Source organism: Triticum aestivum, chromosome 3D (assembly GCF_018294505.1).
Source record: "Triticum aestivum cultivar Chinese Spring chromosome 3D, IWGSC CS RefSeq v2.1, whole genome shotgun sequence".
Classification (NCBI taxonomy): Eukaryota; Viridiplantae; Streptophyta; class Magnoliopsida; order Poales; family Poaceae; genus Triticum; species Triticum aestivum.
Window position 1 is genome coordinate 21,793,346 of NC_057802.1, and position 72,089 is coordinate 21,865,434.

General features: G+C 45.8%; 1 protein-coding gene and 2 long non-coding RNA genes across 5 annotated transcripts; 2 read left to right on the forward strand and 1 right to left on the reverse strand.

Moving 5' to 3' along the window:
* Nucleotides 1-3,244: 3,244 nt before the first annotated feature.
* Nucleotides 3,245-4,828, forward strand: LOC123076984 (AP2/ERF and B3 domain-containing protein Os01g0141000). 2 transcript variants are annotated; one of them, XM_044499158.1, is made up of 2 exons: nucleotides 3,245-3,539; nucleotides 3,630-4,828. In XM_044499158.1, exons 1-2 carry the CDS (start codon nucleotides 3,464-3,466, stop codon nucleotides 4,532-4,534), a joined length of 981 nt encoding a protein of 326 aa, XP_044355093.1. In that variant the 5' UTR covers nucleotides 3,245-3,463; the 3' UTR covers nucleotides 4,535-4,828. The 2 variants fall into 2 exon arrangements, with proteins under 2 accessions (XP_044355093.1, XP_044355092.1); XM_044499157.1 differs by having other exon boundaries at nucleotides 3,246-4,828.
* Nucleotides 4,829-13,362: 8,534 nt separating this feature from the next.
* On the forward strand, nucleotides 13,363-13,843 carry LOC123073855 (uncharacterized). The gene is made up of 3 exons (XR_006435765.1): nucleotides 13,363-13,421; nucleotides 13,500-13,601; nucleotides 13,677-13,843. It is a non-coding gene; the product is annotated as an uncharacterized lncRNA (long non-coding RNA).
* An 11,255-nt stretch (nucleotides 13,844-25,098) lies between these two features.
* On the reverse strand, nucleotides 25,099-37,390 carry LOC123076985 (uncharacterized). Of its 2 annotated transcripts, none has more exons than XR_006436328.1 (5): nucleotides 36,934-37,390; nucleotides 26,124-26,198; nucleotides 25,907-26,045; nucleotides 25,593-25,720; nucleotides 25,099-25,517 (listed from the first exon to the last, which is right to left on the reverse strand). It is a non-coding gene; the product is annotated as an uncharacterized lncRNA (long non-coding RNA). The 2 variants fall into 2 exon arrangements; XR_006436327.1 differs by having other exon boundaries at nucleotides 37,107-37,389.
* Nucleotides 37,391-72,089: the final 34,699 nt, after the last annotated feature.

Consider the following 72,089-nt stretch of genomic DNA (forward strand, 5'->3'; position numbering starts at 1 on the left):
TCTTGGTATGCGCAAGTCGCAATATTCTTTCGGTGGAAACCGACGTTTTCATCGATGACAAGCCATGTTACCTATGATGACTTCGTCAATCTAAAAGCTCTATGATTCTAATCTTACGTAGATGTTGAGTTAACAAGTGCAATGTGCTTCGATTGGCGGGGTTTTTTTTTTTGAGCAAAAGAGAGGCCTCTAATTTCATATATAGAGTATGGTCTTAGACAATCTACTCAGACTTCTACTACAACTACGCCAGCCAAACTCAAAAACAGCAAGCTCATCGTCCTCCAAATCTTTACATCAATGAAGATCCACACTGTAGCAACCAGGATCATGCAAGATCCACCAAAGACCAGACCACAGCTGGAAATTCCGGTGGTGGTGTGCGTTTATGCTTAACTCGGTGTTTCTCAAAAAGAAAAGAGTGCCAATCTCACTTGATTCCAATCTTTATATCGATCGGTGAAACTTGTGCATATACAACCAGAGAATTTAGTAGACAGCGTCGTAAGATTTGTGCAGCACCGGCACTCGACTAACAAATACTCATGCTATTCAATAGCTCCAGAGAGTGCATAATATTGCCAATCGGACTTGAGAATCTAGGTTTGCACAAGGCGGAATATAATTTCAATGGGAATTGATGTTTCATTGCAGGTTTGTGGATGTTAGGTTAGCTAGTGTGTGATTCTAAAGTTAACTCGGTGTTTCTTAAACAAATAACAGTGTCAGTCTGAATTGATTCCAATCTTTCTAACGGCTAGTCAATGTGTACGTGCAATGCACGTTAATTTGGAAGTATATTAAGTGCATGCGGGTATTAAGTAGGATATTTTTTACATGTTATTATGTGATTAGCACTATATTTGGCATGAAATTAACTGCACGTTAAATGTGTTGAACGTTTGACATTGAAGCAGTCTAGGTCGTTGGATTGACATGATATGGTGGCCGAGATTAATTAGATCTGCCTCTTTGGGTCCTTTTATATTGCTATAGATAACTATTTATATCAAACTTTTTTTTTCTGCGGACATATCTATATCAAACTAGATTAGTAAAGGCCGTGCACAGGGACGTAAGGTCACCTGGTCATGTACTCATGCATATACAGCCAGAGAATTTAGTAGACTTTCGGGCGCACCAACCATCTATCTTTCTAAGAACCTTCTTCTCTCTGAGTCACCTAATAATTAGTTAATTTAGTTAGTTGACCTATCTCCACTTTATTAACTCGCCAAATCATTATTGACCACGTGGAAATAAGGCTTCCCTCTTCTTCTTTTTTGAGAAATTAAATAAGCGTCTCTCTTACATACTGTTAATGATAGTAACATTTGGCTAACATTTCACAAGTTTTTGGGTCCACCTGATTATTATACTTGCTGTACCGCGAGCAGACATTTTCGCAACTTAGTCCATCACTTTTCTGTGAAATTGCCAACAATGAGTTGCCTATAAAAAGCTGACAATCAAACTCAAGAAAAAGTGTGACGTTACATGCATACATATTCTTCAATGACGACACACGGCCTTGACTTTCTTCATACACGTGCGCATCAGATGGGATATCATATATCGCCCTGTGTTTTATCTTTGTAATGACGGTTACCATCTGATTATTATGCAGACATAACCTACGTGAGGAAAACAAACAACTATCAAATAAAATGATTAGTAAGGCTGCTAGTCTTGTTTAGGCGTGTGTGATACCCATTTAAGCACCAAATAAACCACGTGTCCTGACTCTGAATGGCACACATTAAAGTAAAAATATCCATCCGTTTAACAAGAGTTTTGGCATTTACGGCGACTGATTTAGTTTATGATTAGAACTCCATCCAAGATTCAGACTCTTTCCAACCATAAATATTGTTCTGAACTGAATTGGGCTCAATTGATCCTGGTGTACTGGTGGATACTCCCTAACCATCCGAAGGGTTTTGTGTCTAACATGGGCACATACACAACAAGGGCTGAATCAGTCAACCAGATAATTGAATTATAGTTCGTATCTTAACCATGCAAAAATAAATTTACATGCAACAAAAGCTGAGTCACGTTGTTGAAATATTATATAAATTATATTTAATTCAAATTTCTTTTCTTCTTTAGAAAGATTTTCTTTTCAAACAAAAATAAAGTGTTGGATTGTAAGGGAAAATGTAGTTTTAGTTCCTTATGTTCATCTTTTTGGTGCGCAAGTCCTAATATTTTTTTCCAAACTATAAAAGAGGAGATAATCTGACACATGCCCAAAAATAAAATTTTATAGTAAACTCAAGCAAGTAATAATTTATCTATCTATTTAGTAATTTCAAAATGAGATAATATTATAATAGTAACAATATTGCAATAACTAAATTAGCTCGCCGAGAGCATGTATTGAAAATGGTTAGATTTAAGACAAATCAATATTTTTATTCATCGATAGTGTGAAGGTGTGAAAGCATGTTCATTCTAGACCAGGAAGATCCAAGGAAGGTCCTAGCAAGAAAGAACAAAGTGCATGACTAATAAGAAGGAAGGAAAAAATGGAGAAAACTACTCAGTGTTTACTAAAATGTATGATATATATGTTTTTCACATTCTCGGATGCATGACTATGACCAATCATATTTGTATGAATTGTCACATAAATAATTACAAAATAATTTTAAAACTATTATTTTAGATTGGCAAACATTTTCTTTTGGCTTTCTAAGAACTATTATTGTAGGAAATCTATGGTACAATTTATGTCTAAGAAAATCCAAATAGTTTTTCAGGGAATCGCGATCAACACATACAGAATTTCGACGAGACGTTATTATTGTAACAGAGCTGCTGTATTAATTGTGCATTACGTATGAGAATTTAAACAAACCAGCACATTATATAAATGTACCAAAATTATATTCTTAATGCACAATTTACTCATTCCTGTGGGTTATAGACAGACATCATGTTGTACTACATGCATCAAGTACATTGAATCGTAAACCAATACATCAACATCCAAGTTGCTAAAATAAAATAATATCTAGCTCCCACTTACAACACGCTAGAAAACCACATGTAATATGGACCTTTTGGAGGGTGCAAACATGAAAATCTCCACCATCACTTCAAATTAACCATCACAAACTAAATATGCCGCCAGCATATCACTCCACTTCCACAAAATACGTGTACACATGTAAATGCATCCATCCAAAATAGAAACACCACATTATCTATATATACACCGCCAACACATGTGTACACACCCCACATCAACCACCTCATCATATTGTCTCCAACCCTAGCTAGAACAGCATCTCATCGATCTTAACCTGTAAACACCCACAACACAAGAAAAACAGCACATCATTATTTCCATATGTACCTGGCTTGGATTAGCTAGCAGCAAAGCCCACACAAGCACACAGACACACACACCAGAGAACACCAGGCCAAGAAACCAGCCACAGAAAAGCAACCAGCCATGGGGGTGGAGATCCTGAGCTCCACGGGGGAACACTCCTCCCAGTACTCTTCCGGGGCCGTGTCCACAGCCACGACGGAGTCAGGCGTCGGCGGACGGCCGCCGACTGCGCCGAGCCTACCTGTCGCCATCGCCGACGAGTCGGTGACCTCGCGGTCGGCATCGGCGCAGTCGGCGTCGTCGCGGTTCAAGGGGGTTGTGCCGCAGCCCAACGGGCGGTGGGGCGCCCAGATCTACGAGCGCCACGCTCGCGTCTGGCTCGGCACGTTCCCGGACGAGGACTCTGCGGCGCGCGCCTACGACGTGGCAGCGCTCCGGTACCGGGGCCGCGAGGCCGCCACCAACTTCCCCTCCGCGGCCGCAGAGGCGGAGCTCGCCTTCCTGGCGGCGCACTCCAAGGCCGAGATCGTCGACATGCTCCGGAAGCACACCTACGCCGACGAGCTCCGCCAGGGCTTGCGGCGCGGCCGCGGCATGGGGGCCCGCCCGCAGCCGACGCCGTCGTGGGCACGGGAGCCCCTCTTCGAGAAGGCCGTGACCCCGAGCGACGTCGGCAAGCTCAACCGCCTCGTGGTGCCGAAGCAGCACGCCGAGAAGCACTTCCCCCTGAAGCGCACGCCGGAGACGACGACCACCACCGGCAAGGGGGTGCTGCTCAACTTCGAGGACGGCGAGGGGAAAGTGTGGAGGTTCCGGTACTCGTACTGGAACAGCAGCCAGAGCTACGTCCTCACCAAGGGTTGGAGCCGCTTCGTCCGGGAGAAGGGCCTCGGTGCCGGCGACTCCATCGTGTTCTCGTGCTCGGCATACGGTCAGGAGAAGCAGTTCTTCATCGACTGCAAGAAGAACAAGACGATGGCGAGCTGCCCCGCTGACGGCGGCGCCGCAACGGCGTCGCCGCCTGTGGCAGAGGCAGCTAATGGAGAACAAGTCCGTGTCGTGAGGCTGTTTGGCGTCGACATCGCCGGAGAGAAGAGGGGGCGAGCAGCGCCAGCGGAGCAGGAGTTGTTCAAGAGGCAATGCGTGGCACACAGCCAGCACTCTCCTGCCCTAGGTGCCATCGTCTTATAGCATCTGCACATACAGCTCTATATTCCTCTCCGGTTCTCCTCCCTCTTTCTTCTCGTTGTTACATGCATGATATATGTTGATCTGTTTGTGAATTAGAATAATTTTATTCCTGAATTTTGCGTAGAACTCGTTCTTAAGTCCAATTGCAGAATGAGTTGTATGTAATTATGTGTGTGTACACCACTAGGAATTCTAGCTAGACAGATCATAATAATCCTACGATGTTGTTGCATATATATATCTATATATGTACTATCACCTTGACACATCAATAAATTCCATTCTGCCATCTAATTAAGAGATGTGTTTCCTGTATGTTTCAATGAAGATTTGTTCACTACTCCAATTGATATCCTTCAGCAAGTACATAAGCAAGCAATAAGAAACCATTGCTAAATCAGTATTTTCCATACATGCGTGGAAAATTATGGGCATTGAGAGCTTACACATGACAAATAATTGAATTGCTTGCTGCAGGTCATGGATTGTGTTACACTCACATGGCTAAATTTGTCAGTTTTATCTTCATTTGCATTCATTTTTGGCATATGTTGCTATATCTTGCTTCAGTGGATCTTGGATATGATTGAACATCTCACTCACCCTATTGTTTAAGATCTTGCTAGCTTAATTTATAGTCTCAATTTGTTTGTTGAAATTATAATATTACATCAATCTACTGCACTTCTTTAAAATGATCAGAAGCTTTACCAAACTATGAATATACTACTAAGGGACACTTAGGTTTATATGAATCCCTACTTTGTTTCTGAGCTTTGAGTTATGTAACAATCTGACCACATTGTTATTGAGCAGATTTGTTTTAGTGTAAACAGCATATATACGACTGCGGAGAAGTATATTGATGACTACCTAAAACTGAGCCATAAGAGATTTATTCGAAGAAAAAAAGATTGAATACCATCTGTGTTTGCATGCATACAAGTAAGAAGTAATATATTTGATTTTAATTGTTGTTGGTCTTGGATTGTGTTATAGTTGACTTGATTAGTTCGCTCACATAGCTAAATTTCTCCATTGCTTTCTCATGTTTTGTAAGAAGTAATATATACCTGGTATCCAAGAGGTATGTATATGATTTTTTGCGGGAAAGGCATGTATGTGCTTTAAAACATGATATGTGAAGTACTGTTTTTCTATAAATGATTTTCATGCAAATAACCTTATCTAACAGAGACTAGAACAATGGGTAGTAAGTAGGAACCTAGCTAGGTCAGTTATTCGTATCTACTTATTTCATAAGAACCTCACTTAAATTTCTGATCAAGGTATTTCACATCAATATATGAAAGCTTCTATCTCTGCTTTAAATTTAGCATTCTTGGCCTAAGTAACACACCGTGCTGATTAAATGTCATTTTCTTATTTTAATAGATGCATGAACAAAGTTTAATTTACACACACTATAAATTTAGAATAATGTACTGAAGTCATGGATGTACTCATGTTATAATATGTTCACATGCAAAAAATGAACAAACCATAATCAAGTACATTGGACAAAAGCAACAAGGTTTGTTGTAGTTGCAGCCGGTTAATTTTCTGTATTGTGCATGCACAGTTGGTCATATTTCTGTGCTTTCTTTTACGGTTGCACATGGTCAATCATGTTTTGCAGACAAATATGGCTTTTGAGGATCTTTTGATACACAAATGTGTCCGAAACGATCACACAAGTATTTTTCTTTGTATCTATACTTAGATAGGCTCCATTATGTTGTTTCAGATAGATGTCACATCTCTGCTTTATTCCAATATATGTGTCAATTATGTGATCTGAAGATATGTTAACATCCAGGAGTCATAAATATCTCAACAAACAGTCTGAGTTATATTGGAGACAATATGGTAGAGATCGTACCCATTGCTAAATGGACATGTCATGATTGCTGACTATCAAAAAAAATTTAAATACCAATCCACAAGTGGTATATATATTTTTTAAGGAAAGGATGGGGACCAATTCATAGTAATATTGTACGCCCACTTTAATTTGCTATTTAGCTAGGCAACTTGCAGATCGATATGCAATAACAGCAGCCAACTTGCATGAGCAGGAACTACTAGGTAGGTTCATTGTACTCACTCAACATTGCATTCAGTTAAGCTTAAGTCTACACAGATATTGCTGGGATGTTGTATGCAGGACCCGCAATGCAGCATCAATAATAGGGCCACAGTTATAGACAAGCTAGACACCACTTGGACCCTTGATCTATGACACACAGAAGCTACAAATGGCACAAAATAAAAAGGCATATACGTACAATGAAACATCCCAGCTTCAACTGGTGAAATATCTTGGCATCCTTTCACTTCCAACACCCATAGAGATTAAGACATGAAAAAACCCCTGAAAAGACCTCATTTTTTCTGCTTCAACATCCATATAGATATTTAACTTCATGAAAAGACACATTTACATCTATTATATAGGCTTAGATTATGAGAAAAATCGTGAAAATACCTCATGTTTTCTGCTTCAACATCCATATAGTTATTTAACTTCATGAAAAGGCACATTTACATCTATTATATAGGCCTAGATTATGAGAAAAACGATGAAAAGTCCTCATTTTTTCGGCTTCAACGGCCATATATTTCTTAATTAAGGATGTTTGTGGTGAAACAATTATTGTTTTTGTTATGGTCTCTTATATCTGCAGTTATCTTGTTAGTTAGTGGTGTTCTAACAAAGCGGTACATGTTCCTCTCACAAAGATGGGAGAATTCTGCAACTCATGTGGTCTCAATCATTTTATTGCATCGAAATATTAATAGGGATTCATATTAGCTTCCACTATAGTTAGCATAAAAGGTTGGACCTCACCGTGATAACCGGGATTTAAATTATTGCGTAGACGTTGTACACGCGATTTTCGTCAGATCATTTCAATTTGTTGGAAAAGAATGTTTCACTTTGTAGGTTCCATAGTTTAGAACCCGCTTCGATCATAGGCTAAGTGTTCTTTTTGCTCCTTATCTCTTCTCCTCTAGGGTTCCCCGTTGAGAGTCACTTATGTACAGTGGTCGACCCAATTCCCTATCTGCTCTGCTTGCCGGCGAAGAGAAGGAAAAGGAGCACGGGTAAGATGTGTACATATCAGGTCTAGCCAGAGTCTTGCATTTAGGGCATATATTGTCATGTTGGAGTGGGAGCATGCCATCGTCGTATTTGAGCTGTGCGCGGTGACTATCAGTGGCCTTCCTACTGTGTGCAACCTGAGGAAGCAAAACCGGTGTTTCCCTAAATAAGCTCGCTAGGTCAGGGCCTTCCTGGGAGGTGGAACTCGAGATCCTGGCGACTGGAGAGTAACTCACCTACATCGGCGATTGCAGAGGAACTAAAACACTTGTTGTGGTCTTCGGCAAGTGGCAATCGAAAGTCGGTCTTCAATGCATCTCTAGTGTATCTTCTGGCCAAAGGGTGGCCTATTGGATCATCGATGCCCGCAGCTCATCGGCGCCCGCTCATCTTCTTTCTCCAAATATGGAGCCTTTATAGGAGGCAGAGCTGTTTAGGCATGGAGTCCACCAAACCCTTTTTTTGGCTCCAATTTGCTATGGCGTGGCGGCGATCTTGCCATCCCAAGTGGTGTCGGTGATGTCAAGGGTGTATATGAGCAGAGGATGCAATTTGGACCCGATTTTGAACTCAATTTAGGGTACGTTCTAAAAGAAATAGGGACATGTTTGTATTTTCCTTTCTTTCGAGTCTTGTTGAAAGCAGCACACTGTTACCACTTTATGATTGATACAAGCTCTGGTACCCGTCTATGGTTCAAAGAAAAAAATATTTCAGATAAAAGACATTCAAACAAACTGTGCATAAACACATATGTAGTTGAACCAACTGCGTCAATGTGTTTTTACTACTTCTCCTATCCAAATTAGTTGGCGCAGCCTCTATACATTGTCTTGCTCACATTGTATAGATGTTGTACTACTAATTAATATGGGATCAGAGGGAGTAGCATTTACCATTTCTCTTTTCTTTTTTTCGCCGTCGTTTACTGCTACTCAATTGAGCATATACTCCCTTCATTTCATAATGTAGTGCGCCCGCATTTCCTGAGATTCAAGTTTGACCATAAATTTAACTACCGAGACCGACTGCGGCCGGAACAAAAAATATACCATTGAATTCGTATTTTCAATATGAATTCGGTGATATAATTTTTGCTTCCGCCGCAGTCGGTCTCGTTGGTTAAATTTACGGTCAAACTTTGATTCCGAGAGCGCGGGGGCACTATATTGTGGAATGGAGGGAGTATAAGAGAAAAAAAGAAGCACACTGCTCTCCCCTCCCACAGGATGACATGAATCTCAGCAGCTACCGGTACGTTATGTAAGTGTCTCGCAGGACTGACCGCTGGAGTAATGGGACGGTGTACACGTAGCAATTAGTGTGGGTCAGGCTTGTCCTTTTCTGATAAGTACCAGACGGGCGTATACGACAAGGGCTCAGACTCACTGTAGCTACAGCGGCGGACAGAAAAATTCAAGAGGATGTACCGCGGTCACAGTCACTGCGTCGATCTACTAGCAGTACAGTTGTACTACCTATCCATATGTATAGGTGGTGGCGTCTTCCGTGCGTACGGTCACAGGCCATGCCATGCTGCTTTTGGTACTACACTGAGACATATTTTACTCTCATCTATCTAGGTTTGGCCAATATAGGCCATCTCCACTTTTGGAGCAGTACTAGGCCAATACGACAACCTACTTGCCCTTCTCACTTTCATCCATGCTCCGTGTTCACCAATGCGGCCTGCTAATAATGTACACGAGCAGTACTACACTCCTGCGTGCATAAGAGCAAGAGAGAGAGACACTTCACCTTGCCTTGCGCCCACAGTCGGGGCAGTGCACGAGGAGAACCGTTGGGGAACGGAATGACGCGTTTCCTTTATACTCCCTCCGTCCGAAAAAGCTGAGGTTTCTCGGACGAAGGCAGTATAAAAAACGGCACGAAAGACTATTTCTGTAATAGGGGTGACCCCCATGCCATGAAGAGCTGGCGACGGCGAGCCACGGGCGAGGCGAGTGAGGCAAGGGGCGACTGCGATGAAGGGATTTTGGGATTCTGGGGAGTGAGGATTGAGGAGTGAGGCGAGGGCCGGGACGGCAGGACGAGACACGCGGGCCACGACTATGTTATTTGCAAAAAAGACAACAGTGATGTAGTATTGGCAAAAGTGCATGAGACGATTAGTGAATATGCGCCCTTCTGGTTGATGGCTCGTTTTTTTCGAATGGGTCAGCGGGATCAGGGATGGTGCTCGTACAGTCCGATGGAAGCATAATTTTCGCTGCTTATAGATGCCTCTTTTTTTGCAATGTGGCTCTCGAAGCGGAGTTACATGCAATAAGAGAGGGGCTCACGCTTACCTTGGAGCGACCAGATCTTCCGGTGGTTATGCAGTCCGACTCTTCGATGGCGCTTTCGCTGTCCTCCGATATTCTTGATCGATCGGCATATAGTAGTTCAGTTTTGGAGATTAAGTTTCTCTTAGTTGGTAGAGAGTTTATTCCTATGAAAATTACAAGAGACCAAAACAGAGTAGTAGATCGTCTGGCAAATTTCGGGAGAGTAGAGTGTAGCACATCGTGCTGGCTACATAATTGCCCACCTTGTATCGCTGAGCTTTTGCCAGCTGGTAACGCTGCACCTATGGAATAAAACTATTTCACCCTCGCAAAAGAACAATATGAGCTTCTTTTTCTGAGGCTAGCAATGCCAGACTTAGCCACATAATGTTGTTAAACTTGTCTAAAGTAAAGTTCTTTAGAATGAGAGCAACAAGTTGGCAAGCCTACGGGAATTTTGCCACACTTTTTAAGTGTATGTGATGTGCGACCCTAGTGTGGCTTGCCTAAAGTGATGCTTGAACCAAACACCCATCTAAGTTGGTCAAATTTGTCTAATCTTAAATGTGACAACAGTTGACAAACTTAGTCTCAAATCAAATAACCCCTTAAGTCTTGCTTTCGGAGAAAAGAGGAAAACGTTTACTCACCTCTGTTAGTACATCCTATTCTAGGCAAATGCTAGGCCAATACTCTCATGCATGCATCGTCATGTCTGGGCTCTGGCCACCTCACCAATGCTTGCTCAGAACATTTATGCACTACCGGTGCATATTCACCAATGCGGCCAGGCAATCCATGCCCAAAACGTACAGGCAGCTAGTATTACTACTACTCCTGTGTGCATGTCAAGGCAAATTTGACAATTTTGACATCGGAACGAAATCAATTCACAGAATGAACTGACCGTGAAACTATTTCACTCCCCTGACCTTTTTGTGCAGCGCCCGCCACGCCGGCGCCACACCCAACGGTGCAGCGCCTAGCTCGGGGGCGTTGCACTCAAGTCCACCGTGGCATCCCTGGGCCCCGGACCCAGCAGTGCAGCGCCTACGAGGTAGGCGCCACACATGTAATGTGCAGCGCCTAGCCCGTAGGCGCTGCACTGTGACTTAGATGGCAGCCGCCCGCTCCCCCTCCCCCCACCCCACCCATTCGTTCCAGGAGTTACAGAACAGCGCCGGGCGGCTTCCTCCTCTCCCCCTCTCAATCCCCTCTCCCAAATCCTTAAGATCGGACGATTTGATCCGTGCATTTCTTCACCAATCCATCCTAGAAGGTACTCTCCTCCGATCCCCTTCTTTCTATCCATACAAAAATATGGTATTTCGAAGATTTGGGGAATCCTTGTTTGATTTGATTAGATATGAATCTTGCATGTATTAGAAATTTGCATGTATTACAACCCTTGTTTGTTTGATTTGTGGAACCCTAGTGTATTTTATTTTATTGAAAAGATATGGTTGGATATATAGATTGACATGTTATTTCTATGGAAAAGTTATTTGTATGAAGTAGGCCTAGTTTAGTTTTGGATACATATGCTTTGAATTATACTCGTATTGAGAAAAATGCTTTGGATACATATGCTTTGAATCTTGCATGTAGTAGGCCTACTTTAGTTTTTTTGAATTGAAAAGATAATCGTGTTGACAAGAATGCTTTGTTGAAATTGTTAGGATGGTTTGGCTTCTCGATGATCATTGGGACAAACAACACCGGTCGTACGCTATGTCGGTGGAGCAGCGGGTAATACTGAAAGTGGCCGGTGTTATGAATTTCGTATTTTTTTCAAACACAAATGCCCCATATGTAATGTTATGATTTGTTTGTTTGTAGGAGCTTGCACCTCTGAAGCTTCGGTCTCACGGGATCACCCTTGGATGGATGCGCTATGATGAGCGGTACACACCGTATGTAAGGGAGGCAGGACTTCTCCCTTTCATTCAGTTGGTCCGCCGGTCGACGCCACCCAACAATGCTGCAGCACTCACCGCGCTTATTGATCATTGGAGGCCGGAGACACACACTTTCCATCTTCGGACCGGGGAGATGACCGTGACGCTGCAGGATATTGCTATGATCACCGGTCTTCCTATCGATGGCAATCCTTTATGTATGAACACCGATTCTGATGGGTGGCGCGCGCAGATGCATGCCCTTATCGGTATGGTTCCTCCGAAGCCTCGGGAACCAGAAGCAGAAGATAAGAAGAAGGAAAGAGTCGCAGCGGGCGCTACTTTCACGTGGATATCATCAAACTTCAGTACTTTCCCTGAGGATGCTAATGAGGACATGGTGAAGACATATGCTCGTGTCTACATGTGGTACGTGATATCCAAGACTATGTTTGCTGATGGCACATGCAAGAATGCTCCATGGATGTGGCTGAAGGCGTTGACCGTCTTCGATAGCAAATGGAGTTGGGGTTCGGCGACACTGGCTTACTTGTATCGACAGGTATGAAGTTGTTTCCTTTTCACTTCATTGATACATTATCAATGCACTCTTGCGGCAAATTTGACCATGTTCTCTTTTATGTGCAGTTGGACGAAGCCTGTTGTAGGCACACTGGAGGTATTGGTGGTTGTCTGCTCGCACTTTCCATATGGAGCTGGGAGCGTTTGCCGGTTGGACGACCGAAGACCGTGAAGTACGAGGATTGGGACGACAAAGACGACCCACTACGGCTCCCCACTTGGGCTTACAAGTGGGATGTGTTAAATGAGATGACAGATGATCCCTCGGTAATGTACAAGTTGTACAAGAGCGAGCTGGACGCGATCACGCCTGAGCAGGTGAACCGACATTGCATAAGTGATTATCATGCTTGTATCGTAACTCGATATCAATTTTGCATTCAATCCCATTTTGCAGGTGGAATGGGAGCCGTATGGAAAAGGAGAGAGTTTTGGTAACCCTATAGAGTTCAGGCTGAATCCGATGTGCACTAGGGATAGGGATCTCTGGCATATGCGGTGCCCACTGATATGCAACTGGGCGGTTGAGCTTCACCTGCCACATCGGGTGTTCCGCCAGTTTGGTTTGTTCCAGCCACACCCGCCGGAGTGGGAGGACACGGACAAGTTGCTACACGCGTAAGATATAATTAACCTTGAGCACTTAGCAGCTTCTCGACGGTTTCGATGATGCTAATATTCTGTTTCTAACTTGCAGGTTGGATAGGAAAAAGCAGCGGAAGATCAAGGATTGGGCCAAGCATCACAGGAAGTATGTCGTGCAGTTCGCTCTTAGTGTGGAGCAAGCAAGGGCTGGAAAACGAGCCCAGCTTCGTGAGCACTGCCCGATCGCGTTCAACAACTATCTCACATGGTTTCTTGCAAGTACCCGCGTGGAGGTATGCAAGCCGGCGTATGCTGAGGAGATTCTGGAAGAACCCACCGTTTTTGATGAGGTAGCCCAGCACCAGTACAACGCATTAGTCAGGAAAGGCAACTCAGTGATCCCTTCAACTCCAATGATGAACTTTGTGGTTAGCCCTTTTTGCTTTTCCATTCGCACTATTCACATCTTAGCTTGCCTAACACTTTGATACCGTTTCTGTTCATAGCGTGCCCAGATCAAGAAAGCAGCTGATGAGACCGTGACTATTCTGGAAACAATCCCGGCTGGCAAAAGCGATGGGGAAGGTGCACTTCGAGCATTCATTAAGGTTCACATCTCCTTCAAACTAGCACTTAACATTTGTTGCTACATTCCATGTCTCATTCACTTGTACATGTTGCAGCGCCAGGGCCAAAATTTAAGGCGGCTATCAAACCTTTTCGGTTGTTGTGACCCCGATTATGTATCACCAGAACGGTCTAGGTCGGCGACACCATTAGATCCCGCTTTGGGGCAGGGCCATGGTGAACCTTTCGAGGATGAGGACGTGGGTGTGGTCACCCAAGAGGTATGTCATGACGATATATATCCATTTGTTGATGCATTGCTAACTATATCCTCACACACGGTCTTTCCATATCTTTCTGTTGATGCATAGGTTGCTGATGATATGACCGTGGGGACGTACCAGGCTCGGTCTGCATACGAGTTGAAGCCTAGGACGGGAATCAACAAGTACACACCTGAAGACTTCACCCAAAGAGGCCAAAGAGGCAAAAGGACGGTCGGCACCTCGCGGATGGCGGCTTTGGATGACTATTTGGATGACTATGTAGATGACATGGACGAACCGGAGCCGAAGCCGGAGCCGGAGCGGGTTCCTCTTCCTAGGAAGGTGAAGAAGATAAGCGTCAAGAGGGGGGGAGGAGCCAGCAAGCGCGGAAAGCACTAGTCATCGTCTTTTTTTTATAATGTTGAACTTAGAGTGGAATTTGTTATGTCGTTGAACTTGGAGTGGTCGTAGCTATTAGTAATGTGGAATTTGTTATGTCGTTGAACTTGGAGTGGTGGTAGCTCTATGTTAAACTTGAACTTATTGTGATGGTCCTTTCTAAGAAATGATGTCTGTGGTGTACCCTTTTTGAACCTTAATGTTTATTATACGAATTGTTGAACTGTGGCTGAAAATGACCCAGTAGAGTGTGGCGCCTCCAGTTTGAGGCAAAAAAATTCGCTAAGTGTTTGTGCAGCGCCTAGCCTGGAGGCGCCACACTATACTGTGCAACGCCTAGATGCCAGGCGCTGCACTGTAGAGTGTGGCGCCTCCAGGCTAGGCGCTGCACAGGTCTGTAACTTGCCATACCTTCTGTTGCTGTCTGGATAGCTACAGACCTGTGCAGCGCCTAGCCTGGAGGCGCCACACTCTACTGTGCAACGCCTAGCTGTCGGGCGCTGCACTGTAGAGTGTGGCGCCTCCAGGCTAGGCGCTGCACAGGTCTGTAGCTATCCAGAGAGCCACAGAAGGTAGGCCTCCAGTTTGAGGCAAAAAATTCACTAAGTGTTTGTGCAGCGCCTAGCTCGGGGGCGCCACACTATACTGTGCAACGCCTAGCTGCCAGGCGCTGCACTGTAGAGTGTGGTGCCTCCAGGCTAGGCGCTGCACAGGTCTGTAACTTGCCATACCTTCTGTTGCTGTCTGGATAGCTACAGACCTGTGCAGCGCCTAGCCTGGAGGCGCCACACTCTACTGTGCAACGCCTAGCTGCCGGGCGCTGCACTGTAGAGTGTGGCGCCTCCAGGCTAGGCGCTGCACAGGTCTGTAGCTATCCAGAGATCCACAGAAGGTAGGCCTCCAGTTTGAGGCAAAAAATTCGCTAAGTGTTTGTGCAGCACCTAGCTCGGGGGCGCCACACTATACTGTGCAACGCCTAGCTGCCAGGCGCTGCACTGTAGAGTGTGGCGCCTCCAGGCTAGGCGCTGCACAGGTCTGTAACTTGCCATACCTTCTGTTGCTGTCTGGATAGCTACAGACCTGTGCAGCGCCTAGCCTGGAGGCGCCACACTCTACTGTGCAACGCCTAGCTGCCAGGCGCTGCACTGTAGAGTGTGGCGCCTCCAGGCTAGGCGCTGCACAGGTCTGTAACTTGCCATACCTTTTGTTGCTGTCTGGATAGCTACAGACCTGTGCAGCGCCTAGCAGCTAGGCGCCACACGGTAGATTGCAGCGCCCAGATGCTAGGCGTTGCACTTGGACTTAGTGAATTTTTTAGCATATGCAAACATAGTAAGTAACAACTGTAGATTGCAGCGCCCAGATGTGAAGTAGGATTGATACGTAGCAAGCAAACAAATGTGAAAAGAACATATGCACGAAGTACTTCACGACACATAGTAGTTCATAACACATAGTACTTCACGACACATAGTAGTTCTTACAACCAAATCGAGGAGGAGACATAGTAGTTCACGGCACATAGTAGTTCTTACAACAAAATCGAGGAGGAGACATAGTAGTTCACGGCACATAGTAGTTCACAACCAAATCGAAGAGGAGACATAGTAGTTCACAACCAAATCGAAGAGGATGACATAGCTCTATTGCGTAGAGCAAGGCCCCTTTCCCTTCTTCTTCTTCCTCTCTTCTTCCTCTTCCTCCTCCCTTTTTCTTATAAGGTGAGCCTCCTTAACCACCCTCTCCATGAATATCTGATTGTCCCTCTCTTCTTTTTCAGCTGCAATTGCCCAAAGCTTCATGGTTCTTTCTTCAAAATCCTGTTGACGCTTCTTCTGTGCCTCCTCAACTTTCCTCATCAACGCTTGCTCCCTAGCGCGCATCGCATTTGCCGCAGTCTGTTTTCGCTTCCTCTCCTTCTCAAGCTCCTCTTCCTTCTTCTTCTTTAGCTTGGCTGCATCCTCCTCTCTAAGCTTCTTCGCAGCCTTCTCCCACCATCCCGCCATCTCATCTTCGCCATCCTCCTTCATCGTTGGTTTGTTGGGTTGGGAAGCCGCCATACCTACAATGAGTGAAACATAATGGTTAGTAAGGACAATAAGAACAAATGGAAGCACATATGAAAAAGAAGAACATATGAAAAAACAAGAACATATGATACATTATAGTTAGTGAGGAACATACGGAAACGGTCCATCTAGGTATCCAAACATTCCTCTATAACGAACTTTCCCTTGTCCATCACCACGGCCAAGTCCACCACCAAGGCCAAGACCATCACCAAGGCCGAGACCATCACCACGGCCTAGACCACCACCACGAGCTCTACCACCACCATGGCCTCTTGTAAGTCCAAGTTGCCGACCTCTTTGTTGCCTAGATCCTCTTTGGCTAACACTTGGTTGGCTAGGCACTTGTTGGCTACCACTTGGTTGCCTTGGCACTTGTTGGCTACCACTAGGTTGGCTACCACTTGGTTGGCTTGGCACTTGTTGGCTACCACTAGGTTGGCTACCACTAGGTTGGCTACCACTTGGTTGGCTCCCTTGTGTAGCTCCTTGTTGGCTTGTGCTTGCATAATTTTTCTTGGACCTTTTCCTTGGTTTCGTACATTTTCTTTTGTTGTGGCCATGACCTTTGCACTCCCCACAACGGGAGCTCTCACGAGGCTCTTGGAATTGGTCGTTGCCCGCTTCGCGGCGCCCACCATGGCCCCATCCGTCCATGTCGCCTCTAAGACGCTTTGTCTTACGTCTACCCTGTTTAACAACCTTCAACTCCGGATCCGGCCATAGTTGAACTCCATGATACTCCGGCCATTGTGATTGGTCAAAGTATGGGTGAAAGCGGGGAGCCCATGTTTTCTTGACCGTCATGATTGAGAACTCCGACTCCCTCACGGTGCGTGGGTGATTTATGTCCACATTCCTAACGCGACCGGCGGTATACAAGTGTGAGCATGGGAGATGAAGCAACAATGGCCTCCCGCAAGTGCAATCACATTGTGTTAACGACACCTTGAAAGCCCGACCTCCATGTTGCCGGCCATCGTTTGTGGTTCCTCCTGGCTCTTTCACTTCATACTTCCACTCTTCGTTGTCATATAATATAGCTTCTTCTGAGTCCGCCTTCCGTGATTGAAATACCAACCATTCATCAACTTTGGGTGGGAACTTGTACTTGTACTTCCGTGGGTTCTCACCCGCTATCTGTGCATCGGTTTCCATCGAGTACTTTACAAAGTACGCATTCATCTTATCAAATGTGTATTGAACTATTGCCGTCACGGGTAATCCACGTGCACCTTTGAGCACCCTATTGAAGCATTCGGCCATATTGCTTGTCATTTGACCGTATCTCCGGCCATCTTCATCAAAAGCACGTGCCCACTTGTTCCGGTATTGAATGTGCCTATTGAGAAAGTCTTGACCCCCGGGATCAAGTTTTTTGTGTGCGAGCAATTTGTTGTACAAAGTGGCGAAGCGCTTATCGGAGAAAGCGAGACAACAATCTTGAAGATCATCGGCCAACTCCTTAAGGCCACATGCCCTATAGAAGTTCGAACAAAAGTGCCTCATGCACCATCGATGGTGCAACGGAGCATGCCCGGGAATGTCAATCTCCACCGCGTTAAGAATTCCTTGATTCCGATCCGATATGACACAAATTTCCCTTTGAGCGGGTAACACCTTCGTCCTCAGAAGATGCAGAAACCACTCCCAGTTGTCATTGTTTTCCACCTCAACCAAAGCAAATGCCAATGGCAACACCCGGTTATTGGCATCACTTGCTATCGCAACCAACAAGGTGCCCTTGTATTGTCCGGTCAAGAACGTGCCATCAATTGCGATGACCGGCCTACAATGTTCGAAAGCCCTCACACATTGCTCGAACGCCCAAAAAGCACGGCCAAATACTCTGACTTTCCTTCCTTCATGAACCGTTGTTTGGTGCCCATGAGGCTCGACCACATGAACCATGCCCGGGTTTGTCGCGGCCATGGCTAACAACAACCTAGGGATTCGGTTGTATGCTTCCTCCCATGTACCATACAACATCTTAAATGCGGCTTGCTTCGCCTTCCATGCCTTGCCGTATTTCACCTTGTAATGAAAGATGGCTTTCACAAGATCAATGACATGTTGGACGCTCATCGTTGGAAGTGTGGATATTGAGTTGGAGAGCCTGTAAGCGATGAACTCAGATGTGAGTTGTTTGTGGTCTTTGGACACAATCTTGCCATCCACCCTTTTGCCTTGGCACAAGTGAGTTGGCACACAACTCACTACATGCCAAGTTGGACCTCCTTTCCATGGTCTTGCACGCACAATCCACGGACATATTTCATCTTCACATGCACATGCAACCGTGTAGCGCACATTGACATCCGATTTCACCACCTTGTGTGGACGATAATGCGTAACCGAGTAGTTGTCGAGCCACATCTTTAATTCCAACAAGCTGTCGAACTTAGAACCTTTAGCAATCCGGTTCTAGTCGTCTACCAAATCACGGTGAGAGCTTGGCCTAACCCCAAGAGGTACACATTGGCCACCATCTACCACGGCTTCATCCGCGAGACTAACATCCTTGAACAATGTAGTCTGATGATCCCGACCAAATACCTTCTCGAAAGCTTCGGCCTCCTTCACCGTGAACCCCTCCGCATCAACTTGTTCATCGGGACCATCGTCATCCGAATCCGATGCATATGCACGGGAAAAAGGGATGGAATGGTCTATTGTCTCTTGCAAATGATATTTGTCGAGATCACCCACATTGTTGTCATGGAGATCAACTTCATTGTCATCGTCCGCATACTCATCATTTTCCTCTTGCAAAGATTCATCTTGGTTGTTTGTATACGGGCTCAATGTTGGCCTCACTTCTTGGGTCAAAAGAGGTTCAACAATTTCATCTCGCTTCAAGGGTGGGGGGCTACTAGCAACCAAAGGGGAGGGGTTCCGGTTCAAGTCCAAATGCAAACTTGAATCAACCTTCTTCGTTGCAAATAACTCAAGAGCCTTGTCTAGTGATTCGGCCACCATCTCCTTGTATGCAACCCAACGTTGCTCCGAGTTGACACGCATTTTCTTCCAACGGATGTGCATTCCAAAACCAACATTATGCCTTCCCTCCAACTCAATGATATCACTAGGGTCCATCCAATTCAAATCTTTCCTAACTTGTTGCAAGAGCTCCGCATAGCTAGGACTACTATCAAACACCATGTCAAGTTCATCCGGGTCCGGTTCTATATTGCCTTTCAAAAAGGCGTCTTTGTCCCCATGATGAACAAACACACATGTTCTTCCCATCCCTATAAGCATTCAAAGAACACAAGGTAACATTGCTTCCATTAGTACTAATCCAAGGATTAACACGGGATACAAACCCTAATATATATATGAAACAACAACCCAACCCTAACCATAACCCTAACCCTAACCATAACCATAACCCTAACCATAACCCTAGCCCTAAACCTAACCCTAGCACCAACATAAGAACACCCATAAGAATAACCCTAGCATACTAACAAAGCCTAATCATAGAAATTGGCAAACAAACATCTCACATCTCCATGCAAATCTCTAGATCCAAACAAAACTAGGGTTTCCCCAAACTAGCAACAAATGAGCAATGGGAGAACTTTACTTGGATCAAAACAAGGGGATCGGAGAATATTACCTTGAGGGAGGGTTTGACTTCGAAATCCACGGACAAATTCTTCAAATTTGCAAGATTTGAAAGAAGATTTGAGAGGGGGAGAGAGTGGGAGAGGGGGCAAAGCTCGGGGAGAGAGTGAGAGAGTGTGTGGTGTGGGGGGGTGGGGGAGGGGGGCCCAGCCAAGTGGCTGGATAAGTCACAGTGCAGCGCCTAGCCGCTAGGCGCTGCACATTACATGTGTGGCGCCTAGCCCGGAGGCGCTGCACTGCTGGGTGCGGGCCCAGGGGCTGCCACGGTGGACAGGAGTGCAACGCCGCCGCGCTAGGCGCTGCACAGTAGGGTGTGGCGCCGGCGTGGCGGGCGCTACACAAAAAGGTCAGGGGAGTGAAATAGTTTCGCACCCAGTTCATTCTGTGAAATGATTTCGTCCCGAGGTGAAAATTGTCAAATTTGCTGCATGTCAAGCGTGTGTGCTGAGAGAGAGGGGGGCTCTCTCCTGTTGCCTACCTTGTCGTCTCTTGTGTGCTGGCCAATGAAAACCCGTGCAAGGTCGCACGACAAGGCCATGAATGCTTCACGTGCAGTCAGGCGTCTCAAAATCTTTCTTGGCGATCAATGGTCGCGGTCGCCGGTCAATGGTTCCACCGGCCGCGTGCGTATGTGCATAGTCTTGCCAATCATGTCATGCGTCTCTTTAGCAATGCAATGTGTGTGTGTGTGTGTGTGTGCATGCATATTTTACATGAGACTATCTACCCAACTTTCAATACTACTACTACTAGATGAGAGGACCCTGCTCCTGCTGGAAACAAAAATTAGATTAGAACACTGCCTCGGTCCTCTGCATCCGAAAATGAGCAGGAAAGCAACAAAGTGCTCATCCATTCCCGCCAAACCATACATAAAGAAGATTCCTAACCCTTTTCTGAAAAGGGGGCTGGAACACCCAGCTTTCGTGTAATCGTAACGCACACGGCCATATTTCATTTAAGTTGATGAAGCCGAAATTATCTACAAGTACATAACATAAGCAACTACGATCGAACCATGTAGTGGGACCCCCCCTCCCTCCTCGATCATTGTTAGGAAAAAAAAACAGAACGATGCCAGCAGCAAACTCTTCCTACCAACCTGTGGTTGGATGGTTAGAGGGACAGTGATATCCCCAGCCAAGCAGGATTCAAGTCCTGGTGCTCGCATTATTTCTGGATTTTCGGCGATGCGCTTTCAGTGGGAGGAGACGTTCCCGTCAACGACGAGGCGCCTACGGTGACTTCGTAAATCTCAAGATGATATGCCGGCTCAGTCTCTCGAAGGTGCTCATACATGTAGGATGTGCGTATGTGCGTTCATAGGGATGAGTGTATGCACGTATGTATGAGCGCTTGCGTCTGTATTGTGTTAAAAAAAACAGCAATATCTTCCTACCGCCATGCCCATGCACCGGTTACCATACAACGCACTCGAGGAACAAATTAGCTTCGCCTCTTCTCCTTTTTCATGTCTATTTTGCATGTTTTCCTGCAAAGTTGGTAACTACTTGTATTGTTTTGCACTTCATTGATTTTTTTCAATAACAAGTGAGATAACATTCTTTAGGGCTAGCCAAATCTGATTGTACGGTCAGTGTGTTGAGTAATACAAGAGTTTACCCGCAATTTTTTATAGCATTTGCCAACAGTCTTCAGTAACTAACCCTCCTTTGCATCAAATGTGGTCGAAAAAATCAAGAAGGAAAGAACATGTCTGTCTGCACTAGCAAAATATAGTGTGTATAGATTTCCTTTTTCAAAAGTCAAGTTTCATAAGATGTTTGACCAAGTTTTTTATAGAAATTATGTACATATATAATACAAAATAAATATCATTAGATACGTCGTGAAATATATTTTTATGTTATATTTATTTTGTATTATGTTCATATTTTTATCTAAAATCTTGGTCAAACTTTGTGAAGTTTAATTTTTGGAAAAATAAATACACGCGCTATATTTTGGAAGGAAGGAGCTGATCGACTGGCTTTCTTTCCCCTTAGGTTTCACTCTAGGTCCTTGATGTTTTCTTATATCATTGGTACTGTTATTATTATCATCAGTATTATCATCAGTATTATCATCATCATCATCATCATCATCATCATCATCATCATCATCATCATCATCATTATTATTATTATTATTATACTATCTAATATAATCACATAGTTAAGGCTTTTTTAGAGAATACATATTTATTGCAAGGTATACAATTACATTGAAAATCAATTTTGAGAAATACATGGACCAACTTTTTTGTTTCCGATGGGAACTACACACGCATATATGCTTCAACATTTGATTCTTATATGTTCTATTTTATTTTCTAATCAGGTCATTAGTTATACACGATGTAGCTTGAAACTTAGTAGTTCCCCTTTTAAGGCAAGTGTAGCTAGCTGGCCTGATGATAAATTCATATTATCCATACATAAAGCCCAAATGATGAGAATACTGTAAAGAACATGGGTGCTTATGCCTGCACCTTCATAAAAGAATGGGCATCCGCATAACTCGAAATAATTTTACAGTGCACATTGTACAAAAGTATGGCCACTACCAAAATTTTGCCAACAAGATGTAAACAGATTCATGATTTTACCAAAAAAAAAACATGTACACACATCTACAAATAGTTGGTATATTTTGTCCAACAATATATAATTTTGCGTACATCACAAACATGTCTACCTTTTGCGCATTGCAAGTAGCCATTCTTTTTGTGAGAGCAAGTACTAGCATTCTAATACACAACAAACATGATTCCTGTTTTAAATATGAAATGTGCAAGTGCAAATAGTTGCTAATGAGTGAATTTTACAATGTGTCTACTTAAAAGTCCGTACTTAAGGAACGACACCTCATTTTTGCGACAAAGACATATATACGTATTGACTAAAAATCAGGCACCCCATCTACGACCGGTTTCTCTGGTTAATCGCCGAGCACGGTCTGGCCACTATTCGGAGCATATCCTAGGCTAGGATGTGACAGTGGAAGAAATTTGAATCGGACTAGGTGTGGATTCATGCATGGATTTATGTCTCTAGACCCATTCAAGCCAAGGGGAAAAGCATGATCACCACAGAACGCTTTGTAAGGTCCAATTTTTGTTAGAATGGAGAGCCACTTGTGGGTTTCCAAGGGAAAACCTTTTCCATGGTTTCGGACCAGCAGCACACAGTATCAGACACAACAAGTTGCTGGCTCAAGTTTCCATCTCCATCCAGCCTCCCTCAATTCCACCTCTTGCAACTTGCATCCTGTTCAGATCAAAGGACAACCAACTTGTCCCTTAGCTGGCCATAGCGATTCGATCACCTTTATGATCGATCGATGTGTATGGTTCAAAGAATGGAGCTTATTGCCACTTGCACCTACAATACTATAGTAGGTTTCTGGTGACCATATGTGGAGCATACGCAGATTCAAAGAACCTCTGCTCCATATAGAACTAGGCAGCAGGCAAATTCTGTGGATGGCGTCACAGATGCATGCATGGACAGATAAGAATTGTAAAATGCACACCCTTTTTCATTTTAATATCACCTTGATGATGATATCCCCTGCTGCAAGTTGCATATATTCTGCAGCTGGTGATCGTCCATTGGTTTTGGTCCATGCATGCAAGAACGCATGCTAGCTGCGGACGCAGTGTTGGTTTGGTCAAGTTCATGGAATCCACTCGGAGCGTATGTGGAGAGTAGACTTTGACAGGAAAATTTTCCAGGTCTAGGGAGTTTGGAGTTAACTTGTGGCAACGTCCTAGCTGCTTCGCATTGCGCACATGCACAGTTCATGCATTTCATGGGCGTCTTATTATTTTAGCAACACTAATACTCACTCAGCTTTCGCGAACAGATGGCTTCCTGGAAAACGTGCAATCAAAACTTTTAATAACAAAAGGTAGCAATCAACTGTACATATTAGAGTTGTTAAAAAAAACTGTACATATTAGAGAGTGTTTCAATGTATAAAGGTTAACACGTAAAACAAGGGCTATCTGCAAGTGCGTCTCAGTATTAGCTTCTAAAGGCTGGGCCACACTTCAAATTCACGGTTTTGACGAAACACTCATGCACTAGAAATCACAACTCCAACTTTAGAGAACAATGACAAAAGAAAATTGTAGGTATACTAATTTGTAGGATGATGCGTTGAACCCGCATTTTTTTATGTGTGGGAAATTTCACAAAATGGGATAACAACGGTTATTCGCATGAGATAGGTGTACTTAATTTGTAAAACTGTATGTATGAAGTAAAATGCACAAAATAACTGTGATATTGATGGTAATTCCCAATGAAGGAAATTAGTATCATCACCAAGTAAATTTTGTCTGCACTGATCAGTTTCTCAACGTCTTATTGATTAATGAACTCGGATAGGTACCGCAATTTGTTTGGTGTCATTTGCAGCTGGAATATCTTGACACGTCATCAAAGTGGCAGCACCTGAGAGAAAAACAAGGAGCTGTTAGCTACTAGCTAGCCGTGGTTTTCTTTTCCTACCATGGGAGACTGTCCACTTGGCAGGTTTTGAAACCTGCCAAAGCTATGGGAAGGTGCTCCAAGTTGGAATTGCCAAGTGGATTTAGATTATTGGTGAGAAGGACATACCCCGTTTACATGCATGCATGAACCTTTGTGTCTTGTGCTTTGTAGTTATATTGTTTATATAAACACAATTGGACACGTTGGTCCATTTGCTAGTGGTTTGGTTCTTCTGAAATGCGCATCTAAAGGAAGAGGAGTCGACGAAAACATGCGCTAGGCGAGAGTTGTGAGGGCACGACTCCACTGTCGTCAAGCACATGTTAGAGGACTCTTGGTTGTGTCGTGGATGCGTTCATCTTCTTTGTAATCGAAAGAAATGGTAGAAGAATATACCTCCGTGGGGCTAGCATATATGTGTACTTGCCAGCATTGATCTTATTATTAGTTGTTGAAATTTACGGCAATTAAGACCTTCTAGAAAATCAAGTTGTGTGCTTTCTTGAGCAGTCCAATGAAAGCTCCAGCAGCCCGTCAGGGAGCGTACGACATGTAGTAATGATGCTGCAACTGTTGCAAGTCTCGTACCAACTAAATATAGATGCAGTTAGTAACTAGCGTCCGCGCCTGAGGCTGAGCCCCACAAGGTACCAATTCATAAAAGTTGACAGGAGGTACCACTGAATCCACAGGACAACGTATAATTCAGCTGTCAAGTGGAGCTTACATGATTCAGGTCTCGTTGCAGGTAGCCCGGCACAAAACTGACGTTAACACACGCCGTCGAAAAGAGTAAAAAGTAGTTTTAGATGCCAAACTAATTATGACCTAAGGGCACAACAAAAGTTACACAAAGGAAAATCAGAGAAACTGAAAACAACTACTATCAAGCTACACCACAAGGACTCCCCACCTTAAGAATCGTTCTCTTTAATACACTTATTGAGTTCAGAGAGTACTTGCAGCGAATCAACCCTCCTTGCTGAACTGTCACCTGAACTTCTCGTGTACCTCCAGGTCTGTCTTGCCAACGGCCGGCCTCTGCCAGCGAGGACTTTCTTGACATCAGTCACTGGGATCAGGGGTGAAAGAATCTGCAACCCAGCAATACACCATACCTATTCAATTTCACAGACCTTTCGGAGGAAATATCACCTATAGTATCTTACCTGTGATGCGATCAGGCGCCTTTGGATGCAAGCTCCTGGATCGTAGTCTGGACAGTGCCACCATCAGTCTAAAAGAAGAACATTACATCCTGTGTCTTGCGCGAGGGCTCAAACAACACATCTTTCACCTGTTAACAAATAGCAAAAGAATCAGACACCTGTCACATTGTACAGACACGGCAAAGGATTGCGCGAAAACTACATGTGATGTTACACCGACAACAATGTCGGAACCAGAAAATCCATCTGTCTGATGACCCAAGACCTCAAAATCACTTTCTGATAAGCCTTGTGGTTCATCCCCAAAGATGTACCTGAATGGATTGCAAAGGATCATGACAACCTTTCTGAACAGAACTTCTTTATGACGGAACCAGAAAATCCATCTGTCCGACAACCCAAGACCTCAAAGTCACTTTCCGATCAGCTGTGTGCTGTATCCACTAGATGGACCTGAATCGATTGCGAAGGATCATGACAACCTTTCTAAACAGAACTTTTATGTAGTGCACACAGATATTTCTTCAGTACCTTAAACCTATGCTGCATTGCTTGCGAGTCAGGTAAAGGAATGTGGATACGCTTGTCAAACTGTCGCTGCACAGCCTGAAATGATAAATATATGTCAATTGCCAAACTGCTCAAGAGATATCAAGAGAATCTTTATAAACCTAAATGGCACAAGTGTATTTGACGAGTGTTCAGAAACCTGGTCCAGAGCATATGGCGTACTCGTAGCAGCAAGAACAAGAACTTTATAATTACTATGGCCAACACCCTGGACAGTTACCGAAAGACAAGCAAAATTCCTAACCTGTTTGGGTGAGGAATCTATAGTACTGTGTTTGGTACCAGATATCCAGTGTTATAACTAATAGCCAGTGACCTGTCCAGTATTAGCCAACACTGTTTTGCTAAGGAATCTGTGGGGACAACGGCTTGACCAAAATCAAATGGAAATATGCTCATTTTTTCTCTTAACATGCAACAGTACTGGTGAAGTAGAAAAAGCTAAACTCCATAATCTGTACACGGAATGCGTCTGGCTATCACTTCTCCATTTCTGAACTATTGGAGTACAAAATTCCAACTAAGCATGTCCAGTCGCCATGTTCTGCAGCAGAAGGCACATTCAGAAACAATTCACAACATTATAGACTGCAAACACATCTGTACAAGATGCGGTCTTGATTCTCCTAGAAGCTTCACTTTTGTTGCTTTCTCCATGTGTACCACATAAAGAATCAATTTCATCAGCGAAGATAACTGAAGGAGCATTTTGTAAGCCATTTGGGAAAGATTAGCAACTAATTTCTCGCTCTGTCCCATCCATATCAAAACAACGTCTGATGAAGATATAATGCAGGTAAATTGAATGCATTAATATGAATAACGTTAAGGGTATTATATTAGCAGTAGAGAGAAATGGAAACTGGTAGGAAATAAACATTACGACCACACATGAAAACGTCAAGTCCATAAAAAAGAAAATAGCAAATTTGTTTAGATATATTTACGTATTATTGAAAACCTGCAATGCGCTGTGGCATGAGCAGCCCACACAAATTTGCATGGTACAGTACCCACTACACATGTTTGCCAAATGTTGTATGCTATGGCTTCATAAACGCTAGTTCTTACTTATAATTTTAACATACCAAAAAGATGTGCAGCAACAGTTCACCATACTCTTCCCCGACCCCCGCGTCACCTTCCCAAGGCGGCTCGGTCGGTTGCCCCAGATCCGCCGCCCCAGTCCCCTCCTCCTCCAAGCCTCCTCGCTGCTGCCGGAGGAGGCTGCTGGGCGAAGCCGGGATGGCGGACGGTGGCGGCGGGGCTCCCTTTTTTCTCTTGCATGGTGACTCCTTCGGGGGGGGGGGGGGGGGGGGGGGGGGGGGGAGGGCCAGCTGATGGCGAAGCGCGGCAAGGCTTGGCTCCGGCGACTTTGGATCCTGCACAAGGAGCGGCACGACCAGCGTCTCCGGGCGGCGGGTAGCTTTTGCTCCTGTGCGCGTTGAGACGGCGGCGCCGGAAAGCGGTGCAGGCTTTGGCCGGCGGTCTTTCCTCCGGCATGTTGGGGTGGGTGGCGGCCTCCCCTCCAAGTTTTGGTGGCGAACGGCGGCATCTTGAAGATCTGCATCTTGGCTGGATGTGGTCGCCAGATCTGGTTCATCGGTGTTGGTTGACGATGAGGTAGGCGGTGGCCTCGGTCTGGTGATGGTGCGGTCGCCGCGTTGGGGATGGTGGTCCAGAAGGCTTCGAGCAAAAGTTTCCCGGCTCTTGCCGGCCAGCGGCGTCGGCGCCTATGGGCGTCGCTCTCCTCCTTGGAGGCGTCGCCATGGAGTCTTCTTCGACCTTTCCCATCCTTGAAGCAAGCTTTTTGGGGGAAATCCTAGACCAGTCCGGTCAAGCAACGACCGTTGTTCTCACGTCGTCTTCCTCCTTTGGGGCGTCGCCTTGAAAATCTTTCTCCCATCCACATTTATTGGTGGGCTGGACGCACGCGGCGTCACGGTTTGCAGGTGGCCACCTACAAACTGGTGATGCATGGATCGCGCGCGATGCCTTGCGCGGCAACGATGGCGATGAAGAGTGATGGTTTGGTCGCGGCAAGAACTTGGTAGTCAGTGCTTGTTCTAGCGTGTCCAACGGGTCTTCGCGTTGGTCTTTTGCTGCTGGAAATCAGAGTTGTCGTGTATTGTGTAGGAACGTTGACCTGCGCTGGGCAGTCCTGTTGTGAAGATCTTCATCGACGCGAGTTTTGCATATATCTTCTTCAAATCTCGTCATCAGAATCAGAGCTGCCAGTCCTCTACGCGATGAGTCAACTGTTTGGCATGGGCCGGCGCGGGCTTTGCAAAGCCGCTGTGGCGAGGCTTTCTTCGGTGGTTGTTCTTCAGTAAAGTTTGAGTCACTGGCTCGAGGAGTGATGACGATGACCCCGGTGGACAACTTTGACAACGGCTCTCTCTTTGGGGGCGCATGCGGCTTGTTTTGGTAGCCAGGTTGGCTGGGCGTTCCCTCAAGGCTGTCGTGTTCCGTGATGGCCGACAAGGGTGCTTGTGCCGGTTTTCCGTTAATTAACCGGACAATTCTCTTCTTTATTAATGAGATGAGGCAAAGCTTTTGCCTCCATTTCGAAGAAAAAAAGATGTGCAACAAAGAACTTTCCTAGTTTTGATTTTTTTTAAATAAGCTATCTTGCCTGCATCAGAAGGACATGACTGATGCAATGGTGAAGTACTAGCAACTCGTGCCAAGAGGTCCTGATCCTTCCTCGGACCAAAGGCCACCCCCCCCCCCACCCACCCACGAAAGGAACTACTAGGTCCCAAGTACGGAGACAACCTAGCTTCCACCGACCCGGCAAAGAGGACCCAGGACGGTGAGGTCCAAGATGTAAAGCCACCCGAGTAGCCGACCTCGGACCCATCCCGCGTCTAGATATGTAACCCTAACCCCGTTGGTATATAAGGTGGAGGGGGGAGATCTAGCACCCCCCCCCCCCAAAGGAGAAGAACATCCTGTAATTGAGAGATAAGACAGCTCACTGATGAATGAGCCGAAGGTCAATAGATCAACCACCAAGAGGAGTAGAGTATTACCTTCTAGGGAGGGCCCGAACTTGGGTAAATCTTCTCTCTGTGTCTTCTACCATTCTGGTCTTCCCCACATGCGCCCCTCTGAACAATCTAGTTGTCCTTCAGACAACACTGCCGGAATGAAAACTCCAACAGTTGGCGCGCTAGGTAGGGGCAATGCGTGGAGATCGATCCCAGCAAATTGAAATGGCACCATCCGTGCGAGCTGGCTTCGCACCAAGCCGGGGTCTCTTCCTCGACCCCCTCCGCCTCGTCCCCGACATGGCCGAAGATCTGATCCGCATGATCCTCTACTCCAAAGGGCAGATCTTACGCTTTGGTGCCCTCGGATTCAAGGCTGACGGCTCCCGGATGCCTCCACCCCTTGGAAGAGCCCTACGACGACGCCTGAAGCTTCAAGCAACCAAACTCCCTGGAGCCAAGACAGGTCGGTGCCAAGTGGGACAAGAAGAAATGGGATAACCATCATGTCTAGGGATTGGAAGAACTTAAGCCCCAAGATACCTAACCTACCCGTGGTGGAGATGTGCCCCCTTCATGGACAATGTTCACGGCACCAAGCGGTGGAGTGCCGCATCATACGTCGGCATGCCGCAAAAGAAACCACCATTATGTTGGTCAAGCAAGGGAGCACCAGAAGACTCGCGCCTACAAAAGCAGCGTGGAAACACCCTCAGGCTGCTCCCGACAGCCCTGGCCACGCTCAGGCAAGTCACAAAAGCGAAGGCGTGCCCAAGAGCCTCGGAAGCAGAACCTTGGCAGAGCAGCTCGTCGAGCAGTGGGCGGAACATGCAAGCTCCATGGCACAAGACCGAGGAGTATCATCTCCTTCACCAGCACGCAAGGAGGAGCGAGCCAGAGCTTTCACCCTAAACAGCGACGAACAAGACCCCCTACCTCCCGTGGACGGATTCACCGGAGGCAACAAGGCCATTAGTAAGGACTGAAGCACAACGAGAGGCAAGCATGGCGGTGGCCTCCTAAGCCCCAAGTTTCCAGTGCCCAGGCCCACTCCGGCCCAATTCTCAAGGTGGCCAAGGTGTCTGACCCCAAACGAAGCGATCGGACTCACAAGGGTCATGCCACCTCTTGTCGTTTTCCCATTGGTACCTAAGCCCCTCATCTTCGGGGCTACAATCCGGAAGGTGCTAATGGATTGAAGGGAGCGTCGTAAACATCATCCATGCCAGAGTGTTGGATAGCTTATAAGTCTCCTGCTCCAGCGTTGAGCTGGTCCGCTCTCCCATCCACGAGGTTGTCTGCGTGCATTGCTCCCAAGCCTTGGGGAGGGTTAACCTCTGAGTCATCCTCAGCTCACCGTGCAACCCATGGACCAACGGGTTGCGTTTTGAAGTACACGCTGTACTCCACTGTTTTTGGACGTCCCAACTTCGTGCTCTTCAAGGCCACCCCTTGCTACGCACGTCTTCAGCTCTAGCTGACGGGCCCCAGGGGAGTTATCGTCACACAAGGACACAACCCCTGATCTCCCGGATAAGGAGCGCCATTAGGTAGGTCAACTTGTGTCCGACCCATCATCGGCGGTCAACTCTGTACGCCCAAACTTGCCTACCGTTCCAACGCTGGCCCAGAGCCCGACCGTGACCGGATGCTCGCCAGGGTCAAAAGGGGAAGGTGGATGCAGGGATCCCCCGAGACCAACATTCTGAGTATCCAAATCGTTGAACAGGGGGCTGATGGGGTTCGACTTGAGAAGTTGTTTCTTCGACTTTTGGTGAGGAGTGGTGAGGTAAAACACGTGAAGTTGTATCTTTGACTTCGGGCGAGGAGTGGTGAGGTAAAACACGTGAAGTACATGCTAGCCAATGATTGGGAGCACCGAGTCCTGAGACGAAGAAGCCGTCAAGTGTGCCCCAGTTTCGACAACGGTAAAGGGATTGACCACCCGAGCGACGTCCGAAGAAAGGGAGACCAAGTCTCCACAATGACGGGAGTAGCATCCATCATTGGATCGTCCAGGAAAGCCTCGAAGGCAAGCAGGACTCATGTACCCTCCCATGAGCTGCTCATAACCGCAAAGTGGGTTGGAACGCTCCCATGCCAGAGCTGAGCGCCGAGACCCCGAGTCCTTCAGCTGGGGGACATCAAGTTAAAGTCGTTGGAGATCATCAACAAGGTCAGGACTTCCGCTCGCGGATCATGGCGCGTTCCGGGCTGACCAAGCTTAAGTAACAGCATTACAACACCTCGGTCGAACGCCCACCGGCCTACTACTTTGAGAAAGACCAGGCAATTTCCCTCGGCGTCGACCTAGCCAAGGACACTTGCAGGCAAAAGAAAGCTCCAACAAATGCGAATTGTCCTGCCCGGTTGGCGTCAAGGATGTTGCACAAAGAATCCCTGCAGCCGAGCTCGAGCGCCCTCCGAGACAAAACACCTGGATGGGCTTAACTCGGGGGCTTGGGGACTACCCCCTTCCTGAGTTTGATCGATCAGGGAGGCTAATCTGGAGGCCTTTTGACCAGTGTTGCCGGAATGGAGAAGGGAACAGACGAAGGAAGGAAACAACATGGGGAGACCTAGCTTTTCAGCCCCGAGCTTTTCAGCTCTTTCAAGGTACCAACAACTGACCCCAGGGTCCTAAACTTTGCTAGCACACCCGAGTGAAGGGCGATCATGGCGTGCCTCGTGGGTCGAAAGTTGAACCCCTTCCATGAGGGGCATCAGGCATCATGGTTAGGGAGACAGTACCTAAAAGCAAGAGGTGAGGGCATTTCCAATGGGAGGTAGACTTTGTCGGCCTATCAACCGCCACTAGGTACTCCGAAGGAATTCACGATACGCCCCCAGAGCAGGCCACTAGCCAGATTCCCCAACTCGGAGCAAACTGGAGATCGCCACTGTTAAGCTTCATGCACTAGCCAACGCAACCAAAAGTCCGAACTCATGGAAAGGGTTAGGCAATCCACATATACACTTCAACACACCCTCTCACGTGTGACGCGGAAAGTCATCACTTGGATAGACTCAATGGTATGGCTCAAGAGGCCTATACGTGGACACAAAGGGGGGAACAACAATTTTTAGATAAATTGCGAAAGCCAGGTTTTGAACTGAAGACCTTAGCTCTGATACCATGTTAAGCTTCATGCATTAGCCAACGCAACCAAAAGTCTGAACTCATGGAAAGGGCTAGGCAATACATATATACACTTCAACAACCATATCCTACCCGTTAATAACTATTGGCCACGGCGTCCCCGCCTAGCAGGGTGGACGTCCCTAGGCGACCCATTCCCTTCCAGCCTTTTTGCCTGACTACACCCAACTCACAATGCTCCCTCTCTACGCATGTAGTCACCAGATGGCGGAATAAAGAGCAAATGGGAACAAAAGGACAAGAGATTCAGTAATGCAAGAGCGATCGGTTACAAGCCAAATTCTCCCAACTATTACACATCCAATAACCCCCGTTCCCCTTCTCTTCTCTTCTACTGAAGCCGCGGGGGAGGGTTGCGAGGGCGAGGAATCCGCCTCATCACCCTTGACCGTCTCTTCCTTCGGTAAAAGCGACGACGCACACTCGCCTCATCCTCTGGAGCACAACCTCCACCACGAGTGCCCCTCAACCCTTCCCCGATGGAGGCAAAGACATCCCTTACGAGCTGAACGCTCTCGAGCGCCTCGAACGACGGGGTGGCACCCGGAGCAACTTTGACCTCCAAGTCAACATGTCATTCCACAAAGGTGACGAACGCTCGGACCGCTGACATACGAGCAGTGCCCACCACACTAAAGATGGCGCGGCGAAACTCTTCCTCGAAAAACTCGATCCAACGAAGCCCGCGGCGACGTCTTTCCACCTCGGTCGCCCGATGGCCCGCCTCAACACACGCAAGGCACTTTTGATTCCTTCCTGCTAGAGCATAATAGAAGATCCCCCAAGCTTCCTCCACGTTCATGGAGGGATGGCCGAGGGACATGGCAATGGCCGAACGGGGGCCCCTGTTGTCCATGACGTTGTCCATGTTTTGCGCAAATGACGACGCCTATGGAAGGAAGCCCGAGCCGCTAGCACCAGGCCACCCGAGGAAGGAAGGCGAGGAACCGCCTCCCCCGCATCAGAATACGCCGAGGCACCGGCATCGGACCCCTGGTGGGGTCTCCTCTCCCAAGGAAGACAAAGCTATCACGAGTCCATAAGGATTGGGGATAATGGAGGACAAGTGCAAGACTCCATGCTTCCCCCAACCCAAGCTTTATAAGGGCATCAGAATCAATCGCTAGTCCCGAAGCGACGCCATGGTGAAGTATCCGATGCAACGCTTCATAGATGCGGCATTGCATTAATTTGCCACGACCACGCCATCCGGCTGACGATTCACCTACCCGGAGCCAAAACTACTGTCATCCCAAGATCAACATGAATTCTCGAAGCATAGGGATGGGGACCCACGCCCTCACCCCAATGGGCACGATGCGTGTACCAAGAGGCGAAGTGAAGAGCGGTTCAGGGGAAACCGAGTCCCAGGCACGCCGAGCTGGAACGAGCCCGAGCTGGGAAGATTCCTAGATAGACATCCCATGTTATGAAGGTCGGGAGGGTCGAGTTTTCATAGACTTCCGTCCCAAATTCCTGTAATCTCCCAAACGTTGTGGCACAATACCGAGCTTGTTTGGTGGTGTACAACCCCCTTGTGGGGAAACTAACCCTGGGTGACCCTCCAAAGGAATGTGGGGTGCGGCCAGCAAGCTGGCTAAAATCCCACACACCTTGGAGAGATCCACCCAAGAGGCCCGCGGGGTGAAAAAACATGAACTTGACATCCATGGCCCGAAGAGTTTCGGCCTCAGGCCAGGAGGATAGCCGACCTCAGTGCCCGAAACGGGCTCCTTCCCCGAGGTTAGGCAAGCTTGGAACCGGGATAAAGGGATGCCCTGCTTGCGGGCCAGAGTACAGCAAGAGATCCTCGGAGTACGTCACGCTACGAAAATCGGGTTAGAGACGTTCTTCCCCTGTTGAACCCTCAAGCACCCATGACCCCTCCGGGAGGCTCGAGAACTCGACCTCCGGACCGTCCATTCCCATCTTTCTTTCTCCTCCATCCTTCTCTGTTCTCAACTCCAGTCCTCGCCTCCCAACTCCCCTCTTCTCCTTCATTGGTTTGTCTGGTTGGAGAGGAAGGGGAGAGGGGCTCGGCCTCATCAGTTCCCTTGTATATCCACTTTGGTTTTTGGCCTACATAGCTTGTTTTGGGTGCAGTTCGTCCATTTGGAGGCTCCGACGAGCTCTGTTCGTGGTCGTTCTTGGTGCTACTACAGCCCTTGCCTCTCTCGGCTTCAGCACCGCCATAGATCGGTCCGGTACCACCCTCTCCACTAACCTCCCTAGTTTTATGCTTCCTGGATCCAGTCTTTCCTCTTCCCCTTTGGCCATCAAATGGGGACTGAAGGTTGGACCTATGCCGAAAGTTCGTGGTCGTCCTTTGAGTCCAATAAATCCTTGCTTTCCCCTTTTGATCTCGCTAGATGTTGTCAACAAAATCCTTTATTTCCGGTGAGCCTATTCTATTGGTCTCATCTCTAATTTCCTTATATCTAAGCGGGTCGGTGTACAAACGCTGCAGGCTATTATTTCCTTCTCATGGCAGCGGTTCCCTTCTCCACTGGTGATGTTTTTCTCTCTAGACTTATGCAACAAGGGGAAACCTTCCTTTTGTCAAGTCTGAGATTAATTGGATTCTAGCATCTCTCTCTAACCTCCATTGCAAAGGCCCACTAAGCGGGTTCTGGGAAGCAACTCTATTTGATTCTAGAGGCGATGGTGCATGGTCTGAGTTTGGAGATACTTGCACAGTTCACGGGTAGTCTCCTACTGCTGGTGAAGTTAGAGCATATTCAAAATTATTGGCTTCTCCAGTCGCTTCAACCTCCAAGCCTCATCTAGGAAGATCGACTGGAGGCCCCAATCCCGATACTCCCCTTCGCTCGCTGGTGCTGGACAAAGATGTGGTCCGTTCGCAGAGATTTCTTTGGTCGGTGGCGAGGCGGCTTGCCAGGCGCGTGTGCAACCAAGATGGTTGTGTGTCATCCCCTGCTGGTGCTCACTACCACGTGGCAATCCCCTGTAGGTAACTATGTCACATCTTAGTTAAGGGTGGTTTCTTTTTTATGTATGTTTGCCCCTATGTAATTGTGTGGGATGTAAGCTTCAGTGAGGCAAGTTTGGTCCACTCATCTTTAATGAAAGCAGGTGTCCGATTTACCAAGGAAAAAAGGAGGCTCGGGAAGTGCGTGAAGGAGTTCCAAAAAGTCGGGTGATCGAAGAAGTCACCCGTTACTCAGGGGCTACTGACGGATCATGGTAAGAAGATTATAAGCCTGGCTCCGAAAGCCACGCATGGCCCTCGGGAAGGAAGTACTAGGCCCTAGGATACGAAGATAGCCCAACTTCCACCAACACGGGAAAGTGGAGCCAAGACGAAGAAGTCCAAGATGTGAAGGCACCCGTGTAGATTGAGAGACAAGATGACTCGCCGTCGAGTGAGCCCAAGGCCAATAGATCAACCAATAAGAGCAAAAGTAGGTTATTGCCTCCTCCAGGGAGGGCCCAAACCTGGGTAAATCTTCTTTGTGTGTCTTCCACCATTCCGATCTTCCCAGCACACGCCCCTCCAAATAATCTAGTTGTCCTCTCGAACAGATCCGCTTCGCCGCCTGACCTCACCTCCAACCACCTCCCTCAAGTGTGCACGTGAAGAAAAAAAATGAGCTCTCCTTCAATTTTTAAAGCAGAGGTGTGTATGTGGTGATGGATCACATGGCTTCACCACGGCACCAAACAGAAAGGAAGGGGAAGAGCAGGGGGCCAGCCGTGCTTCTCCATGCCCTCGGAAGTAGAAGCCAGGCAGGTGGCATGGAATTGGTGAGGAGTGAGAGCAAGGAGCGAGGTGAAAAGGATAGTCGAAGGGAGTGGGGAGTGCAGTGTCGCATCCCAAAGTTTTGATGTGCCATCGAAAGAGCAGCCAGGCGGCCTGGTTGTAGTTGTGCGCTGACCGCATCCGCATCAAGGGGCTTTGTCGTTCCTGCGGTGGTGCCAGAACATGAACTTCATGGCAGCCGTAGGAGTTTTTTTTCAAGAGGAACTAGCTAACTAGCTACTTGATTATGATACAGATGTGAAGCTCCTTGTTGAATTCTGTTGTTGTGCTTCTTGCACAGATAAACATAGGCTTTCGATATTTTTTCTTTTGTCATTATTAAGACTCATAACTTGGTTTTGTACAGATGGAACTGAATGATTGTAGCCATTTCAACTTAAATGGTAGCTATAGGAGATTATTCAAATATTAAAGAGAGAATATAGAAGATGAAATTCAGAATATATGTTGGAGATGAAAGAGATATAGAGGACCCTTTACAGATTGTATGGTCTATATGAAGATATGGAGGATCAAATTAGACTATCTACCAGAGATGGGGGAAGGACATAGGAAAGAGGGATTCTTGCAAAATGGATCTGTTTATCATAAAGAGATTCGTTGTTCCTGTCTTCCTGACCCTACTTCACCTTAATTATTATTTGAACAAAAATATCACAATAAACTTTTGGTAAAAGTTCTATCTTGGTCGGGCTTAAGGTCAATTGAAGCTTAAGCAACATCCAGTATTCTGTGAGCATGTCTACATCTAGGAACTATATCAGCACAAGGCACAAAGTATTATATCACACAGGCGAACTAGCACATTGACGGGTATAGAAATTTGGTCCTAATTACCGGTTGGGCGGCCCGGAATGGAGCTGAGACCGAACACCACTCATCGGAGTAGCAAGGTGGAGGAACCCCGGCAGGCAAGGGGAGCCATGAAGCTAGGGTTCGTCCCGAGCTCACCGTGCGCCAGATCGGAGGGCAGACATACTGGAAGACGCGATTGAGTGTCCCATTCTCACCACTAATTATTCCGGCGAATAGGTGGCCACCGTAAGGGCAAGGCGGCGGCGGCGGCGGGGGTGGCTCCACTGGGCGGTGGCTTTAGGAGCTGTTGGGTGGCCGGCAAGGTCGAGTAGAAAGGTGAAGGCGGTGGAGCAGGCGAGCGTCGAGGGGCGGTGGCGCTAATGGAGGACACGGGCGGCGGCGCTGAGGAAGGTGCACGCTGGGAGGCGGCGACGGCGGCGGCGTTAGGCAGAGGTAAAGCTAGGGTGGGCAGTTGGGCACTGTGGCGCCAGCGGGTAATGGATGAGTTGGGCTTGTGGGTAGGTCTAGCCCATTAGGACGAGGGTTGCGGCGCAAAGACTTATCGGTTTCTCCACTATTGTAGCACGGTTTTTCTAGGGTTTTCGTCAGGTTTTCTTGTTCTTTCGGTTTTCAATTTTACTTCTTTTTCCTTTTTATTTCTTTGTTTTTCTTTGTTCTTTTGTCAGTTTTTTTCTTTCCGGTTTTTCATCGAATTTTTTCATTAATTTTTCTACTTTATCTGTTTTTTCATTTTTCATTTTTCAGCACGTGTCTACATTTTTCCCGCACAACGTACATTTTTTTACACATCAGAGGCATTTTTTATACACATTGAAATTTTTTAAATACACCAATAACACTTTTTAATATATGTTTTAATGTCTATTTTTTCATACACCTTGTACATTTTTCACACAATAGAAACATTTCCTTGTGGTGGAACCAACCCACCAAGACATAGCATTGGTGGCTACATTTTCTGAATTTATTTCAGGCCTTTCGGCTATGTGTCTTCAATGAGAGTAGACTTTTTCGTTGACTACAAAGGCGTTTATGGCGACTTCCTCAATCTTAAGATGATGTGTCGGCTCAGTCTCACGGAGAGGCTCATAGGGGTAGGGTGTGTGTGCGTGCGTTCATAGGGGTCAAATTACATACGTATGCATGAGCGTCTGCGTCTGTACTGTGTTAAAAAGAAGAAAACATTTTTATACATTTTTTACATTTCTAAAATACATTATAAACATTTTTCTTCAAATATATTTTTGATTTCTATTCTTCTCAAGCATTTTTTAAATTTTTCGTATACATCAGTATAAAGTTAATACCTGTATAAAAAATTAAATACATGATTATTATTATTTTTCCAATATATGTTTTAGTGGCTACTTTTTTATACATGTTGTACATTTTTGTGTACTTCAAGGACAATTTTATATGTGTTTAACATTTTTTAAAATACATGATTAACATTTTTTCTATAATGTCACTTACATTTTCTTGAAACACATGAGCATTTTTGGTTACAAACATTTTTTAATAGTACCACTTTTTTCAAACTACCGTTCACTGCTTTAATTTTTTTCAAAATCCCAGGTTTTGTAAAATAATAAATTTAAGTTTCAAGTTATATGTATTAAAAAGGCTCACATATTTTAAATGTAATCAGTAACATTTAAATTTTCAAAATATAAAATAGGGAAAAATGTGCATGACGTCAACCTGACGGTAGGTACTGGGTCAGCCCATTAACTGGCTCCCTGAGACGAGGCCAGGTACTGTCTGGTGCGCGGACGGGACATTGCCGCGGCAGGGGCAAACATTATAGAGAAAAAACAGCTTGCAAAAAATTAGAGAGAAACCTCTAAGAAGAATATGAGAGAGAATTCCTTATTTGACAACATATTACATTATCAATAGAGCACATGTCAACGGTTGTGTGGCATGCACCAATATGATGGCGGCCAACCGCTTTATGGCCATTCTTCGACGATCTACTAGTTCATAGGCTGCTTTTGCTGGCGGTGAGGGTTAAAAGGGAGTTCCCGGTGAAGGGGCCACCCACCCCGAAGCAGTCCGGCATTGTCGTACATGTGCTCATGAAAGGCGATGCGGTTTCCTTGGTTGTGCTGTCAGGTAAGGTCTTCGTTCGGTCGAGGTTATGGTCGTTGCACTTCTCCCTTGAATTGATTCGGTTGACGATGGATTGTTATCCGGAAATCTCACCGAGGAGGGGGCTATAGAGAATGTGTATGAAAGGGAAGAGCTCGGTAAGACCCGGAGATATATTGTCATGCAAATTTCATCATTATTAACCACTGTTTAAAAAATCGTCCGATTCAGCGATTTATCGCTACTCGGGTGGTGACCAATAAAATTATGCCTTATCTTCACCATTTATAATTTGGGCCGATTTATTGCTCTAAAAGCGATTTATCGTAATCTACCGATAAATCGGGCACGTTTCTAGCACTATGTTTGCAAAAACTATGCTTATTTGTGTTTTGTGGATCATGTTATGCAATATGTACTATTGTCCTATTTTGTTTGTCATTATAGGAGGATTAAAAGGTAAGGAATCAAGGTAACACTTCTGTCCAATATTTTGTTGTTATTGAATGTAGCATATTTTAGTGTTGGAACCTAGGATTTGAAAAAAGTGGCCGATTAATAGTTGATTGATAAAATCGATTAATCAACGGATTTTTGATTAATCTCTAATCCCCAGCTGACCAAAATGCTAACGATAAGCGATATCCCCAACATTGATTTTCGTTTCATGACTAGAGAAGTTGTTCTTCATTTTCATGTTGATTTTCACAATAGTAGTCGTGGGGCTATGCACACTGTTCGGACCCCCAATCGCTCAGTTTCCTGAAGCCATGTGCTGGAGTGGGTTGGAGATTTTAGAGAGGGGGAGGGGGGGCAACATGCCCGTTCTACCGCAGTCGTGTATGATAGTGTCCGCACTCACTCATGATGACTTTTTGTGAAATATGTGTGATTGAAAGAATATCTGTGGGGCTATTTGACAGAAAATCGTTTGCTATCATTTTGTTCGACGCACACGAGTTCTTTCTTCCTTATCATGTGTGATCGCTACATTATACCTGTCATGTCTTTTGAAGAGAGCATGTGTGGTAATCAGACCATCGCATACACTTTCTCTTCCTCAATTGTTTGTATGGTCTCGAGGTATCGGACGGATTTAGCTCCGACGTGGTGCGAGGTGCACTAGTAGAAAACAGGGCTTTGGTCCAGGCCAGGCCATCCCACTCGAGGTATCGAATGATTTTAAGGTCCCTTTGTTTCAGTGCAAATGGGTTAATCTGTCAGGAGGCGGGGTACAGGTAGACCCACAGTACGGAATGACAACAGTGGATCTGAACAATCTTGGGTACACATACGAACCATTCGTCTTAGCCAATGATGTGGCGCAGGTTTTCTATGTGAAGGAAATGTCTATCAAACCGAGAAAAAGAAAAGATAAGGAAGCGAATACATCATACGATGAGCCAAAGCACCACATAGTTCTTTCAGGAAAAAGAGACATCGTGGGATTGGAGGGCAAGACAGACATGTCTGAAGATTATGAAAAGTTTCATGAAATTCCTCCCTTGAAAGTCAAGGCTGACCCAAGCACCCTGTTAAACGATGAAGATTATCCATGGTTACGACACGGTAAGCAAAGGACGTAAGCGAAGAAAAAGTGAAGACTTTCTCTCCACAACTATTATGATGATGCCTTGGATCTAGAATATCACTATGGTTACATGTCAAGAAATGAAATGCCTTTTGTAACAGATGAGTTTCCGTATGAAACCCTGATACTTCGAAAGAGATTGTCCGTTTTGTACACGAAGTGCATCCAGTTTTTGCCGTAACGCTCTCAACCTTTTAGCACATGCTATGTGGGTGAAATGGTGATACCCTGCCAATTTTCAACCTTTTCAGAGTTCATTTGTAGTGCTTTTTAATTTCAGTGTTATTTAGCTTTAAAAAATCAGTAAATGCATGAAAAATACCAGATGAAGTCAGAAAGGGTTAAAAATTGATGATGTGGCTTTGAATGGTTCATTTTGAACACACAAAAAGTCTGGAGTTCAAATAAGTTCAAAAAAATGAAATCCCTTTGTGACAGATGAGTTTTCGTCCAAAACCCTGATACTTCGAAAGAGATTGTCCATTTTGTACACGAAGTGCATCCAGTTTTTGCCGAAACCCTGTCAACTTTTTAGCACATGCTATGTGGGTGAAATGATGATACCATGCCAACTTTCAACCTTTTCAGAGTTCTTTTGTAGTGCTTTTCAATTTCAGGGTCATTTAGCTCAAAGAATGAACTAATAGCAAAAAGAATGAACTAATAGCAAAAAGAATGAACTAAAAGTAATCAATTAAAATATTCTGTTATGATCAACTAAAACAAAACTATAATATTCTTCAATAGCAAAAATAATCAACTAAAAAGCTTTTATAAAACTCTAATAGCAAAAGGAATCAACTAAAAAGCTTTTATAAAACTCTAATAGCAAAAGGAATCAACTAAAAAGTTTTTATAAACTTCTAGTATTTTTGAAACTAAAATTATATAAAATTTATGCAACTAAAATTATCAAAGTATTTTCTATTCAAAACATGAAAAGCAAAAAGAATTTTCATAAAGAATTTTTTTTAGAAACTTTAATAGCAAAAAGAATTATCATAAAGAATTTTTTTTGTTAGAAACTAAAATAACAAAATCTGCTTCTGAATATAATGATAAAACTCAGTAATATTAAATAGCAGGAAAAAGAATCACTCCAAAATCTATTTTATAGTAAAGTTAATCTAGTGATTCACACAAATTTCAAAAAATTCAAATTTAAACTATTCAAATTTGAAAACTAATGTCACTAACAGAAAGTTTATAATTTTTGTGACCTAAAAGCAAAAAGAATTAAAAAAATAAAGCAAAAAAGAAAGAAAATAAATAATGCAAAAAACAAAACAAAAAACTGGAAAAAATAAAAATGCCACCTACTGGGCCACCACGGCGTGAATACGACTAGAAACCCCATTGGGCCAGGATTCAAGCCCGCAGAAGGCCCAATAGGCCCACAGGTAGTGGAGTGTGAGATTAGGCCCGTAAGCCTATATTTGAGAGGAGCTCGAGAGGGCAGCGGCAGTGGGGCTAAGTCCTTTAGTCCCGGTTCCAGCCACGAGCCGGGACCAAAAAAATAAAGGAGAAAGGCATAGAGTAGCGCATTTTACAAGCCCGCGCTATTGCTACATTCCTTAGATAAAAGGAGAAAGAAAAGGAAAATAAATAATTGCTTCCTATAGCAGTAGCGTGTTTTGCTAGAACCCGCTATAGATAACTGAGCTATAGCGCATTTTTCTACAAGCGCTACTGCTAGTTTGACTTAACCACCCGCGGGCTCAAAATTTCGCTAAGTCCTTTCCCCCCTCTCCCCCCTGTTCCCCAACTCCTCTATCGTGGTCGTCGGCCGCGCACGCCCTCGAGCTCACCGCCGCCGCCCGAGGCCGCCCTCAACCTCACCGCCGCCGCCCAGGACCGCCGCCGCCCGAGCCCAAGCCCGCCCTCGCTACCCCTGTCTCCGTCGCCGAGCACCTCGCCGCCACCGTCTCTCCCCTCTCTGTAAGAAAAAAAAGAGGAGAAGAAGGAAAAAATCGAATAATATTTATTCTATTTTTTCTTCTTCTCCTCTATTCCTTATTCTTCTCCTCTTTTTTTATTCTATTTTTCTTCTTCTCCCCTATTTCTTCTTCTTCTCCTCTTTTTTTGTTCTTCTATTTTTCGTTCTTCTCCTCTATTCCTTCTTCTTCTCCTCTTTTTTTTTCTTCTTCTTCCTCTTCTTATTTTTTATCGGGAACGAGGGTGTCGAGGATCGCCGAGCGGTCGAGGGTCGGAACTAGGGTAGAGGGTCGAGGATCGCCGAGGGGTTGAGGGTCGAGGGTCGTCGAGGGGTCGAGGGTCGAGGATCGCCAAGGGGTCGAGAGGGGGACGTCGATCAACCCCCTCTCGCTCGACCTACTCTCGAGGACACCCAAATCCTAGAAAAAAACATTGTCGATCTCCTACCCCCTCCCGCCCCTACCCGACAAATTCTCTCGAGATTTATAAAAGATTTATCAAGAATGCCCCCATTATGGATGTGCATAATTAAGTTGATCCATATTTTTCCTGATCTCATCTATGCTTTTATATGTGCATGTTCTCTTGTGTCAAAGTATTGAAGAAATCCATGGTTTCATAATTAGCCAGAAGTAAAAGGGGCATGATGGTACGAAGCTCCCCAAAATTATTTTGGAACGGAGTCCTGATAGGATAATTCACTTTTTGGTATGAAGTTCAGCAATGGCCTTCCAAATAGCGATATTTGAAAGGCTCTTGCTGAACTTTGTACCAAAAAGCGAATTATCCTATCAAGACTCCGTTCCAAAATAACTTTGGAGAGCTTCATACCATCATGCGCTTGTTACTTCCGGCTAATGATGAAGCCATGGTTTTCTTGAATCCTTTGACACTAGACAACGTGACATGTAGAAGGGTAGATGAGATCAGGAAAAATAGGGACCATTTTCTGCACATCCAGAATGGCGCCATTTTGTTAAATCACTTGTTGGTCCGGACATTGGACATTCATGAGAGAGGCGGTCCGGCCCAAACCCTAGAAGCGATGTCGGAGACATCATGCACGAATTAGATAAGAGTTGCATGTGCGATACGTGGCATACAGTTGATCCATCCGAGCTGTTTGTGATGGAATAAGCCGTGTGTGTTGCGGGCAAACGCTTGCTGGTATATAACCTTAAATTTAACCAAAAAAGTGTTAATGCATGTTACAAAAATTGTATAGCTGAAAACTATGTTCTAATACGACTCCAACGATATAATCTTTGGCGACATGCATTCGTATTTTATTAGTTAAATCCTACTTATAAACCAGGATGGGGGTATAGGAGGTAATTAAATCGCAAACTTTTTTTTGTATTAACCGTATGTGTACGTGTCCTTTCGTCCTCCTCTCGCACGTCTTTCACCCTGCCGCCGCAGATGGCTTACAGCGCAAGCTTGCGCAGCGCGCGGGGGCGTTCTTTTGGCCAAACGGCGACGCCAATGAATCGTCGGTGAGCCCGTTCCCACGCAACCTCGCAGGTTCCCACGCAAGCTTCCCGCCCGACTCGGTGAAATCCCCCAAAATCCCAATGCTTAACGGCCTGCTATAAAAACCCTCACGGCCGGCGAGTCCTGCATTGCATTTTCCCCTCCCTCCCTGTAGCTTATCTCGTCTGCTTCTCCCACAATCGCCAATGGCACCAGTCCGTCGTCGTCGCTCAGCCACTCCGCCGTCATCAGAGGACAGCTCCAGCTGGGAGGCTACGCCGCGGCGGCGGTGCAGTCCCCGGTGTAGTGTAGTGCGCGTGGCGTCCCTGTTGGGTGTGCGCGGAACACCCACCACACGCTCCGCTGCCGCTGCCCGTCGGCAGCTGTTGCTGGCCGCCGTTGCCGCCACACCGCCGTCGAAAGCCAGGGCCATCTCCTGCTCCGCCGTCGCGGCCCGAAGGAAGGAGGTGGCCGTCGTGGCCGCCACCCCACTTCCGGCCACCGTGGCCATCACCCGCTCCGCTACCACGACCCAAAGGCGGGAGGTGGTGGTCGTGGCCGCCACCCCATCATCGGCCGCTGTGGCCGCCAGCCCACCGTCGACCGTCGGGATCATCACCCGCTCCGCCACCGCCGCTTGAAGGAGGGAGGCGTAGGTGGAGGCCCGCACGTGCGTCAGCGACCTTGCGCGCTACATCGAGTTCCCGCGGGAGGAGGAGGAGCGCCTCGTCGAGCACGCAAAGAGCCTTACCATAGTCGTGGCCGCAGCACACGCTGACACACAGGCGAGGAATCAGGAGATCTACGAGTAGTCCGGCCGCTTCGAGAGGGATCGTCTGGAGCGGCAGTGGGCGTTCGAGCTGGCGAGCGTCGCTGAATCTGCAGCAGCGGCAGACACCGTATTGCATTTCTCCAGCTCGTCGGTAGGCTCCTCCTCCTCCTCTGCCTCTTATTGAGCGCGCTCGGCAGAGGAGAGGCTGCCGGAAGTAGCACAAAGCCCCTCCATGGTAGTAGTAATATTTAGGGGCTATTTTGTTCAGTTCATCTGACTATAGATGTGTGGTCGAACTATACAATGTACTTAAAATTAGCTAGTATATATAGTTGAACTAGCTATTTTAGTACGTGGTTGGCAACAATTGGGGAAAAGTTTGGTCAGTTCAGCTGTCGAGTTGAACTGTTTGTATAAATTAAGAACGACTGCTTAATCTATGAATGAAACCTATGCTTATTTACTGAATTTTAGTTGCAAAAATTAGATAATGCTAGTGATTTCTAGCTGCATATTTTGACAAATCGTAGTGTTACAAGGATTGACAAATGGCAACATTACTAGATCAACAAATATAAATCTTTCTAGTTTGACAAATGGCAACATACCCAATATGACAGATGCAAATCTTACCAAATTGTTTGTACGTGGTTGCACATGGGTCATCCAAAACAACCGTTTGCGTTGAAGGGATGCACAAATCCCGCGCTGCGGATTTTCCCTCGACTGAAGGGGGAAGACCATAGCTCTCACTTTGCATACGGGTGTTCTATCTAAAATGTTTGCGATTAAGAGCTGCACAAATCCTGCTCGGCACATTTTCCCTTGGCTTCCTGGGGAAGCTGTCGGTTTGCATACGGGTGTTCTAACTAAAACGTTTGCGATGGGTGTTTTATATTTAAAAACGAATTAACTGCGGCTTGGGCGCTGATACGTCTCCAACGTATCTATAATTTTTGATTGTTCCATGCTATTATATTATCTGTTTTGGATGTTTAATGGGCTTTACTAAGCACTTTTATATTATTTTTGCGACTAACCTACTAACCAAAGGCCCAGTGCAAATTGCTGTTTTTTTGCCTATTTCAGTGTTTCGCAGAAAAGGAATATCAAACGGAATCCAAACGTAATGAAACCTCCGGGAGAGTTATTTTTGGAACAAACGTGATCCAGAGGACTTGGAGTGGACGTCAAGAAAGAAGCGAGGAGGCCACGAGGCAGGGAGGCACGCCTGCCCCCTGGGCGCACCCCCACCCTCGTGGGCCCCTCGCAGCTCCACCGACCTACTTCTTCTCCTATATATATATCCATATACCCCGAAAACATTCAAGAGCACCATGAAACCCTATTTGCACCGCCGCAACCTTCTGTACCCGTGAGATCCCATCTTGGGGCCTTTTTCGGCGCTCTGCCGGAGGGGGAATCGATCATGGAGGGCTTCTACATAACCACCATGGCCTCTCCGATGATGTGTGAGTAGTTTACCACAGACCTTCGGGTCCATAGTTATTAGCTAGATGGCTTCTTCTCTCTCTTCGGATCTCAATACAAAGTTCTCCTCGATCTTCTTGGAGATCTATTCGATGTAATTCTTTTTGTGGTGTGTCTGTCGAGATCCGATGAATTGTGGGTTTATGATCAAGATTATCTATGAACAATATTTGAATCTCCTCTGAATTCTTTTATGTATGATTTAATTTCTTTGCAAGTCTCTTCGAATTATCAGTTTGGTTTGGCCTACTAGATTGATCTTTCTTGTAATGGGAGAAGTGCTTAGCTTTGGGTTCAATCTTGCGTTGCTCGATCCCAATGACAGAAGGGGAAACAACACGCATTGTATTGTTGCCATCGAGGATAAAAAGATGGGTTTATATCATATTGCTTGAGTTTATCCCTCTACATCATGTCATCTTGCCTAATGCGTTACTCTGTTCTTATGAACTTAATACTCTAGATGCATGCTGCATAGCGGTCGATGTGTGGAGTATAGTAGTAGATGCAGAATCGTTTCGATCTACTTGTCGCGGATGTGATGCCTATATACATAATCATGCCTAGATATTCTCATAACTATGCACTTTTCACTACTAGGAAAAGGGCTATAGATGGAATGGCCACTAATGGCGCACCAGACATGTGGTGCGCCATTAGTGTGAAAGACACTAATGGCGCACCAGACACACGGTGCGCCATTAGTAACAATTTTTTTATTTTTCCAAACATACTAATGGCGCACTAGGGCACAGTGCGCCATTACTAGTTCTAACTAGTAATGGCGCACCAGCCACATCGTGCGCCACTACTATTTTTTTTTGCAAAACTACTAATGGCGCACCGGAGAATAGTGCGCCATTACTAGTTTAAACTAGTAATGGCGCACTGTTCCCTGGTGCACCATTAGTGTATTTTTTTTGCAAAACTACTAATGGCGCACCACCAGCAGGTGCGCCATTAGTAACCAGGGTTACTAATGGCGCATTAGGTGGTGGTGCGCCATTAGTAACCTGGGACGAGCTAGATATTTTGGACAGCCACACCTACCCACTCACTTTCCCCACTTCATTCTCTCCACCTCCTCCTCCAAGCTTGTCTCGGCTGCCTCCTCCTCCTCACCTCATTTGCACCATAAATTCATCCAAATTAAGTGGTTAAATTACCTTTTTTTGATAGGTAAGTAAGGGGGAAGCTATCTTTATGTTGTTCTCCCTCTCGAACAACGTGCACATGCACTTTTTATGGCCTAGCTAGATTTATGTATGTTAGTGGTGTTGCATATATGTTTGTGTTTGCAGGTACCGGTATTTGAAATGCGATAGTTGCCAATATTTTGCCGGAATGTTGATTCATTTCCGTTTCGGCGAGAATTTTGGCACTATGCATTCTTTTTGGTCCTATTTTTAGGGAAAGTCATGCCAAATTTTTTCTTGGTTCTAAAATATCGTTTTGCTCTACCCCGCAGGCGACCATGGTCCGCACGATGACCGAAGGCATCGTGAATAGGTTTTTGAGCTCCGCGAAGGCCGAGATGCTTGAAAAGAACAAGACGGAGATAAGATGTCCGTGTCGAAGATGCAAGCTGAAGAGCCTTGTTGCGGACCCGGATTCCGGGCAGGTGCGGGACCACCTGCTCTTGCGTGGTTTCATGGATGGCTATCGGTGGCAAGGTGATGAAGATGACTATGAAGTCGTCCATGGGGGTCGGGCAAGAAATGAGGATGGGCAGCAAGACAACCACCGCGGCTCGGGCGGGCGAGAAGACGAAGAATCTCCAGGACATGATCACGACGGTGATGCTGTACACAGTCATCATGTAGAAGATGCCGGACATGAGGATGAGGAAGATGCGGGAGCAGAAGAAGGGCATGATCATGAAGATGAAGATGCCGGCGGAGCAGACGACGATGGACCATCGATGGGCTGGGTGCAGGACCCTCATATTCAAGAGCTGCTTCTCAAGCAGACGGATAACGCAAGAGCTGCCGCCCGAGAGAAAGCCAAGCTGGATCAACTGGAGATAGACGCGGTTACTCCATTGTATGAAGGATGCAGGCCCAAGGATACCCGCCTGAAAGTAACGCTCATGGCTCTGGAGATGAAGGTAAAACACAAAATGACTGACGCATGCTTCGATGAGGACATGTCATTCTGGCACAAACGTCTTCCCAAGGGGAACAAGTGCCCGACCAGTTTCGAGGAGGCGAAGAAAATCGTGTGTCCTCTGGATTTACCGCACGTGAAATACCATGTGTGCATGAACAATTGCATCATTTATCGGGACGAGCACGCGGAGTCTACCATATGTCCGGTGTGCGGCGTCACTCGATACGAGAAGAGGAAGAAAGCTCCTCGAAAAGTGGTGTGGTACTTTCCGATCACTCCTCGTCTGCAGCGGTATTTCACGGACCCTAAGGTAGCAAAGCTCCTGCGTTGGCATGCAGATAGGGAGGAGAAGAAGCGAGAAGATGACGCAAATGATCCGGAGATAAATAAAAAAGACAAGATGCTGAGTCACCCTAAGGATGGGAGCCAGTGGCAAGCGTTGAACTTCGAACACCCAGAATTTGGGAATGATCCAAGGAACATCGTGCTGGGCGCGAGCACCGATGGAGTCAATCCGTTTGGCAGCCAGAGAAGCACACATAGCACCTGGCCTGTGTTTGTGTGGATGTACAACCTTCCCTCCTGGTTGTGCATGAAGAGGAAGTACATTCACATGAGTATGCTAATTGAAGGGTCGAAACAACCAGGGAACGACATCAATCTGTATCTAGGGCTGCTGAAAGAGGAGCTAGACACACTGTGGAAAGCGCCAGCCAATACGTGGGACGCCGCAGAGAAAGAATATTTCCCTATGAGAGCTGCACTGCTCACGACGGTGCACGACTATCTCGGTTTCGGATATCTCGCGGGGCAGGTGGTCCACGGATTTTCTGGATGCGTCAGGTGCATGGATGACACAACGTATCGCCAGCTACATAGAGATCCCGGGTCTTCGAAAACCGTGTTCATGGGACATCGAAGGTGGCTTCATGACGATGACCCGTGGAGGAAACGCAAGGATCTGTTCGATGGTGAAACCGAACCCCGAAGACACCGCGTACGAGGAGCGGTGAGGAAATAGACGAGCTGTTGAAAAATTGGAAAGATTGCCCACTACCGGGAAAGAAGCAAAAGGCGCCAGAGCCGGGAAAGAAGCGAAAGGCGCAAGAACCACTGCTGAAGGTATGGAAAACGAGGTCTGTTTTCTAGGACTTGCCGTACTGGAAGATCCACCGTGTGCCTCACAGCCTTGATGTCATGCATATCACGAAGAACGTGTGCGAGAGTCTGCTTGGTACCCTGCTCAACATGCCAGAGAGGACCAAAGATGGGCCGAAAGCAAGGGCAGACTTGAAATCAATGGGCATCAAGGAGGAGCTTCACGCTAATGATGATGATGATGATGAGGCGAAGCAGGACATGGAAAGTCGTCACAAAGGCAAAAAGGCCAAGAACACCGGAAATGACTTCCCTCCCGCGTGCTTCACTCTAAGTCAGGAGGAGATCGATCAGTTTTTCACCTGCCTCGTAGGAGTAAAACTTCCTTACGGTTACGCGGGGAAGATAAGCAGATACCTAGACTCAGCGAAGCAGAAGTTCAGCTGGATGAAGTCTCACGACTGTCACGTGCTGATGACGCAGATACTTCCAGTTGCAATCCGTGGGATCATGGAAGCGCACGTCCGTGAAATGCTATTTGGCCTATGCAACTTTTTCGACGTCATCTCTCGGAAGTCGGTTGGCGTGAGGCAACTCAGAAGGGTACAGGAAGAGATAGTGGTGATACTATGCGAGCTTGAGATGTACTTCCCTCCCGCATTCTTCGACATTATGGTGCATCTGATGGTCCATATCGTGGAGGATATCATCCAACTCGGGCCGACGTTCCTGCACAGCATGATACCGTCTGGTGTCATCAAAGGATACGTTCGCAACATGTCACGTCCAGAGGGAAGCATAGCCAGGGGCTTTCTGACCGAAGAGTGCATCTCCTACTGCACGAATTATCTAGGCATCGAGAACCCCGTTGGTCTGCCCGTCAACAGGCACCTCGGCAGGCTCGCTGGATGGGGTCACCGTGAGGGTCGCCGCGAAATGCATGTCGACTTCGATGGTCGACTCGCCGACTTTGAAAGAGCAAACCTAGTCACGCTACAACACATAGACGTGGTCGATCCTTGGATGGTAGAGCACAAAACGTTTATTGAGAGGACGTACAATGACCGAGGCTAACAGAGGACAGACGGAGATATAATCAAAGAGCACAACTCATGTTTCACGCGTTGGTTCAAGCAGAAGCTTCTGTCGTACCCTTTACATGAGGATTCTTCCGCGGAAGGACAACTCATATTCGCCTTGTCATAGGGCGCCGAGCACAACCTGATGACGTATGAGGCGTACGATATCAACGGCTACACATTCTACACCGAGGACAAGGACATGAAAAGCGATGGTTATCAGAACTCCGGGGTAACGATGGAATCCTACACCGGTAACGACAAGGACAGATACTACGGAAGGATCGAGGAGATCTGGGAGCTGAGCTACGCTGGAGAGAAGGTCCCGATGTTCCATGTCAGATGGGCCAAGAGCGTCATAAAAGAAGACCGGTATTTCACCACCATGGTTATACCCGAAGCCAGATCCAAGACCGCAGGCGCGAACGTCACCGCGAAAAATGAGCCATGGGTACTGGCTTCCCAAGTGGACCAATGCTTCTTCATTACCGACCCGTCAAAGCCCAGTCGTGTTGTCGTGAGGAGAGGCAAAAGGAAGATCATCGGAATGGATGGAGTTGCCAATGAGCAAGACTTCGACAAGTACGGCGACCCGAAGATGGAACATGACGACGATGATGAAGTATCAGCATACACCACAAGAAGAAGCAGGACCACCCTACCTAAAGGACGTCCGTTCAAGAGAAGAACTCCATTTACGAAAAATAAGGGCAAGAAGATTGTGAACAGATAGCTAGCTAAGATCGATTGTATTTAAATTGTAGCCTTCATTTCTCGATTGTATTTCATGGGCACTTTTTGAACTCATGAATATTTTTAAATTTCATGGACACTCGATCTCGATCCCCCTCCATCTCGATCGCTATCCCACCTCGCCAGATCCGGTCCCCCTCGCCGCCGAGCACCCCCCGCACCCTCTACCCCGCTCCACCGGCCGCCGTCGCCGACCCCCCGCACCCTCCCCCGCACCCTCCCCGGCCCGCTCCACCGTCACAAATGAATGCAACTAAAATTGCAAAAAAAAAACAAATTTGATTATATTTTCAAATAATAAATTTGATGATTTTTTTCATATTCATAAATATTATTACTGTTTTTATAAAAAATTATTACTGTTTCATATTCATATTCATTTTCTAAAAAATTATTAGATGCAACAAAAAATAATAATAAAAAAATATTACTAATGGCGCACCTCTGGCTGGTGCGCCATTGCTATATAAAAAAGTTTACTAATGGCGCACCGATCGTGGGTGCGCCATTGCTATATAAAAAAACATTCTAATGGCGCACCGCTTCGTGGTGCGCCATTAGTAAGCTTCCCCCCACACTAAAATCAATCACTCTAATCCCTCCCCTGCCTCATCTCACCCGCGCCCGACCACCATCGACCACCACCGCCCCCGTGCTCGCCGTCCCCGGCCGTGCTCGCTGCCCCCGCCGCACCCGACCACCACCGCCCCCAACGCCCCCTCCCCGAGCCGAGCGCTGCCTCCCTCGCCGTCCCCCCTCCGCCCGCGCCCGCGCCCTCGACGTCCTCCCGCCCAACCACCCCCTCCGCCCGCGCTCGCGCCCTCGCCGTCCCCCTCCCCCCGCGGCCCCACCTGCGTCAACCTCGTGCTCGCCGTCCAACACCGCGCGGGCTGCCCAGGAGGACCGCCGCCATCTTCCTCTTCTTCACCCCCCTGGCGTGAGCTCGGCGGCGACAAGGAGTGGCGACCGCAACGACCCCGTCACCGGCGTGATTCTCCCCCGACGCTGGACTGGTCAGGCCCCGCTCCTCCCCTCTTCTTCACCCCCCGCTTGTCCTCTTAATTTCTATTCTCTTGGTTCATTAATTTGTAGTACTGTTCTTGGTCTGGTTCTCTGGATAATTTCTAGGGTTCTTGGTTTGGTGCCAAGATTGGTCGTGTTTGTTAATAGTACAACTTAGCTCACATGTCTTCCAGAGAGATCCCTGTTCTAGGATCTGAGCTCTCTCTTCTCTGAATTCAACTAAGGCATGAGGAACAAGGGGGGAGATAGCTACTGTCAAATTTTTTAACACTGCCTTACTTGTTTGTCAAATACAGTTAGCTACTGTCAAAAATTTTAAAACTAGGGTGCCTCGGCATCGATAAACCCTAAATGATGAAAACTTAACTTAGCATTTAGGGTGCCTCGGCGTCGACAAACCCTAAATGATAAAACCTTGGCTTTTAGGGTGCCTCGATGTCGATGAGAACCTAAATGATGTACGCTTAGGCTTTTAGGGTGCCTCGGCGTCGACAAACCCTAAATGATAAAAGCTTAGCTTTTAGGATGCCTCGGTGTCGACAAACCCTAAATGATGAGACCATGATCTTGTTCCTTGACAATAACCAACTTTTTGACCAAACTTTTTTTCCTATTTAGAGCGAAACATGGCCCACAACGATGAGGCCGGCGGTTCGGGCGGCAAGCAATTCTGGGAGCTGTCCCAGGAGATGGAGGAAGAACCTCACCGCTATGAGGACGCCGCCGCGGAAGACACCGATCCTGACTACACAACCCCTAGTGGCGTCGGGGATGACACCACTGATGGTGCCGCCGAGGATGCCACCACTGATGATGGCGGCGCACGCACAGATGGCAGCCAACCGAAGAGGCAACGGAAGGACCGGCGCCCGAACGTGCTCGGCACCGTCAAGGAGGAATTTACTGAAGTGAACTCCGACGGGCATCCAACGGCGCCCAAACATGTAGTCAAGGGGTACTCGGTTCAGCTCGGGTGCATTCTCCGGAGCACCATCTCGATCAACACCGAGAACCTAAGGCATAAGGACCGAGGGAATTTGTGCAGCCTCCTCTTCACGAAGCTGCACGAACGATACAAGTTCCCCGCTGAGTTTGCAAACACACGCCTCTCAGGGAATAAAGTGAACAGTGCCGCCCTCACGAGGATGAGCACGGCCCTGTCTACATGGAGAAGCACGGTGAAGGCAATGATTGAAAAAGGTGATAGTTATGAGAAGATCAAGGCTTAATATCCTTTGATGAGCGAAGATGACTACAAGGAGTTCAAGATCAAGTGCGAGAGCAGCGCAACCTCCGAATCAAGTTAGTGGGGGAAAGAAATGCGGGAGTTGAACTTAGGGGTCCACCAACTCGGTCCCGGCGGTTACAGAGTGGCGGAGCCTATATGGGACATGGAGGACGCGGAGCGTGCCGAGCAAGGCCTACCGCCCCGCTTCGAGAAATTACGTGACAAGCAGACTAGGAACTTTGTCAGGGCCCGGTACAAGGAGGACCCGGTAACAAAGGAGCTTACCACGGATCCGAAGACCAGGGCGCTTGAGCTTGTTCTGTTAAGGAATACACCCCCGCGTAATTAGCTCCATATGGTTGCATTCTAATTAATGAAGCCAAATTTCTAAATGGTTCACATTCCTTCCGCAGGAGGCTGAAAGCAGTAGCGCGGGGTCATCTTAGAGCTCCCCTTTTGACACCCCTTTAAATAGGGCGTTGAACGTAATGAAAAACAAGGATAAGCTCAATAAGCCGTCGTCAGCTGGTCGTGTGGCCGGCAAAGGCTTGTCCACAAAATGGTCGTCATACTATACCGCTGGTGGGCGAAAGGAGAAAAAGACCAGCTCGGAAAGCCAGTCGCGCGAGGATCAAGAACTCAAGGCACAAGTGGCGCGGATTCCGGTGATTGTCCAAGAGCAAGTGCTACAACAACTGGGAACGACGCTCACCGCCATTGTGCCTACCTTGATTCAGGGGCTGACGACGTGGATTGCGGGCGGCCAACAGGGGCCTCCCCCGGTTCCCAGCTTCACGGCCAGCAACTCGCACAACGCGCAGGTGGCGCCATTGGTGTCTCCGGCGGAGGCGGTATTCGTGTCTCCGGCGCCGGCACGGGCATTGGAGCTTAATGCACCCGGGTGTACGCCGGCCGGCACCTCGCCAGCAAGCGGCCCCTCCGTCAGTTGCACGCGCACGCCCGCCGTTGGCGGTGCCTCGACATTAGGCGAGCTCGACGACATCACGGTAACTAAGCCTCTCGGCCGATGACTTCATCTCCTTGCCTTTGACTGGGCATCCCTGACGCCCTACATGTTTTTGCAGGGCGTCAACGATGTTCCTTGCACTCTCCTGCACTTCGCGGGCGCCGAGTTGGTCGATGTCGCCAAGGGCAGAATCGTTCAACCGGGCAACCGCGTGTTCCACGGTAATCCGATGCCACCCACCTTGTATAGGGTTGAACTGGTTCGGGTGCTGCCAGGCTGCGATGAGTTGTTACCTCCGATTCGGCCCGCTGGGGCCGACGAAGATGATGTGATGACCCTCAGCGCCTGTGTAAGCTAGCCCCTGCTTTGGCCGAAGAGCCAGATTCGTTTGGGGGCGGGGGACACCACCCCAAAGACAAGACCGCCAGTCGTGCCAGTGCCAAGCCATGGCAAGAACGCCGCAACGCTACCGGACATGCCGGACATCCCTATGGCACAGGATCCGGACATGCATATGGCACAGGATCCGGACGACGACGACAATGACGGCGGTACATTTTCCAACGTCGATAAGTACTTTGCCGAACATGGGTACGGTGACGAGTTCTGCGGGCCTCCTTCTCAAGAACCCAACCCTGAAAAAGACGACCGCGATCTAGCTGGTACGGCGGAGAAACCCAATTGCAACAGGCGTCGTCTGGCGTTCAGTTCTCAGGAGACGCCTCCAGCTGCCGCCTTCACCGAGCCTCAGATAGCTGAGGTGCCAAATATTATCAGCCCCAACACGCTCAAGAAGGAGGTCTGTGAGCAGAACTCGATCCCATTATAGCAGATCAGGAAGAAGGGACGGAAACGAAAGACTAACAAGGGCGCCAGTGCGAGCCAGCCGGCACCAAGTACGATCCGTGCTCAGGACGGGCCACCTTCACCTAAAGATATCTCGAGGAGGGTGCATGCGGCGGGTAGGCCGATGCTACCGACAAATATGCTCAATGCTGCAACCGGTGCTATGCGGAGTCTCCATGACAGTGTTCTTTCTTTGGAGAAGCGGCGTCTCAGAGAGAATGATGTGGCATATCCAGTTTTCGTGGCCAAGGTGCCAGAGGGCAAGGGCTTTGTGGATAGCGCCGTCAGGGGTATGATCGTCCTGTGGTTTGATGACATCTTTGCTATGCTTAACCTTCATCCTCTACACTACACCTTCGTTCGGCTGTTTTCGCTGAGTATGGAGATGCGGATCATTAGAGACAAGACCCCGGACATTGTGATAGTCGACCCCTTCTACATGCGTGCCAAGATCTTGGGCAGCGCTGGGGACCGGCAAGTCGCGAGTTCACACCTCGAAGGCGTCATTCTGGCAAACCCAGATAAGGATAACTTCCTCGTGCCTTACTTTCCCGAGTAAGTCATCTTCTAACTGCCCCGTAACATATGATTTCTTAGATTTCGATCGTTCTTTTTTTCTCACATTCCGTGTTCTGTGCAGTGACACACATTGCACACTCATCCTCTTAAGCCCGAAATATTCCATGGCCACGTATTTCGACCCAGACCGTGACTCCAAGATAGACTACACAAATATCAAGAAAGTTCTTGATGATGCTCTCCCCGGCTACGCCGCATCTAGAGGCACCTTTAAGAGGCCAGTTCGTAGGTACGGCAGGCACGTGTTCACCCACAATACGACGTTCCCCTGCGTCAAGCAGCCGCCTGGCGGTCAGAAGGATGCCTACTACGCCCTCCATCACATGCGGGCGATCGTGCGGGACCATAATCACCTTCTACTACCAAATAATCTCAAAGATTGGGCCGCAAGCTTGGTGGCAATCCAGGACGCGGACATCCGACAAGAATTCTTTCGCATCCAGTCGGAGTTTGCAGAAATCATCCATCAAGATGTCCTTCGTACCTCGGGGCAGTTCTACCTCAAATTTCAACCATCCAACAGTGAGATAGACACAACGCTACAAATGCAAGCTGACAACGCCCGCGACTTCATGACCATCACGACAGACAGCGGCTTCATCCATGCTCCGGTCCCATGAGTCGAGTCGAAAGTAGTGATGCTATGTGTAGTTCTGAAACATTGATTAGCTCATGTTGTAATTAAACTTTAATGAACTTGTATGTCTCTTTGGTTTGGACAGTCGTTCAACTTAGATGTAATCGATGCTATTTATTAGTAGGACCATGAATCGTGCTATTAATGTCTTGCTTTTCTCTTCCGATCCTTTTGTTGCATACTTATATATTGCTTATGTATTGTCTGTTGTTTGGCTAGTGCATAGAGATGCCGTCATATGTCGTGTACAAGGGTAAGGTTCCCGGAGTCTACGACGACTGGGAGGAGTGTTGGAGACAGGTTCACCGTTTCAGCGGTAACAGTTACAAAGGGTACACCACTAGGGCGGAGGCGAAATCTAGATACGCGCGCTATCTAGCGGGAGAGAGGAGGGAGCGTTGGAGGAACCGGATGAAGACCAGTTTCATCGCGATGATGCTCATCGTGATGACCGCAGCTCTCTTCTATGTGATGGTAGTTTAGATGATCGATATCGACTTGTAATGTGAAGACAAACTCGCTACTCGCGGTCTCGAGACTTGTAATGTTCTATCTTTGTTCGGTCTTTTAAATTCGGAGACTAATATGATGAATTGTATTCGGAGACTAATCTTCTATTGTATTCGATGAATCTGATGTTGCTGTGTGGTGCTGCTTATATTCTGTCCAATAATATATTTTGTAATCTGTGCAAAAATCAGAAAAGAAAAAAAATCCCTAATATACATACTAATGGCGCATCACCCCAACGTGCGCCATTAGTATGCCAAAGGATACTAATGGCGCATCACCCCACAGTGCGCCATTAATATGCCAAAGGATACTAATGGCGCATCACCCCGCGGTGCGCCATTAGTATGGCTAGGCACAGGGGTAAATATGGCCCCCTGGGAGGCATACTAATGGCGCACCGTGGCCTATACTAATGGCGCACTGCCTCGTGCACCATTAGTATGTGCGCCATTAGTATACCAGATACTAATGGCGCACCAGTGGTGCGCCATTAGTAAAAAATACTAGTGGCGTGGTGCTAGTGGCGCACCAGTAGTGCGCCATTAGTAGGCAAAACTGGTGCGCCACTAGTAAGCCTTTTTCTAGTAGTGTTTCTATCAATTGCTCGACAGTAATTTGTTCACCCACCGTAATACTTATGCTATCTTGAGAGGAGCCACTAGTGAAACCTATGGCCCCCAGGTCTATTTTCCATCATATTAATCTCCCGTCAACTAGTTATTTCTGGCGCCGTTTATTTTGCAATCTTTACTTTTCAATCTATACAACAAAAATACCAAAAATATTTATCTTATTATCTCTATCAGATCTCACTTTTGCAAGTGGCCGTGAAGGGATTGACAACCCCTTTATCGCGTTGGTTGCAAGGTTCTTATTTGTTTGTGCAGGTGCGAGGGATTTGCTTGTAGTCTCCTACTGGATTGATACCTTGGTTCTCAAAAACTGAGGGAAATACTTACGCTACTTTGCTGCATCACCCTTTCCTCTTCAAGGGAAAACCAACGCATGCTCAAGAGGTAGCAAGAAGGATTTCTGGCGCCGTTGCCGGGGAGATCTAGGCCAAGTCAAGTCAAGACATAACAAGTACCCATCACAAACTCTTATCCCTCGCATTACATTATTCGCCATTTGCCTCTCGTTTTCCTCTCCCCCACTTCACCCTTGCCATTTTATTCGCCCTCTTTTTCCGTTCGCCTCTTTTTCATTTGTTTGCTTGTGTTACCATATGCCTTCTATTTGCTTGCATCTTTGCTTGCTAAAAATCTATTGATATGGATCCACTTAAAGTGTTCTACTTGGATCATCTTCTATCCTTATGCGCTCGTTCTAAAACCCCAACTAGCCTAGTTGATGGGAAATCTTTAGATGAGCATGCTCATTTTGTGCGTCACCGTTTGTCTGAAAAAGGGAGACTCTTATGGGATGAAATAAACAGATTGCTGTGTTATGCTTGGAATCTTTGTGAAATTTATGATTTTACTTGTTGCTCTAAGAACCCTAAAAAACACCTCCCCTACCTATGTGAGTTTAATGATAATGAAATCTTATCTTCTTATGCAAAGGGTGTTTACAGTTACTACGATATTGAACAAATTGAAGAATTTGTTGCTTTTGAGGGTGCTTATGAAGTTGCTTCTTTGATTGAAAAGTATGATACTACTCTCTACGAATCTGAAATTTTTGACATACTTAAATGTTGCTATGAAAACTATGCTCATAATGTCTATGTCAAAGAATTTATAAAAAGAATGACCGTTGCTTCTGAAGAAAATAATGATATGCATGAATCTATAGATAACTATGATTCCGATGATTTGATTGAAATATCCCATGATGAACATGATGCTTGCTATTCTTGTGGCCATGATGCCAATATTTATGAAGATGAATTTGCTATAGTTCCTTATGTTAAACATGAGATCGTTGCTATTGCACCCATACATGATAGTTCCTTCGATGAAAAGCATGATTGCAATGATGTTACTATAAATTCTCTTGATGTCAATTGTGCTAATAATATGCAAAACCCTAAGCTTGGGGATGCTAGTTTTGCTATGTCTACTACTTGTTGCAATGATCATGATTGGGGTGATTCTTCTTATGATCTTGAAAATCTATTTAAGCCCCATGATGAATATGAGATTGATATTAGTGTTTGCAATAATATTGAAAGTGGGTTTGGAAGAGTGTCAACTTTAGATCCCACATATTTGGAGAATGTTCAATCTTATGAATTTTTTGATAAAAGTGGGTTTGGAGAGGTCATAACTTTAGTTAATGTTAATCCCACTATTTTGGAAGAGTGTCAACTTCGCATGCATGTGGATCGTGTTGAAAATATTTTATGTGATAGCTATTTTGTTGAATTTTTTTATGATCCCACATGTAATTATTATGAGAGAGGAAAATATGGTTGTAGAAATTGTCATGTTACTAAATTATCTCTCGTTATGTTGAGATTGCTATTGTTCCTTTCCGCTTCCTTGCGTATGCTAGTTTTTGCTTGCTATGATAATTCTTTTTTCTATAAGATACCTATGCATAGGAAGTATGTTAGACTTAGATGTGTTTGTCACATGTTTCATGATGCTCTCTTCGCGCTTCAATTCTTGTCTTTCATGTGAGCATCATCGAAATCTCAATGCCTAGCTGGGGGCGTTAAACGATAGCGCTTGTTGGGAGGCAACCCAATTTTATTTTTGTTTCTTGCTTTTTGGTTCTGTTTTGTAATATATATTTGATCTAGCCTCTGGTTAGATGTGGTTTTATGTTTTAATTAGTGTTTGTGCCAAGTAAAACCTATAGGATCTTCTTGGATGATAGTTATTTGATCTTGCTGAAAAAATCAGAAACTTTCTGCTCACGAAAACAATTGTTAAAAATCACCAGAACGTGATAAAATACTGATTCCAATTGCAGTAGATCAATAAAAAAATTATTTAGGTCTTCCTATTTTGGTAGAATTTGTGAGTTACAGAAAGTTTGTGTTTGATCCAGATTACTACAGACTGTTCTGTTTTTGACAGATTCTGTTTTTCGGGTGTTGTTTGCTTATTTTGATGAATCTATGAGTAGTATCGGAGGGTATGAACCATAGAGAAGTTGGAATAAAGTAGGTTTAACACCAATATAAATAAAGAATGAGTTAATTACAGTAATTTATGGTGGTGATTTGTTTTCTTATACTAACGGAGCTCATGAGATTTTCTGTTGAGTTTTGTGTTGTGAAGTTTTCAAGTTTTGGGTAAAGATTTGATGGATTATGGAATAAATAGTGGCAAGAGCCTAAGCTTGGGGATGCCCAAGGCTCCCCAAGGTAAAATTCAAGGACAACCAAAAGCCTAAGCTTGGGGATGCCCCGGAAGGCATCCCCTCTTTCGTCTTCGTCTATCGGTAACTTTACTTGAGGCTATATTTTTATTCACCACACGATATGTGTTTTGCTTGGAGCGTCTTGTATGATTTGAGTCTTTGCTTTTTAGTTTACCACAATCATCCTTGCTGTACACACCTTTTGGGAGATACACACATGAATCGGAATTTATTAGAATACTCTATGTGCTTCACTTATATCTTTTGAGCTAGATAATTTTGCTGTAATGCTTCGCTTATATCTTTTTAGAGCACGGTGGTGGTTTTATTCTATAGAAATTATTGATCTCTCAATGTTCACTTATATTATTTTGAGAGTCTTTTAGAACAGCATGGTAGTTTGCTTTGGCTATAAAATTAGTCCTAATATGATGAACATCCAAGATGGGTATAATAAAAACTAGCATAAAAAGTGCGTTGAATACTATGAGAAGTTTGATACTTGATAATTGTTTTGAGATATGAAGATGGTGATATTAGGGTCATGCTAGTTGAGTAGTTGTGAATTTGAGTAATACTTGTTCTAAAGTTTGTGATTACCGTAGCATGCACGTATGGTAAACCGTTGTGTGATGAAGTCGGAGCATGATTTAGTTATTGATTGTCTTCCTTATGAGTGGCGGTCGGGGACGAGCGATGGTCTTTTCCTACCAATCTATCCCCCTAGGAGCATGCGCGTAGTACTTTGTTTTGATAACTAATAGATCTTTGCAACAAGTATGTGAGTTCTTTATGACGAATGATGAGTCCATGGATTATACGCACTCTCACCCTTCCACCATTGCTAGCCTCTCTAATACCGTGCACCTTTCGCCGGTATCATACATCCACCATATAACTTCCTCAAAACAGCCACCATACCTACCTATTATGGCATTTCCATAGCCATTCCGAGATATATTGCCATGAAACTTACCATCGTTCCGTTTATTATGACACATTCCATCATTGTCATATTGCTTTGCATGATCATGTAGTTGACATCGTATTTGTGGCAAAGCCACCTTTATAATTCTTTTCATACATGTCACTCTTGATTCATTGCATATCCCGGTACACCGCCGGAGGCATTCACATAGAGTCATATTTTGTTCTAAGTATTGAGTTGTAAGTAAATAAAAGTGTGATGATCATCATTATTAGAGCATTGTCCCAAGTGAGGAAAGGATGATGGAGACTATGATTCCCCCACAAGTTGGGATGAGACTTCAGATGAAAAAAAGAAAAAAAAGAGGCCATAAAAAAAGAAAAAGGCCCAAATAAAAAAAATAAAAAAATTAGAGAAAAAGAGAGAAGGGACAATGTTACTATCCTTTTACCACCCTTGTGCTTCAAAGTAGCACCATGATCTTCATGATAGAGAGTCTCCTATGCTATCACTTTCACATACTAGTGGGAATTTTACATTATAGAACTTGGCTTGTATATTCCAATGATGGGCTTCCTCAAAGTGCCCTATGTCTTCGTGAGCAAGCGAGTTGGATGCACACCCACTTAGTTTCTTTTGTTGAGCTTTCATACACTTATAGCTCTAGTGCATCCGTTGCAAGGCAATCCCTACTCACTCACATTGATATCTATTGATGGGCATCTACATAGCCCGTTGATACGCCTAGTTGATGTGAGACTATCTTCTCCTTTTTGTCTTATCCACAACCACCATTCTATTTCACCTATAGTGCTATGTCCATGGCTCACGCTCATGTATTACGTGAAGATTGAAAAAGTTTGAGAACCTCAAAAGTATGAAACAATTGCTTGGCTTGTCATCGAGGTTGTGCATGATTAAATACTTTGTGTGATGAAGATAGAGCATAGACAGACTATACGATTTTGTAGGGATAACTTTCTTTGGCCATGTTATTTTGAGAAGACATGATTGCTTTGTTAGTATGCTTGAAGTATTATTATTTTTATGTCAATATTAAACTTTTGTCTTGAATCTTTCGGATCTGAACATTCATGCCACAATAAAGGAAATTACATTGAGAAATATGCTAGGTAGCATTTCACATCAAAAATTCTGTTTTTTATCATTTACCTACTCGAGGATGAGCAGGAATTAAGCTTGGGGATGCTTGATACGTCTCCAACGTATCTATAATTTTTGACTGTTCCATGCTATTATATTATCTGTTTTGGATGTTTAATGGGCTTTACTAAGCACTTTTATATTATTTTTGGGACTAACCTACTAACCAAAGGCCCAGTGCAAATTGCTGTTTTTTGCCTATTTCAGTGTTTCGCAGGAAAGGAATATCAAACGGAATGAAACCTTCGGGAGAGTTATTTTTGGAACAAACGTGATCCAGAGGACTTGGAGTGGACGTCAAGAAAGAAGCAAGGAGGCCACGAGGCAGGAAGGCGCGCCTGCCCCCCTGGGCGCGCCCCCACCCTCATGGGCCCCTCGCAACTCCACCGACCTACTTCTTCCTCCTATATATATCCATATACCCCGAAAACATCCAAGAGCACCACGAAACCCTATTTCCACCGCCGCGACCTTCTGTACCCGTGAGATCCCATCTTGGGGCCTTTTCCGGCGCTCCGCCGGAGGGGGAATCGATCACGGAGGGCTTCTACATCAACACCATGGCCTCTCCGATGATGTGTGAGTAGTTTACCACAGACCTTCGGGTCCATAGTTATTAGCTAGATGGCTTCTTCTCTCTCTTTGGATCTCAATACAAAGTTCTCCTCGATCTTCTTGGAGATCTATTTGATGTAATTATTTTTGCGGTGTGTTTGTCGAGATCCGATGAATTGTGGGTTTATGATCAAGATTATCTATGAACAATATTTGAATCTCCTCTGAATTCTTTTATGTATGATTTAATATCTTTGCAAGTCTCTTTGAATTATCAATTTGGTTTGGCCTACTAGATTGATCTTTCTTGTAATGGGAGAAGTGCTTAGCTTTGGGTTCAATCTTGCGTTGCTCGATCCCAGTGACAGAAGGGGAAACGACACGTATTGTATTGTTGCCATCGAGGATAAAAAGATGGGGTTTATATCATATTTATTGAGTTTATCCCTCTACATCATGTCATCTTGCCTATTGCGTTACTCTGTTCTTATGAACTTAATACTCTAGATGCATGCTGGATAGCGGTCGATTTGTGGAGTAATAGTAGTAGATGCAGAATCGTTTCGATCTACTTGTCGCAGACGTGATGCCTATATACATGATCGTGCCTAGATATTCTCATAACTATGCACTTTTCTATCAATTGCTGAGAGTAATTTGTTCACCCACCGTAATACTTATGCTATCTTGAGAGGAGCCACTAGTGAAACCTATGGCCCCCGGGTCTATTTTCCATAATATTAATCTCCCGTCAACTAGTTATTTCTGGCGCCGTTTATTTTGCAATCTTTACTTTTCAATCTATACAACAAAAATACCAAAAATATCTTATTATCTCTATCAGATCTCACTTTTGCAAGTGGCTGTGAAGGGATTGACAACCCCTTTATCGCGTTGGTTGCAAGGTTCTTATTTGTTTGTGCAGGTGCGAGGGATTTACGTGTAGTCTCCTACTGGATTGATACCTTGGTTCTCAAAAACTGAGGGAAATACTTACGCTACTTTACTGCATCACCCTTTCCTCTTCAAGGGAAAACCAACGCATGCTCAAGAGGTAGCAGGCGCCATTAATGGAGAGGATGCGAGCAAGGCGGGTAGCCATGGAAGTCAAAGGGCTCGCTTCCCGGTGAGCCTGCGCGGTGTACAGCTCGCACGCTTCCCGTTGAGCCTCCGCATTGGAGTACAGCTCGCACGCCTTCCATTTAGTCAAGCACTCAAGCACATGTCCGCACGGCACTGATACGTATCCAACGTATCTATAATTTATGAAGTATTCATGCTATTATATTATCTGTTTTGGATGTTTATGGGCTTTACTAAACACTTTTATATTATTTTTGGGACTAACCTATTAACCGGAGGCCCAGCCCAAATTGTTGTTTTCTTGCCTATTTCAGTGTTTCGAAGAAAAGGAATATCAAACAGAGTCCAAACGGAATGAAACCTTTGGGAGAGTTATTTTTGGAACGGAAGCAATCGAGGAGACTTGGAGTAGACGTCAGGGAAGCTTCGAGGTGGACACGAGGCAGGGAGGTGCGCCTGCCCCCTGGGCGTGCCCCCCACCCTCATGGGCCCCTCTTGGCTCCACTGAACGACTTCTTTCGCCTATATATATCCATATACCCTAAAAACATCGGGGAACACAATAGATCGGGAGTTCCGCCGCCGCAAGCCTCTGTAGCCACCAAAAACCAATCGGGACCCTGTTCTGGCACCCTGCCGGAGGGGGGATCCCTCACCGGTGGCCATCTTCATCATCCCGGCGCTCTCCATGACGAGGACGGAGTAGTTCACCCTCGGGGCTGAGGGTATGTACCAGTAGCTATGTGTTTGATCTCTCTGTCTCTCGTGTTCTTGATTTGACACGATCTTGATGTACTGCGATCTTTGCTATTATAGTTGGATCTTATGATGTTTCTCCCCCTCTACTCTCTTGTAATGGATTGAGTTTTCCCTTTGAAGTTATCTTATCGGATTGAGTCTTTAAGGATTTGAGAACACTTGATGTATGTCTTGCATGTGCTTATCTGTGGTGACAATGGGATATCACGTGATCTACTTGATGTATGTTTTGCTGATCAACTTGCGGGTTTCATGACCTCGTGAACTTATGCATAGGGGTTGGCACACGTTTTCGTCTTGACTCTTCGGTAGAAACTTTGGGGCACTCTTTGAAGGTTTTTGTGTTGGTTTGAATAGATGAATCTGAGATTGTGTGATGCATATCGTATAATCATACCCATGGATACTTGAGGTGACATTGGAGTATCTAGGTGACATTATGGTTTTGGTTGATTTGTGTCTTAAGGTGTTATTCTAGTATGAACTCTATGATAGATCGAACGGAAAGAATAGCTTCGTGTTATTTTACTACGCACTCTTGAATAGATCGATCAGAAAGAATAACTTTGAGGTGGCTTCGTACCCTACCATAATCTCTTCGTTTGTTCTCCGCTATTAGTGACTTTGGAATGACTCTTTGTTGCATGTTGAGGGATAGTTATATGATCCAATTATGTTATTATTGTTGAGAGAACTTGCACTAGTGAAAGTATGAACCCTAGGCCTTGTTTCCTAGCATTGCAATACCGTTTGTGCTCACTTTTATCATTAGTTACCTTGCTGTTTTTATAATTTCAGATTACGAAAACCTATATCTACCATCCATATTGCACTTGTATCACCATCTCTTCGCCGAACTAGTGCACCTATACAATTTACCATTGTATTGGGTGTGTTGGGGACACAAGAGACTCTTTGTTATTTGGTTGCAGGGTTGCTTGAGAGAGACCATCTTCATCCTACGCCCCCCACGGATTGATAAACCTTAGGTCATCCACTTGAGGGAAATTTTCTACTGTCCTACAAACCTCTGCACTTGGAGGCCCAACAACGTCTACAAGAAGAAGGTTGCGTAGTAGACATCAGGCACCTCCTAGCCATTAAAAGAGTGAGGCGTGGCGTCACGTGAATGGTTAACAGAACGCACACAATTTAAATTATACAAAACGTTTGAGATGTTACAGTGGCAGCTATTTGTTTCAAAATGCCTTTTTGGCTGTTATTCGATTGCGCCTTCTCTCAAAATGGACACAAAAAATACCACAACATGTCGGGTGCCATTCCATTATAGCATGCCAAGTTTCATGAATTTCAGACGAGTTTTGGATTTACTAGAATTTAAAAACAAAGTATCTCAACGTTTTGCCGGCAATCAACAGTGCCCTGGTGTTTGAAATTCATTCCCATTTCTTGCATGGGACCTAAGCATGCCCTGAAGGACACATATTTGATTTTTCAACCAATTTATATGCACTGAAGCTTGTGCATGTAGTTCAAATTTGAATTATGCACATGAAATGCCTGGAAAACCCAGTTATGTATAAAAATGTCCAAACGAACCCCAAAAATTCCAAAAGTAAACACAACACTCTTGTTGTTCTATGTTGACACTAGAAATTTTTGAAAGCAATAAGAGGCAACGGATATCGTTTCGTCCCCAAAGGTGGCACGTTCCCTACCGAAACCATCACGCTTGTTGTGAGAAGCTTGTACCCAAACCTGCCCCAAATGGGACAAATTTTTTTACCACGGCATGTTGATGTTACTCCATGATAGTATGCCAAGTTTCATGAATTTCAGACGATTTTTGGATTTACTAGAATTTCAAAGCCATGTATCTCAATGTTTGCGGCCGAGTGACGGTGGTAGGGTGTTTGAAATTCATTCCCATTTCTTGCATGGGACCTAAGCATGCAACCGAGGACACATATTTGATTTTGCAACTAGTTATATGCATTGGAGAATGTGCATGTAGTTCAAATTTGAATTATGCACATAAAATGCCTGGAAAACCCAGTTAATGTATAAAAATGTCCAAACGAACCCGAAAAATTCCAAAATTGAACACAACACTCATGTTGTTCTATGTTGACACTCGAATTTTTTTGAAAGCAATAAGAGGCAGCGGATATCGTTTCATCCCCAAAGGTGGCACGTTCCCTACCGAAACCATCACGCTTGTTGTGAGAAGCTCTGGTTTGTGAGAATCTTATACCCAAACCTGCCCAAATGGGAGAAAATTTTTACCACGGCATGTTGATGCTGCTCCATGATAGCATGGCAAGTTCCATGAATATCAGACGAGTTCTGAATTTACTAGAATTTAAAAACCAGGTATCTCAATGTTTGCGGCCGAGTGACGGTGGCAGGGTGCTTGAAATTCATTCCCATTTCTTGCATGGGACCTAAGCATGCAACCAAGGACACATATTTGATTTTTCAACCAGTTTATATGCACTGGAGAATGTGCATGTAGTTCAAATTTGAATTATGCGCATAAAATGCCTGGGAAACGCAGTGAATGTATAAAAATGTCCAAACGAACCCCAAAAAATTCCAAAATTGAACACAACACTCCTGTTGTTCTACGTTGACACTCGAAAATTTTTGAAAGCAATAAGAGGCAACGAATATCATTTCATCCCCGAAGGTGGCACATTCCCTACCGAAACCATCACGCTTGTTGTGAGAAGCTCTAGTTTGTGAGAAGCTTATACTCGAACCTGCCCCAAATGGGATAAATTTTTTACCACGACATGTTGATGCCGCTCCATGATAGCATGCCAAGTTTCATGAATTTCAGACGAGTTTTGGATTTACTAGAATTTAAAAACTAGGAATATCAATGTTTGCGGCCGAGTGACGGTGGCAGGGTGTTTGAAATTCATTCCCATTTCTTGCAGGGGACCTAAGCATGCAACCAAGGACACATATTTGATTTTTCAACCAGTTTATATGCAATGGAGAATGTGCATGTAGTTCAAATTTGAATTATGCGCATAAATTTCCTGGGAAACCCAGTTAATGTATAAAAATGTCCAAACGAACCCCAAAAATTCCAAAATTTAACACAACACTCCTGTTGTTCTATGTTGACACTCGAAATTTTTTGAAAGCAATAAGAGGCAACGGATATCGTTTCGTCCTCAAAGGTGGCACGTTCCCTACCGAAACCATCACGCTTGTTCTGAGAAGCTTATACCCAAACCTGCCCCAAATGGGACAAATTTTTTACCATGGCATGTTGATGCCACTCCATGATAGCATGCCAAGTTTCGTGAATTTCAAACGAGTTTTGGATTTACTAGAATTTAAAACCAGGTATCTCAATGTTTGGGGCCGAGTGACGGTGGCAGGGTGTGTGACATTAATTCCCATTTCTTGCATGGGACCTAAGCATGCAACCAAGGACACATATTTTATTTTTCAACCAGTTTATATGCACTGGAGCATGTTGTTCAAATTAAAATTATGCACCTGCAATGCCCACAAAACCAAGTTAATGTATAAAAACGTCCAAACGAACCCTGAATAATTCCAATTTTTTTGACGACACACCTATAGTTGCATGTTCACTGCAGATAAAAGTTTTAAAAATTCAAACACCATCCTTTGTAGCTGTGACCCCATTATGTAATTCAAATCAAGACGATAAATCAAGTAGATCGCACACAGTTTATTATCACCAACCTGTTGGAAATATGCCCTAGAGGCAATAATAAATTGGTTATTATTATATTTCCTTGTTCATGATAATCGTTTATTATCCATGCTAGAATTGTATTGATAGGAAACTCAGATACATGTGTGGATACATAGACAACACCATGTCCCTAGTAAGCCTCTAGTTGACTAGCTCGTTGATCAATAGATGGTTACGGTTTCCTGACCATGGACATTGGATGTCGTTGATAACGGGATCACATCATTAGGAGAATGATGTGATGGACAAGACCCAATCCTAAGCCTAGCACAAGATCGTGTAGTTCGTTTGCTCAGAGCTTTTCTAATGTCAAGTATCACTTCCTTAGACCATGAGATTGTGCAACTCCCGGATACCGTAGGAATGCTTTGGGTGTACCAAACGTCACAACGTAACTGGGTGGCTATAAAGGTGCCCTAAAGGTATCTCCGAAAGTGTTTGTTGGGTTGGCACGAATCGAGACTGGGATTTGTCACTCCGTGTAAACGGAGAGGTATCTCTGGGCCCACTCGGTAGGACATCATCATAATGTGCACAATGTGACCAAGGAGTTGATCACGGGATGATGTGAGTTACGGAACGAGTAAAGAGACTTGCCGGTAACGAGATTGAACAAGGTATAGGGATACCGACGATCGAATCTCGGGCAAGTAATATATCGACAGACAAAGGGAATTGCATACGGGATTGATTGAATCCCCGACATCGTGGTTCATCCGATGAGATCATCGTGGAACATGTGGGAGCCAACATGGGTATCCAGATCCCGCTGTTGGTTATTGACCGGAGAACGTCTCGGTCATGTCTGCATGGTTCCCGAACCCGTAGGGTCTACACACTTAAGGTTCGATGACGCTAGGGTTATAGGGAAAGTATGTACGTGGTTACCGAATGTTGTTCGGAGTCCCGGATGAGATCCCGGACGTCACGAGGAGTTCCGGAATGGTCCGGAGGTAAAGATTTATATATGGGAAGTCCTGTTTTGGTCACCGGAAAAGTTTCGGGTGTTATCGGTAATGTACCGGGACCACCGGGAGGGTCCCGGGGTCCACCAAGTGGGGCCACCAGCCCCAGAGGGCTGCATGGGCCAAGTGTGGGAGGGGACCAGCCCCAGGTGGGCTGGTGCACCCCCCCACAAGAGGCCCAGGGCGCAGGAAAGGGGGGAAGGGGGAAACCCTAGGCTCAGATGGGCCTAAGGCCCATCTAGTGGGGCGCCCCCTCTCTCCCCCCTTTTGGCTGCCCCCCAAGCCCCATCTAGGGCTGGCCGCACCCCTTGAGGGGGGAAACCCTAGATGGGGGCGCAGCCCTCCCCCTCCCCTATATATATTAGGGTTTTGGGGCTGCCCAAGACACGAGAACGTCTCTCTTTCGGCGCAGCCCTACCCCTCTCCCTCCTCCTCCTCTCCCGCGGTGCTTGGCGAAGCCCTGCGGGATTGCCACACTCCTCCATCACCACCACGCCGTCGTGCTGCTGGACGGAGTCTTCCCCAACCTCTCCCTCTCTCCTTGCTGGATCAAGGCGTGGGAGACGTCACCGGGCTGCACGTGTGTTGAACGCGGAGGCACCGTTCTTCGGTGCTTAGATCGGAATCAACCGCGATCTGAATTGCTACGAGTACGACTCCCTCATCCGCGTTCTTGCAACGCTTCCGCATCGCGATCTACAATGGTATGTAGATGCACTCCCCTTCCCCTCGTTGCTAGATTACTCCATAGATTGATCTTGGTGATGCGTAGAAAATTTTGAATTTCTGCTACGTTCCCCAACAGTGGTATCAGAGCCAGGTTTATGCGTAGTTTTCTGTGCACAAGTAGAACACAAAGCAGTTGTGGGCGTAGATGTTGCCAGTTCTTCTTGCCGCTACTAGTCTTATCTTGTTTCGACGGCATTGTGGGATGAAGCGGCCCGGACCGACCTTACACGTACGCTTACGTGAGACAGGTTCCACGGACTGACATGCACTAGTTGCATAAGGTGGCTAGCGGGTGTCTGTCTCTCCCACTTTAGTCAGAACGGATTTGATGAAAAGGGTCCTTATGAAGGGTAAATAGAAATTGGCATATCACGTTGTGGTTTTACGTAGGTAAGAAACGTTCTTGCTAGAAACCTATACAAGCCACATAAAAACTTGCAACAACAATTAGAGGACGTCTAACTTGTTTTTGCAGCATGTGCTATGTGATGTGATATGGCCAGAAGATGTGATGAATGATATATGTGATGTATGAGATTGATCATATTCTTGTAATAGGAATCACGACTTGCATGTCGATGAGTATGACAACCGGCAGGAGCCATAGGAGTTGTCTTTATTTTTTGTATGACCTGCGTGTCATTAAATAACGCCATGTAAATTACTTTACTTTATTGCTAAGCGCGTTAGCCATAGAAGTAGAAGTAATCGTTGGCGTGACAACTTCATAAAGACACAATGATGGAGATCATGATGATGGAGATCATGGTGTCATGCCGGTGACGAAGATGATCATGGTGCCCCGTAGATGGAGATCAATGGAGCAAAATGATATTGGCCATATCATGTCACTATTTGATTGCATGTGATGTTTATCATGTTATGCATCTTATTTACTTAGAACGACGGTAGTAAGTAAGATGATCCCTCACTAAAATTTCAAGAGAAGTGTTCCCCCTAACTGTGCACCGTTGCGAAGGTTCGTTGTTTCGAAGCACCACGTGATGATCGGGTGTGATAGATTCTAATGTTCGAATACAACGGGTGTTGACGAGCCTAGCATGTACAGACATGGCCTCGGAACACATGCGAAACACTTAGGTTGACTTGACGAGCCTAGCATGTACAGACATGGCCTCGGAACACAAGAGACCGAAAGGTCGAACATGAGTCGTATAGCAGATACGATCAACATGGAGATGTTCACCGATGATGACTAGTCCGTCTCACGTGATGATCGGACACGGCCTAGTTTGACTCGGATCATGTATCACTTAGATGACTAGAGGGATGTCTATCTGAGTGGGAGTTCATAATCAGATGAACTTCATTATCATGAACATAGTCAAAAGGTCTTTGCAAATTATGTCATTGCGCTTTAGTTCTACTGGTTAAGATATGTTCCTAGAGAAAATTTAGTTGAAAGTTGGTAGTAGCAATTATGCGGACTGGGTCCGTAAACTGAGGATTGTCCTCATTGCTGCACAGAAGGCTTATGTCCTTAATGCACCGCTCGGTGTGCTGAACCTCAGCGTCGTCTGTAGATGTTGCGAAACATCTGACATACACGTTTTGATGACTACGTGATAGTTCAGTGCGTAATGCTAACGGTTTAGAATTGTGGCACCAAAGACGTTTTTGAAACGTCGCAGAACATATGAGATGTTCCGAAGACTGAAATTGGGATTTCGGACTAGTGCCCACGTCAAGAGGTATGAGACCTCTGACAAGTTTCTTAAGCCTGCAAACTAAGGGAGAAAAGCTCAATCGTTGAGCATGTGCTCAGATTGTCTG

What these genes read in the sequence shown, in the direction of transcription:
- LOC123076984 (XM_044499157.1), top strand. Translation starts at nt 3,464, where the DNA reads ATGGGGGTGGAGATCCTGAGCTCCACGGGGGAACACTCCTCCCAGTAC.